At 38.5% G+C, this 72,089-nt stretch overlaps 2 protein-coding genes and 1 non-coding gene across 5 annotated transcripts; all 3 read left to right on the top strand.

Moving 5' to 3' along the window:
- Positions 1-13,446: 13,446 nt before the first annotated feature.
- On the top strand, positions 13,447-58,237 carry MBTPS2 (membrane bound transcription factor peptidase, site 2). 3 transcript variants are annotated; one of them, XR_005835618.1, is made up of 12 exons: positions 13,447-13,631; positions 16,765-16,913; positions 19,896-20,142; positions 26,472-26,575; positions 28,224-28,351; positions 36,985-37,103; positions 37,995-38,175; positions 44,363-44,457; positions 44,821-45,016; positions 46,447-46,522; positions 48,045-48,643; positions 56,925-58,237. XR_005835618.1 is itself a non-coding variant. In XM_040633531.1 (11 exons), exons 1-11 carry the CDS (start codon positions 13,557-13,559, stop codon positions 48,265-48,267), a joined length of 1,593 nt encoding a protein of 530 aa, XP_040489465.1. In that variant the 5' UTR covers positions 13,447-13,556; the 3' UTR covers positions 48,268-50,952. The 3 variants fall into 3 exon arrangements, 1 of the variants encoding a protein (XP_040489465.1); XR_005835617.1 differs by lacking the exon at positions 56,925-58,237 and adding an exon at positions 49,270-50,952; XM_040633531.1 differs by lacking the exon at positions 56,925-58,237 and having other exon boundaries at positions 48,045-50,952.
- On the top strand, positions 29,726-32,753 carry YY2 (YY2 transcription factor). The gene is made up of 2 exons (XM_040626458.1): positions 29,726-29,740; positions 30,250-32,753. The coding sequence occupies exons 1-2, from the start codon at positions 29,726-29,728 to the stop codon at positions 31,879-31,881; spliced, it is 1,647 nt and encodes a 548-aa protein (XP_040482392.1). The 3' UTR covers positions 31,882-32,753.
- A 4,524-nt stretch (positions 58,238-62,761) lies between the features above and the next one.
- TRNAR-CCU lies at positions 62,762-62,834 on the top strand. The gene has a single exon. It is a non-coding gene; the product is annotated as a tRNA-Arg (tRNA).
- The last annotated feature ends 9,255 nt before the right edge of the window (positions 62,835-72,089 follow it).

Here is a 72,089-nt window from a genome sequence, read left to right as displayed (position 1 = left end):
GTGTGTGTGTCCCACTCAAAGCTCAGATTAGGGTAGACAAGCTTCTTTGTTTTCTACCCCAGCTAATGGATGGCTTTCCTTTCTACTCCACCGTAGCCCTTTCAGGGTCCCAAGTTTATACAAGCTTCTTAGTTCCAGTTCCCCATCTTGTCTGCTCCCAGACCCTTTTCTCTGGACCCCAAGGCTGTTAAAATCCAAGCATCTTGATTACAAAAATAAGAGTTCTCTCTTCCTCTTGCGGGGGGGGGGGGGGGCAGTGTCAGCAGCTCCTTACCATGTGGAACTATAGGTCCAGCTCTGATTTTGGCCTTGAAATATTTTCCTTACTCTCCTAACTATGCATTTAAAATGATACTTGCCGGGGCACCTCAGTGGCTCAGTCGGTTAGGCTTCCAACTCTTGATTTCGGTTCCAGTAGTGATCTCAGGGGCATGGGATCAGGCCCCAGGCAGGCTCTGGGCTCCACGCAGGGTCTGCTCCTGATTTTGTCTCCCTCTCCCTCTGTCCCTCCCCCCACTCATGCTATAAATAAATGAATGAATAAATAAATAAATAAAATCTATAAATAAATAAATTGATAGAGAGAGAGAGATAAAATGATACTTGTCTCCTCAGGGTGCCTGGGTAGCTTAGTTGGTTAAGCATCCAACTCTTGATTTTGGCTCAGGTCATGATCTCTTGGGTCATGAGATCAAGCCCCAGTCTGGCTCCACGCTCAGCCAGGACTCTGCTTGAGATTCTCTCTCCCTCTACCCCTCATCCCACTTGTGTGCAAGTGCACATAACACCCCCTCTCTCTCTCTCAAATAAATCTTTTAAAAAAAGGATATTTGCCTTCTAAAAGAAAATAAATAAACTTTAAGAAAAAGGTGGGGGGGCGCCTGGCTGGCTCAGTCAGAAGAGCATGTGACTCTGGATCTCGGGGGTCGTGAGTTCAAGCCCCATGTTAGGCATAGAGATTACTAAAAAAAATAAACTTTTTTTAAAAAAAGGTGCTTGCCTTATTTTATCCAGCACTTCTAGGTGTCCTATAGTAGAAGGGCTTTCAGATTATCCAAACTGCCACATGGCCCAAAATGAAGGTCTTATGGGAACTTAAAGAACATGTAAACACAAACATGTCTACAGGACCAGGGCTAGTGTGAAGACACGCCCCCTCCAAGCGATTCTGATGTGTGTCCCCACTTCAAAACCACTGGAACAGAAAATAACAAGCCTGGATCATTACAGCATTCAAGAAGACTGTTTATATTTTGCTGGAAAATAATCTTTGTCTGTCTTTCAAAAGAAATGAAACCTTTATTGGCATCTACAAAGATAAAATACTTTTGTTACAGATGATTGCCTTTTGATGGTTAGTTCTTTTTATAGTTAATTGGATGCAGAAGAATTTGTTGGAATTATGTATTATTATATAGTGAACAATTCCATTTTCTGAAAGGTGAGGAAAAAAAGATGTATCATGTTTCCTGCATGAAAACTTTTCTTGGCCAAACTTTTGCTGAGCTCTGAAAACATTTTAAAATTTTTGCATCATTTGCTTTGGCCTATCAGTACGCCAAAAACCAGTATCAGAGATTTTGACCTTTGGCAGTTTTGTAGCTGAATGGATAATAATTCAGCAATTTTTAATTGTGCCACTGATAAGATAACTGAATAAGTAAATGAAAATTTCCAAGTGCCTAGTATAGATATCCAGTCTGCAGTTCTCACCAAAACCCATTAAATCCAAATGTATAAAGTGTCCGTTGTGAACACTGTACATAATATTGTACAGAATTTGCCCAGAAGATACAAGCTAAATTTTTCAAGTCACCTATCAGAATTATTGTTGACACAATATATGCTCTGTGTAAAGGTGATAAAAATAGAAATTTTAAAAATCAGCTTTCTGCAAGTGTCTTTTCCCAAATAAAGCCTCAGATGGCTCTGCCAACCCCCCCACCTCAAAATGTTAACATAAATAAATAAGTAAAATAAAAAACTAAAAAGCAGAAACACACAAATAGGAAACCTACTTAAAGGCCAACCTAGGATCACAACGTTTAACATCAAGGTTCATCGGCTAGACCCCTCCAAATATATCCTAAATCCAGCAACCTCTCATCTCCACTGCCTCTCACTGGGACATCACCATCAGAGACCTCAGTGGCTCGCACAGCACAGTGTGCTCTTGGGACCCGCAGTATGGGCATCACCTGGGAACTGGTTAGAAACACAGATTCTCCACCCCCTCCACCACCCTAGATCTGATTATGCAGAAGCTCTGGGGGTTGGGAGTGGTGAGCTGTGGTTCTCTTTACTAGACACTTAGGGGGAAAGAAGTAGAGAATGCTCAGTCAGTAATGTATCTTGTCTTCTCATACACTTAGCTATGAAGTTAATTAAACTTTCCTATGGAAAAGGTACCACTGAGTAATTATTTCTTTTTAATGATAGTGGGTACCCATACAAACAACAGACTTTTCACTTAAAATGTAGTAAGCTTTGATCTTGCTCTTCTTAGCAATATCTCCTAGCCTATACCAGGAATTCCATGCAGCATGGGGTTTTTTTGCTGAAGGTTATAAAGGTAAAATTGGGAAACAGCAGGGCTTCTGGAGAATGGCAGAAAAGCCAAATTGCGATTTCCTAAAACATGAATATTGGCAGCGCATGTCAACTTTAAAAGGAACTGGTCATTGGCACGAAGCACAGAAATAATCAATAGCACTTCCCTGGAGTAAGTCCCCAATGTTAAATTTATAGTCTTTGGCCATTTTTTTCCTCAGCCTAGGATGTGAGAATAGCTGGGGTTAGGCAGATATATTCTCAAAGATCTGCAGCAACTTATCCCTTTAAAACAGGCCCGTAGGAGGTTACCAGGGGCTGGGAGGAGGGGGGAATAGAAAGTTATTATTTAATGGGTTCAGAGTTTCTCTTTGGGATGATGAAAAGTTCTGGAAATAGTGATGATGGTTATATACCATTCTGACTACACTTAATGCCACTTTAAATGGCTGAAACTGTAATTTTTATGTTATGTATCTTTTACCACAATTAAAAAAAAACAGGTCTGTAGGGATTTCCATTTCCAGTAATATGGCATGTTAGCTATCCTGAAAAACTTCCTAGGACAAAAATACATAAAATATTAGAAAAGTATTTTAAATATTTCATAAATGCATGGTTGAGGTAGTGGAAAGTTAGGGGAATCCTCAAAGGTTTTATTTTTTTAAGATTTTTAATTTATTTATTTGAGACAGAGAGAGAGATCAGGAGCAGTGGGAGGGGTGAGGGAGGGGGAGAAGCAGACTCCCCGCTGAGCAGGGAGCCAGACTAGGACGCAGGGCTTGATCCCAGGACCCTGAGATAAGGCAGACGTTCAACCGACTGAGACACCCAGGCGCCCTTCAAAGGTTTTAAACAAATTCAGGATGAGAAAACATGAATTCAGGAGGGGAGTAAGCTCTCAAACTGGCGGCTGCCCTGATGTCATCTGCCGACCTTAGCTATTTTAATGCGCCCTCAGTAGGGACGGAAGATGTGGAAACTGGACCCTCGGTGAGTGAACTAGAACACACCAACCATCTCCAGAGTGTGACGTTAAAGGAGAAACTCACCCCTCCTGGCCTTGGCCATAGATGGAAGAGGAAACAAAAGTCTCCCATCAAATTTTTTATTACAAACTAGCCTCTGGCAGCTTTGAGCCTGTAAGTCCTGATAATTCCTATTGCTCCTAGATGAGGCTTCTTTTCAAACACCATCTTTTTTAAAAACATGGAAAAATCATAGTAGATAAATTTTTCAGGTAGAACTCACCTAATTCATTCACCTGTTCTTCATATGACATATTTTCCAGACCACTTACCCCCCGAAGAGTATTTCTTTGGGTACTTTCTGGTTTGTTCCAGGATCCTCTTAAGGAATGATGGCCACAATGGGAAATGATAACACAGATTTGGCTCAACCTGTACAGAGTAGAATAGGACTATTACTGCTTGTGATTGGTGTGATACTTATCTACTAATTGATAACAAATACCACCAAAACTGAGTGTCTTGAAGTAACATTTATGATCTCACCATTTCTGTGGGTCAGGAATCTGGGTACAGCCTTAGCTGGGTCCTCTGGCTCAGGGTATCTCACAAGGTGGCAGTCAAGTTGTCAGCTGGGCACAGTCCTCTCACGGTTCAGTGGGGGAAGGATCTGCTGCCAACCCTGCTCATGAGGTTGTGAATAGTATTCAGTTTTTCAGGCTATTGGTCTGAAGGTCTCAGTTTCGCGCTAGCTATTGGCCGGAGGCTGCCCTCAGTTCCTTGCCTCTCAACAGGACAGCTTATAACGTAGTAACTTGTCTCATCAGAGTGAGAAGTGAGAAGAGCCAGAAAGAGAGAGAGAGAATAAGGAAGATGGAAGTCACAGTCTTTTATAACCTAATCATGGAAGTCACACGCCCATCATTTTGGCAATATTCTATTGTCAGAAGCACATCACTAGGTCTAGCCCACACACAAAGGGGGGGGGGAGTTACACAAGGCATGATTACCAAGAGGCAGTGATCACTGGGAGCCAATTCAGAAGCAGCCTACCACAACTGGACACCACACCTCTAATCCATCAAATTGGGACCTAAAAAATTAATGATTTAGATTTAAGTGACCCCTCAGGTTAGTGGGGCCCTTAAGTACTTGGCAAAAGTAAATGTTACTCCTCTCCGGAGGAACTTACCTTAAGCTCAGGCATTAATTACTTCCACCAGATAGAAATCCAACAAACATGAGTTTGCCATTAAAAGAGAAAAAAACACACATTACCATGAGCAATAATTAGCAGAAACAAAGGATCAGAACAGCTGACATTATAGATACTGGAATCATCGAATACATAATATATAATGAGCATGTTTAATATGTAGAATTGAAAATATGACTAAGGAACAAGAGAAAGTAAAAAAAATAGCAAATCAGATTTGAAACAAAACCAAATATAATTTCTAGAAGTTAAAAATAAAATAATTAAAATTGGAAAATAAAAAACTAATGATGTACAGTATGGTGACTAACATAACATAATAATAGGAAGGAAGGAAGGAAGGAAGGAAGGAAGGAAGGAAGGAAGGAAGGAATTAAAAAATTGGAAAATCAATAGACTGGTCAGAACAGCAGATTAAACACAGCCAAAGTAAGAAATAATGAACTGAAAGATGGATTTCAAGAAACTACCCAGAATGCAGCATGCTAAAGACAGGGAAAATATTAAAGAGAGGGGAAAAGACATGGAGGATAAAAAAGCTATTACCTCTAATCAGACTTTCAAAATGCGGAGGGAAAAAAACAAGGGAAAAAGAACAGTCAAAGTGAGAACGACTAAGAATTTGCCTTGTTTGATAAAGGTGACAAATCCTAAAATTCAACAAACTGGATAGTGCTGGATACCTACCTAGCTCTCAGCTCCACATTCATCCTTCTATTCCCAGCAAGATAGCACTGGGGGTGGGTGTTTGCAAAATGCTGTCCAGACTCCTTTAGCAGGTGGCTTCCTCCTGGATTTCACCAATAAGAGGCACTGGTACCTAATCTTAAGTAGAAAGAAGGTAATAGTAGGAGTTCTGCTCTCACACTTGCTCTCTTACTTTTTCTCCTTCTGGCCACAAGCCCTTAGCCACAACATTTCCTCCAACCATCCAGCCTAACCATTCCTGGGATGGTGGCCCCCACCTTTCCCCTCCAAGGTTCTGGTAGCATAACCTCCTCCCTTTGGTGCCTTGAGCTCTAGGGATGTGCTAGCTACTTTATGCTTTCCAATCTCCCAGCTACCTTGCCTTTGTTCCTCTTTCAACCTTCCAAAATATGTGTAGCCAATTCCCTTTTACAATCCTCTCTGTTTTGAAGTACCTAGCATGATTGCCATTTTCCTGCCTGGACCCTCACCCATATACCAACAAATTCCAAGCAAGTTAAATAAAAAGAAATGCACATCTAAACATGACAAAGAGGAACACCAGAAAGAAGACAGATTACCTAAAACAAGAGACAGTTAAACTGACAACAGACTTCTCAACAGGAACAATAGAAGCCAGAAAATAAGTAACATTTTCAAAATGCTGAGTGAAAACAACTTTCAACCTAGAATTATATGCCCTATGAAACTATCATTTAAAATAAGAGGGAAATCGAGATACTTTCGGACAAGCAGTAAAAGATTACTTTTAGAGCCCGCTGAATTAAATAACAGAGATGCACTGAAGTTTTGTTTAAATCTTGGAACTTGGCATTTGGGATTTTGTTTCCCCCTGAGCCTTGTCTTTGGAAGTCCAAATGGCTGAACCAGGGCGAAATATACCACCCCAGAATATACCTCTTTGGCATATTGATTATTTTAAACTAATTTGGTGGGATTTTTTGTGGGTTTTTTGTTTTGTTTTTGGTTTTTTAAGAAACAGCAGACACAGGGGAAGCTCTGAAAGCTGAATACAAGTTACCCTTTGTAAGAAAGAAACATTTACAAGGCAAATCTCCATGTGTAGGGGTGTCTCCCTTTGTACCAGAAGGAGGAGGATGACTCTTAATCTCTAGAAACTCTTATCAGTGCAGAAGGCAACAATTTAAATCTGCTTAACAACCTTACCCTTGTTAACTGTGCTTTTCCTGGTCACCTCCCATAACTGGCATCCCCCACCAATGTCTTCTGTTTTTAGCTGAAGATATTTAAGGTGGTTGGCGGCTTGGGTCATTTCAAGGAGTTACTCAGTTTTCCTGGGTCTCTCCCCTATATATATATTTTGCTTTTCTCCTGTTAATCTTTTATTACGGGGAGGGGTCTCAGCCAAGAAACTCGAAGGCTAGAGGGAAAATTATTTTTCTTTCCCTATATGGCCAAATGCCTACTTCAACATCATTTCTGGAATCTCTGAAAATTTGCACAAGTGATCATTTGTCAGAGTAGATATCATCATATATAATTAGTGAAACAATGTCAATAATATAAGGTGTGTCACTTGAATGTACTGAAAATATTTTAATATTCACTTTCAAACATACACACAGAGTCTAAAATAACTTGAGGTAAAAAAAAAATTTTATGTGCTTTCTAAGTTTAGATCCATCACTTGATTAACAAATGTATACCCATTACTAAAGAGTAAAACGCTGTGGTAATTATAATTTTTGAAACTATTAAGCTTACGTAGAGAACCAATTAAGAATCTGCATTGCTTGACTTTTGTTAGGTCATGCTGTAGCAACAAACTCTAGTATATGTGCTGCCGAAGCGAGCACTGTAGCAACAAACTCTAAAACAAAGAACCGTAATTTTTTTTTCTTCACTTCCACTTAGGTTATAAGCCTTACGAAAAAAAATCGCACTAAGAAATTCGTCACATCTTGCAAGGGTAAATTAATGGCAGAATGTCAGTTTGCCACGTCAAAATTTCGCAAGCAGGAAAAATTCCAAAATCCTGTTCAATAGCATCCTTGATAAATCATCTTCCATTTATACATAAAAAAGAATGTAAAGTATAAGAAGAACAAAAGAAAGCGCTAAAGCAAAATAAGGTCTCAAAACCACATTTTATTCCCACTTAGCAAATTTCAAAACAATAGACTTCTTGAGAAGGCTTTAAGAAGAAAATTCCTTATAGTTCTATGCCTAGGGAAGCTAAAAGTTAAAATCTCCTCGACAATAATAGACCATAGGTCAGCACGCTTTTTCTTTTAAGGGCAGGAGACCATTGTAGGCTTTGCAGGCCCTTAGGTCTCTGTTCCAACTACTCCGCTCTGCTGCGGTGCAAAGGTAGATGATATGCAAACAGAGGAGCCTGGCTCTGTTGCAACAGAACATCATTTACACAACCAGCGGAGGGCTACATCTGACCTGCAGGCCATAGGACATCTCCTACTAGATACTACGAACTATTGTCACTAGTTGAAGATGAAGGATTTTTTTGTATTTGCTGAAACTATAAATGCTAGTTTTTAAGTTCCTTCTAAAATATGTGTTATCAAAAAATGTCTTGAATAGTGTTCTGTATATAGAAAGACTACGATATTGTTAAATGTGCTACTTTATCTAGGACATCAGACATTTGGATATGTAGAAACAACTACAGGTCATATTTAAGTCAGATGATGTGGTAGATTAATAATGAATTCCACTCTGCTTCTGTTCAGAGATTGCTGTGGTCTCACACAGCTATCAACATAATACATTCTACTGAAGAACTACTTATAGGATGGAAAATCGGTTGTAAAACGTGTCACTATTATTAATAATAGAACTAGCATGGTAAAGGCTAAGAGTGATTTAGGAATCATAAGTATACAATGTTTTGTTTGTACATGTCAGTACTGTAATAGAAAGCCATTATCACTGTCTACAAGCAGGAGGATAGTGGGCCACTTCGTCAGACTTCAGTCAAAGACAAAAGTACATGATGTCCAAAGATTTTGGAATTACCTTGTTAAATATTTAACAAGATGTCTAAACATGTTTAAAAGCCATCTTGAACAAAACCAAAATAATATGCATTTTAGATGAAAACTGTACATCTTGTTAAAACTGCTTACGGAGAACGTACTTTGCTTGCTGGAACATGATGCTTTCAGAGTACAAGTACTTCCTACATGAGAGCTGCTAAAAAGATTCTCTTCTCACTCTAGAAACACGAAGACACTCATGTACACAAAATGAAACTGAAACACAGATGGAAAAACCTAGATGACTGGTTTCTTGAAAGCCAATTATATTGCTCAATTAGCACATTTTTGGAACCTAGGTTTATAAGGACAAACATTATTCACATGACTGTAAAGCAGCAATTGTAGGCAAAAGGTATATATATATGAGGAATGAAACATAAGCAAAGACAGCACTTTCAGAAGACATTCAGAAAATATTTTCTTCAACTGGCACTAGACACTTCCATCTGTGGGACTGCTTCAACCAAACTGTGCCATCTTCAGCAACCATACCAACACTGGGATTTAAAATGGAGAGGAGCCTTTACCTTAGCCGGTTCCTATTAAACAGAAAGGAAAGGCTTAGTAATTCTGTGGCAGCATCAGCACTAGCAGTATCCCACAATGACAGCACTAACCAAACATTTTGTGCCACTATACCCTCCATAGGTGAGAGTGAACGGCTATTTATGTGGTAGATAACACTACTGTGTAATTCCAGATGTTCTTTTCTCCTTCCAGGTGATGACACTCCCTCTGCCCTTTATGTGAAGTACAACTCTTTGACTACTTTTGGCTAATGAAACATGAGTGGAAATAACATGTGCACATCTGGGCCATAGCACTTCACTGCCAGTGGTACATACTCTACTCTTCTTTCTTTGCCACAGGAAACTCTGAACCTCATTTTGAGATGGGAGCATGATAAAACGATGGAGTCTCCACCAGCGTGCCAACCCATGATGGATACATACCACAAACAAAAAATAGTTCTTTGCTGTTCTTAGCCCCTGGGATTGTTTTTTAAGATTTTTTTTATTTATTGGGGCGCCTGGGTGGCTCAGTCAGTTATATGTCTGCTCTCAGCTCAGGTCATAATCCCAGGATCCTGGGATCAACTCCTGCATAGGGCTCTCTGCTCAGTGGGGAGTCTGCTTCTTCCTCTCCTTCTGCCCCTCTCCCTCTGCTTATGCTCTCTCTCTCTCTTTCTCTCTCTCAAATAAATAAAATCTTTTTAAAAAACCAACTTTTTATTCATTTATTTGAGAAAGAGAGCTTGAGAGCAGGGGGAGGGGCAGAGGGAGAGAGACAAGCAGACTCCATGCTGACTGTGGAGCCCAACATGGGGCTTGATGCAGGGCTCTACCCCAGGACTCCGAGACCATGACCTGAGCTGAAACCAAGATTCGGATGCTTAACTAACTGAGCCACCCAGGTGCCCTTCGCCCCTGGGATTTCAGAATTTGTTACCCAAGCATAACCTAGCTTATCCTGACTGGTATAATTTGGTGTCATAAATGTAGAGTATAATGACCCCAGAAGCAAACTATCAGCTTACTTTGATAAGAAATAAATATCCCTGGGGTGCCTGGGTGGCTCACTTGGTTAAGTTTCACCTTCGGCTCAGGTCATGATCCCAGGGTCCTGGGATGGAGCCCCTCATTGGGCTCCCTGCTCAGCAGGGGGCCTGCTTCTCCCTCTCCCTCTGCAGCTCCCCAGGCTTGTGATCTCTCTCTCTCTCTGTCAAATAAATAAATAAAATCTTTAAAAAAAAAAAAAAGAAAGAAAGAAATATTCCTGCATAAAACATCAGACTTTAAAAATCTGAATACTAATATTTTTCATAATAAATTTGTAATAATATTTTAAATTATAGCTAATGTTATATCTCATGTTGATTCTGGTATCTCAGAAATTTATTATATGATGTTGATATTCTGCTTCAGCCAAATATTGATTTTTAATAATGAGGCTATTTTGCATTCAGCCAAAATATATATCTGGTACCCTCTCTAAAAATAATAAATTAAAATTATATGAATAATTTTATAATAATAGAGGCTATGTGTCCTCTATTTAAAATAGTTACCTGATAAGGGTGCCTAGCTGGCTCAGTCAATAGAACATGCAATCCTGGGGTCGTGAGTTCAAGCCCCATGTTGGGTATAAAGCTTAAATACATACAGACAGACAGACAGACATACCTGACAGAAACCTGAAAAGACTTGTAAATTAGGTCACGAATTTGTTTCAAGGAAAAATTCTTTAATCTTCTGGAATTCAGGCATTTTTAGCTGCCATCTTGCATCCTCTATCTTGTCTCTTCTGCTGCCACCAGCTGGCTTCCAATATTGATAAGTTCCAGAAACCAGCAGGATTCAATTCAGTGTTTTGTTTTGACTGCTGGGTCCCTGATGAAAACACCAAGTCAGCTGAATAAGTAAATTTTTAGGTTGGAAACAGAAAAACACAATCAACTCATTTCCTACATATTTTGGGTAATCAGATAGCCACACAGTAGCTGGTACTTGTCCCAGCAAGGGGTCCAGACAAGGCTTCAGGCTAACAAAAAAGATCTTAAGTTAATATTCTCTTCCCAGGGAAGAACAGTGTTAAAAACTGCAGTCATTATGTAAGTGTGAACAAAGGTCAGTTCAAACACAATAGCCTACCAACACTCTTAGTGCAGTTTTAAGCTTTAATAACTTCAGAAGTACAAATTCTACAAACTTAAAACATCCTTTGAAAGTAAAAATACCGAGGCACCTGGGTGGCTCAGTTGGTTAAGTGTCTGCCTTCAGCTCTGGTCATGATTCCAGGGTCCTGGGATTGAGCCCAGATTGAGCCCCACCTCAGGCTCCCGGCTCATCGGGGAACCTGCTTCTCCCTCTCCCCGCTGCCTGTGCACTCTCTCCCTCTCTCTCTCAGATGAATAAATAAAATCTTAAAAAAAAAAAAAAAGAAATACCTAAATTTCTTTCATGCTTAGTCTTGGGAATTTTTGAACAGTAAATGTATTTCAATTTTTTGTTTCAATGTTTATCTTCAGTTGAGAGACTAAAACACTTGAAATTTAAAATTATTCAAAATTCACAAAATGAAAGAAGTATGAAAGAAATTTAAATAAACTTTCAAGTGATGGCTTTCACAAGTTTGTAGCAAGTATACTTCTGAAATTATCAAAATCTAAAAGTGCACTAAGACTGTTGGGGCACCTGTATGTGGAAAACTGGGGGGGGGCGGGTCACAGAGTGCTTGAATATAAACTTTTATAATTTACACCTAGCTACATCCAAAATAAGTTGAAACATTTTATAACAACATATATGCACACATGTATGCAAGGAGATGTAAAACTGAGTCATAAGGTCTCTTGAAGCTAGAGGGACATGGTGCTAAATTATTAAAACTTTAGCAAAAGGATGGGAGAATGAGCCAAATTAGTAGCAATATCTGTAACACAGCTTTCTAGTATTATACTATCATTTTTTACTTCGGAGGCCATTGAGGGTCCATTTTTATTAGGGATACTTGTTCTTAAAATAGTATTATGTTCTCGATATTAGTATTGATATTATTATTGCTAATGATGCTTTTCTGGAAAAGTTAACTTACAAAAGCATGAACATTAAGAGAATGCAGAAAAACACTGCATAAATAAGGGTTTTCCATACCTTTAGAAGTCATCTAGTTCAGTGATTCTCAATCTTGTCTGCACAGTGGAATGACCTAAGGAGCTTAAAAAATACTGACTCTTGGGTCCCACTCTGAGCTTCTGATTCAATTAATCTAGGCTGCAAAATGGACACTGGAAATTTTAAAAGGCCCTGCGATGGTCCTACTGTACAGCCAAGTGTGAGAACCACTACTCCAGGTCAACGTATAATCAGGTATAGGTCAGCATAAAAATATGTGCAGATATTCAGAGCTCCAATGTTTTAAACATAGCACCAATCTCGAAGTTTGTAATGGAAGGGGTCGCAAAAAAAACCTAATTTAATCAACAGCATGGATGAATCTCAAAAATATTATGTTGGTGGATGGAACTAGAGGGTATTATGTTAAGGGGAATAAGTCAGAGAAAGATAAATACCATATGATTTCACTTGTATGTGGAATTTAAGAAACAAAACAGAGGCTCATAGGGAAAGGGAGGGAAAAATAAGATGAAATCAGAGAGGGAGATAAACCATGATTAACTCAAGGAAACAAATTGAGGGTTGTTGGAGGGGAGGTGGGTGGGGGGATGGGGTAATTGGGTGATGGGCATTAAGGAGGGCACGTGATGTAATGATCACTGGGTGTTATATGCAACTCATGAATCACTAAACTCTACCTCTGAAACTAATAATACACTATATGTTAACTAACTGAATTAAATAAAATTTAAAGAAAAAAATATTATGTTGAGCAAAATAAGCCAGACACAAAAGAGTATACTTACTGTATAACTCTATTTACGCAGTTTAAATACATTATAACAGGGGTGGAGTGGGGGGACTGCCTGGGAAGAGACAGGAAGAAAATTCCTGAGAAGGAAATGTTCTCTATTTTGGTTAGGGTACACAGATATCTGCAGTTACCAAAACTAATTGAAATGGACAATTGAGACCTGCATTATGATTTCGCTTTATGTAAATTAAAGTTCAATAAAAACAAATAAACATCATAAACTTAAATCTGGATACCTATGACAGGGTCTGGGAGGCAGAGCCATGACCCGCCGCCTTCACACGACCCCAAACTCTCACTAACTTAAAGGGAACAGCAAACCCCAGACCAGAACCGGAGCGAATAGAGAGCCAACAGCAGGGAGGGCCAAAGCCTAAGAAATCGCTAGAGGGCTTGGAGCTGGTGCGGAGGCAGACGCCCACACCTCCGTGCCCGGGTGTCTCACGAAAATAAGCCCCCGCGCCTTTTTCCGGTGCGCACATGGCCGTCTGTGTGTGCTTTCCGGAAGGGTCCGGGGGGAAACGGCACCACCGCGAGAAAAGAACCGGTGGCAGCTTGGTTCCTGCGCGGATGCTGGGGCTGTAGGCGCCGCGCTTTCGGCTCGTTGCGGCTCACAGGGAGGAGGACGCCGGGGCTCGCTTTCCCTCCGCCGCCTCCGTCACTACCATGATTCCAGTGTCGCTGGTAGTCGTGGTGGTGGGCGGCTGGACTGCCGTCTACCTGACCGACTTGGTCCTGAAGGTGAGGGCCTCGGGCCTAAAGCCCAAGCCCGCGGTGTCCTGGGCCGGGGCGCAAGGCCCGAGGCCTTTTCTCTTCCCCTGCCTCGCGCCTCCCGGGCTGGAAGCCGCGCGGCCAGTACCCACGTGCGCCTTTCCGCGTGGCTCCCGGGCCTTGTGGAATAAATAAAACACGGCGGACCGCGGGAGGGGTGTGGCGGTCTGCTCAGCTGCCGCAGTTGCATTGCGGGGCGGTACAGGCCCCGCCGCCTTCGGGTCCTGCCCGGGAGGCGCCAGTACTGGGCTCGGGAGGGCCGGGGCTTTGCCAGACCCCGCGGCAGTGCACCTGGGAGGAAAGTAAAAAGTTCGCCTAGGAAAGGCATCGTTTTCCCTCATTCTCTTTATGGCTGTCCCCACCCTCCAAAGACCGTGGTACTGGAATGAATCTAAATCAAGTTGTGATTTAGATCAGCGGTCTCAAACTTTAAAGTGCATACAGTCATTTGGGGTTCCTGTTAAAATTCGCTTTCTGATTCAGCAGGTTTGGGGCGGGGCCTAAGATTCTGCATTTGTAACCAGTTCCCTGGTGCTACCAGTGTTGTTAGTCTACAGACCGTACTCAGGTAACAAGGATTTAGATAACTAGTTTGACTACTCCAGTGCTAATTTGCACCCTGCACCCACTTCTAAACACTAACTTCCTTCCCCCACACCACACGTACACCCCTGGTGCACGGTCCACTCTTCAGCTCTTTGGGAAGGGTGGCAAAAATTATACGCAATTGTCTGACCACATGTTTCAAGCAGCCTTTGAAATTGAATAGTGGGGGGAGGGGGTGAAGGTAACAATAAAGTCATTACAACATACAGATATTATCCCACAGTACAGTTCTCAAGTGTTTAATAAAACCTTCATGTTATGAATACTGTTCTAAATAGAATATTAGAGTTTAGTATTGTGTGTTTTAGGTGTAACAGTAGAATGAAATGATACTTGTACTTCTTTGTTGGATTTAAACTTGCAAAGTGAGGAGGTTTTACAGTGGAATCCTTAGAGCAAGGGCTGGGTTCAGCCGCTTCCCAGCCTTTGTGACCTTGGCCAAATTACTCTCTGCCTCGGTGTCTTCATTTTCAAAATGGAGGTAATAATAGTAAGGATCTTCTGAGATTGTAGAGAAGATTACATTAGTTCATGCACCTAAAGTTTTGCTACTCAAAGTGAAATCCAAGGACCAGCAACACTCACATCATCTGGGAACTTGTCAGAAATGTAGAATCTCAGGCCTTATCTCTGACCTACAGAATCAGGATCTGCATCTTTACAAGATCCTTAGGTGCTTCCTCTGCAGGTACTTGGCACACTGTTTAGCATATCATAGCAGTACCAGCCACTGCTTCTTTAAACAGTGATTTTGTTGTTTAGAAAAAACAAAGCCACGTGATTTCTTCATGTTGCATATGTGACAAAAATCCAAAATAAAAAGAACTTTTCAAACCTTTACAGTCTCTGGTCAAGTGTGTGAGGTGATCAGGTTACTTCACTTTCAGTAACAGCCCCTAGTTCCCCAACAGAGCACTATTCCTCCAGCAAAAGACCTAACTCTCACTCAGAATATCTGCCTGGGGAATGGAGAGACCTCAAGTTTTAGGAGTCTGCACCTTCAGCTTCTCTGCTTCCAACTTGGTTTGCGGTTCCACGTTTGGTTCTTCTAGGATTTCCTCAGTAGACATAGACTGAAGGGGTGTGTCACTCTACTTTTCCAAGTCCTGGAGAACAAGCAAGTTTTAAATACTTCGCCTGAAGACTGAGAACAGAGATCGTTATAGATCCAAAGGCGAACAGATACCTGGATTCAGTCAGGTCATTTCTTATGACTGATAGGGCTGAAATACCATTCTAGAGACAAATTTCTCAAATGGATGAGCATCAATATGACAAAAAACTGTATTTACTGTAACTGAGGGGTAATAAGGGTGAGTGTCAGGGTATATAAAACAACCTTACGTTATCCAAAATCCTACATTACTCAAGGACTTCAGACTTCCCTAAAGATAAAATTCTTGTTAGGCTGTGTATAAGCAGCTGTCCCTTCAACCCTGAAAAATGCAAGTTACTAAAACCCAAGATGGCTTTACATAAGTTTTATACTTTTAAATGATCAAAGGCAGCCTAAGTTATTAGGGTTGTTGCTCATAAGAGGGTACAAAGCACTGATTCCAAGTAACTTGCCCCTGTATTGGATTGGTTGGGGGTCTTTTTAAGTTATAACACAAGACCTCGTTTTGTCGTAACAAGGCTTCTAGAACTCTGCTGTGCAGTGTGGTAGCCACTAACTACATGTGGTCATGGAGCATTTGAAATGCCACTAGTTCAAATTGAAATGTGCAGTAACACTGACACTGGATTCAAAGACTTTTGAACAAATAAGTACAAATAAGTAAATGGAATGTAAAGTATTTCAATAGTTTATTACATGTTGAAATGATAGTATCTTAGGTATTTTTAGTTTAAAAATATATTTAAGTTAATCTATTTCTGTTCACTTTTTAAAATTCAGCTACTAGAAAATAAAATTACAAATGTGGCTTGCATTTATGGCTCACATATTTCTGTGGGACAATGCTCCTCTAAGCAGAGCTCAGCAAACTTTTTCTGTAAAGGGCCAGATGATAAGTATTTTAGGCTTTGTGAGCCACAGCATGTCTGTCACATAGTCTTGGTTTTTTTGTTGTCTTTTTTTACAATCCCTTAAAAATGTAAAAACCATCCTTAGCTCACAGGCTATACTAAAACAAGCTGTATTATGGGGCCCCTGGCTATCTCAGTCAATAGAACATGTGACTTGATCTCAGGGGTCATGAGTTTGAGCCCCACATTGGGCATAGAGATTACTTAAAAAAAAAAGAAAGAAAGAAAGAAAAACAGGCTGTAGGCCACATTTAACTCATGGGCCATAGTTTGCCAGACCCTAACCTCAACAGACCAGCTAGTCTGAGACCTTTAATATCCTTTAAGAATAAACATAAAGCTTTTAAATTATAAGTAACTGGACAGTCAGTATCTTGCTTTCCTGTAGAAAAGACTTTTTAAAAATTTTCTTTAACTTCATACATGTTCTTCAAAACTGAATGATGTGGAACTTTTCTTTCTCTCCTAGTCATCTGTGTATTTTAAGCATTCTTATGAAGACTGGCTGGAAAACAACGGATTGAGCATCTCCCCTTTTCACATAAGATGGCAAACTGCTATTTTCAATCGTGCCTTTTACAGTTGGGGACGGCGGAAAGCAAGGATGCTTTACCAGTGGTATTCTTCATTTTCTTATTTTGGTTTAAATTGGTCATTGTGATCATGAGAAATGCTTGTTAAATGAACTATTTCCATTATTTTCCAATCTACTGAGTTTTAAAATGTTGGCAGTATACAACTTTTCTGGTTTTATATGAACTTAGGAGATTACATCATTGTGCTTTTGCATACATCAAAAATCAAGGTTCTATATCTTGATCTGGCTGGTAGATACATGATACACATGTAAAAATTCTGTGAGCTGTATGTTTGAGACTTGTGCACTTTACTATGTAAGTTATACACTACTAGAAATGCAAAAACAAAAGAAATGCAAAGAAATTGGAGCATTTTCCATCAGGAAACTAATTCTGTAAAATTCTGTCCCCCATCATCACACATAGAAACAAGGGTCCTGGGAGTCATAGGATGCCCAAAAGTCTGCAGGCTTTCCCCTGTACTTCTTTTGTGATACCCTTCCAGGGGAATGATATTTAAAATATTTTCACAACCAGTAAGGCATATACACAAACCATTTGGGAAAATGGCCAGCTGGATTGTAGCAGCAGGGTTCTGGAGTCCCCTGGCCATGCCAGGCATACCCCTTTAATTTAGCAAATTTCTTCAATCGAGGAGCATGTAGTGTTTATTGTTAAGAGGTTTATAATGATTTCTGGGATACCGTAGAGATTGACAGGTTTTGTAGTTGGCAGAATTTCTAGTGTGGGCACAGGAGGCCTTTGTCTAAATTCCTTTTTGCTAGAAATTTAGCTCCAAATGGAATAGAGCTAAATGTAAATAATCAGATCATTAAAAAGCAAAAAACGCAATAGCAGATCAAACAAAATAGAAGGTAATAATAAAGAGCAGAAATCAGTGAAATAAAAACAGCAAAATCAGCAAAGCCAAGTGTTGGTTCTTTGAAAAGATTAATAAAACTAATAATTGCCTTCCATAATTAAGAAGAATAAAAGAAAACACAAGTAACTAAAAAATCAGAATTGAATGGTTAGTATCAAAAAGATAAAAAGTAGCAAGCATTAGCGAGGATTCAGAGAAAAGGGAGCCCTAGTGCACTGCCGATGGTAATATAAATTGGTACAACCACTGTGGAAAACAATATGGAGGTTGGTCAAAAAAGATGAACTAAAATACCACCAGATGGTAGTAGCTACGCTTGTGGTGAGCACAGCATAATGTACAAACTTGTTGAATCACTATGTTGTACACTGAAACTAATGTAACATTGTCTGTCAATTATACTTCAATTAAAAAAAATAAAAAAAAAAGAAATACCATATGATCCAGTAATTTCACTACTGGATATTTACCCAAAGGAAACAAAAACACTAATTCAAAAAGATAGAGGCACCCCTATGTTTATTTCAGCATTATTTACAGTAGCTGTGATATAGAAGCAGCCCAAGTGTCCATCAGTAGATGAATGGAGGGGCGCCTGGGTGGCTCAGTTAAGTGCCTGACTCTTGACTTCAGCTCAGGTCATGATCTCAGGGTCATGAGATCGAGCCCTGTGTCAGGCTGTGCACCGGGTGTGGAGCCTGCTTAAGACTCTGTCTCTCTCCTTCTCCCTCTGTCTCTTGCCACCTCCCCATGTTCTCCCCCCCACCTCAAAAAAAATAAATAAAAAATATTAGTCTTAAAAAAAAAAGACGCATGGAGGGGCTCCTTTGTGGCTCAGTCAGTTGATTGTCCGACTCTTGGTTTCAGCTTGGGTCATGATCTCATTGATCATGAGATCGAGCCCTGCATCAGGTTCCACACTCAGCAGGGAGTCTGCTTGAGGATTCTCTCCCTCTGCCCCTCTCCCCACTCGCTCTCTCGTTCTCTCTCTCTAGAATGAATGAATAAATCTTTTTAAAGAAAGATGAAGGGATAAAGAAGATGTGGTATATATACATAATGGAACATTAGCCATAAAAAAGAATAAGATCTTGCCATTTGCAACAACATGGATGGACCTAGAGGGGGTATTATGCTAAGTGAAATAAGTTAGACAGGGAAAGACAAATACTGTATGATTCCACTTATATGTGGAACATAAACACAAAACAAATGAACAGCCAAACAAAAACTAAGCAGAGTCTGAAATACAGAGAACTAACTGTTAGTTGCCAGACGGGAGATAGGTATGGGTGAGATAAAGAGGATTAAGAGGTACAAATTTTCAGTTACAAAGTAAGTCATAGAGATGAAAAGTACAGCATAGGAAATACAGTCAATAATACTGTAATGATACTGTATGGTGACTAAGCATGCTGAGTATTGAATAATGTATAGAATCGATATGATGTATAACTGAAACTAATATAATATTATATGTTAATTGTACTTCAATTTAAAAAAATCAGAATTGAGAAAAAGGCACATTACTGCCTCTTCCATAGACGTTTTTAAAAAATGAAACTATTGTGAATGGTTCTATGCCTATAAATTTGACAATTTAGATGAAACAGACAAGTTCCTTGAAAAACACAACTTAAAGAAGGCTAGAAAATGTAATAGATTATTCCCAACTATAGAAGGGTAATTTGTAATTATTTAAACAGTAGAAGGAAACTGGTGTTAAATTTTACCATGTTAATATTTAAGCTCATCACAAAATATAGCTAAAATAAAATGCAAACAAAAGAATTGGTAGAGGAAAAAAGATATGGATATCTATCATGTCAAAAGAGCTTTCATAATTATATGAGAATGAGTTCAAAACAATTCTGTGTAAACGGGCAAAAGACATGAGAGGAAAGAAACTTTTTATTGGGAACAATATTCAGCCTCTTCAGTTATGAGAGAATTACAAATTATTTCAGCTGCTTAAAGAGCTCAGTGCGTGTGCTTTGGTTACTTACCTGAAGTTCAGGTAGGAAAATGAGGCCAAAGTAGTGCAGTTTTTAGCCATCATTTTAAAGCTGGTCAAAGAATTTGTTAATCCACGAATTGTAAGGAATTATATGTTTATGTGATTCTGTTTCTTCCCAACAGGTTCAATTTTGGAATGGTGTTTGGCGTAATTGCCATGTTCAGCTCTTTTTTCCTCCTGGGGAAAACGCTGATGCAGACTTTGGCACAGATGATGGCTGACTCTCCCTCTTCTTACTCTTCCTCCTCTTCTTCTTCTTCCTCTTCTTCCTCCTCCTCTTCCTCTGCTTCTTCCTCTTCATCATCTTCCTCTTCCTCCTCCTCATCGTCGTCCTCCTCACTTCACAATGAGCAAGTGCTACAAGTTGTGGTAAGTACCTTCTTTTTGCTTTTTAAGTTTATTGCAACACAAATATGAGGTATTTCTTCTGGCTAGCATAACTCCTCTTCATGTTATAAATATGGAAATAGATGAAAAGTCTCATGATTTCTCAAATTACCTGCTTAAACAAAAATATTAATAGGATTATAGCAAAGACTTGTTGCAATATGTAGTACCAGTAGTAGTAGTAATAGAACAAATGCACCATCATCAAGACTGTCAACAATTACACAGATATTTGATTTAATTCATGTTGTCTTCTTGAGGTGTTAAATGATTGTTTCTATCAAGGAATGAGCTGGCCTATTTAAGATCTCTATACTGTATAAATAAATTGTATTTTAACCCTGTGTAAAGTGTTCCCCTTTCCTCTTCATGGCTTTCAGGCTCTAACCAATAATATCCTTTTATTTAAAAATATAAGACCTTGAATGGTCACTGTGATTTCCTGATGTGAAGAATAATGTGCTGAGTTTTACTCCTTTGACTATAAGCTATTTTAATAATTCTCACTTGAAAGCACATGTATAAACCTATACCTTACTGATGCATGTCTCCAGAGTACAGAAGGGTGCTTTACCATTGACTAACTTTTATTTCAAATTTTATATGTGTATAGTTTTTATTTCCATGAGTCATGGGTGTTATGTTCTTAATCATGCTCTTATTAATGGAATAGACTATGTAAGAGTTAGTTACTGATACTTTTTTAACTTTTATTCTTGTGGTTTCTACTAGGCTGGGCCACTGTGGGTAGATTTAGAAGTCATTTGTAGAGAATGATAATGAATCTCTCCTGTGGTCATAGCTCTTTTTTAGAGGTTCAAAGGATTCGCCAGATGAGGCCTCAGAAGAGATGATTTATTTCTTCAACATTTACTAAATGTATTCTGCCTACTGGCCCTATGCTGAGTCCTGCTTATATGGGGAACAAAATCCAATCCTAGCACTCATGGAGCTTTTAGTCTAGAGGGAGAGCTGCTGTGATTGTGCTACAGTTGGACAGAGTACCAGGTACTGTGGTACAGAGAAAAGGCATGCTGAGATGTCCCTGGCACTGGGAAGAAAGGAGAGGAGAGCTTCAAAGGAAGGGTGAGGAGGGTCCCCATAGCCTCTAAGGAAAGATAGCAATTGAGCATCCCAGTAACAGAGAGAACCATATTTGCTTATTTAAGATCTCTATACCATATAAATAAATTGCATTTTAACCCTATGGAAAGTGTTCCCCTTTAGGGAGGGGGGAATAATAGAATAATAATAAAACCTAGATAATATACAGTGCTTCCTGTGTGAGGTTTTTGTGCCCATTTTATTTTATTTTTGCAATGATCTAGAGGTAAATATCTCATCACAGATGAGAAAACCAAGGAAGAGAGGTGTTAAGCCACTTGCCTATAGTCACAGCTCGTAAATGGTGGGCCCATCGTTCACCCACCACTGACCTCAGAGCCATTATGCTCTACTCCCTAAAGAAAGACCAGTAATTCAGGGCGCCTGGGTGGCTCAGTTAAGTATCTGTCGGCCTTCAGCTCAGGTCATGATCCCAGGTTCCTGGGATCGAGCCCTGCATTGGGCTCCCTACTCAGTGGGAAGCCTGCTTCTCCCTCTCCCTCTGCCTGGGGCTCCCCCTGCTTGTGCTCTCTCTCTCTCTCTCTGCCAAATAAATAAATAAAATCTTTAAAAAAAAAAAAAAAGAAAGAAAGAAAGATCAATCAGTAATTCTTCAAGGAACTATAAAGTAACTTTCACCTGTGTCTAGGAGGTATATGGTATATGGTGCAGGAGATAAGATGGGAAATATTGATAGTGTCTCGGTTATGAAAGACCATTCTAAGAAGTTTTTATTTAGGGGGGCATCTGGCTGGCTCAGTGAGGCTGGAGTCATCCTAAACTCTCAGGCTACACAATTGGTTATTGTTTGCCACGGAAGAGGATAGTAGAAAAAGAAGCAGGTTGGGAGGAAATGTGATCATTCACCTGTCTGCTTAGTAGGATTAGAATGGCAAAGTGTGTTCAGAGACGAAATTATTTCTTCTTTCTGCTTCTCAGTTTATTCATAGAGCTCACAAAAATATTGACTCTTGTTAGGAGAGTCATGCTTCAGAACCATGAAAAAGTCAGCTGTCCTCTGTAAGTCCACTGTGCATATTTATGTATACAGTTAAGAATGTTATGTCTCCTGGCTTTAAGTTCTTGTAGCTCAGAGAATGTACTTTCTATTTACATTATAATTCCCTACAGCCTCTTTCAGTATTAATTCCCCAAAACCTGGCACTCTGTGTCATTGAGAGATCAGAATCCTGGTACATCTACTACCCTGTGTGATCATGGCCAAGACAGATGGGCAGTCACATATTGTTGCCAGCAAATAAGACCTACCATCTGTTAGTATAGTCACACACTCAAATCCTTACCTTATCTCATCATTACATCCATAAAATAATAAAGCAAAAGGGGCGCCTGGGTGGCTCAGTTGGTTAAGCATCCAACTCTTGATTTTGGCTCAGGTCATGATCTCAGCGTTATGAGATCAAGCCCCGTGTCCGGGCTGTGTGCTCAGCATGGAGTCTGCTTGAGATTCTCTCTCTCCCTCTCCCTCTGTCCCCTCCCCCTGCTCGTGCTTGCTCACTCGCTTTCTCTTGCACATGCATATGTGCACACATGCTCTTAAATAAAGAAAATCTTTTAATAATAATAATAAAGGAAAGGAACCAATGTCCTATTGAATCAAGCCTACTGATGTATTTGAAATAAAGGTAAAATAAGATGTGATATAGAGAGAATGTATAAGAATTAATCTTAAGTACGTAAATTTAGAAGAAGGGTCAGAGAAGAGGAAACTACTGATCTAAACAGGCAGACCCCTAACAACGTGGAAATGGAGCAGGTATGTAGAAGAGCATACCCTGATATTCTTAGAAGGAGTTGCTTAGTAGGGGCTGAGTAAAGAGAACTTCAGATAATGAGCATCATAAAAATATTCATATCTTTTGACCATTTATTTCCACATCTAAGACTCTAGTTTTAAGGAAATACTTCCAAATTTGGAAAAAAAGTATTCATCAAATTCTTATCTTGACATTATTATTACAGAGAATTAGAAACAACCACAATGTGTAATTGAGGAATGCTTAAGTTATGGGATTGTCATACAGTGAAATATTATGCATACATTAAAAACGAAGGTTATGAAAACTAGTTTCATAACTAGGGAAAGACACTTGCAATTAATGAATTTAGAAAGTGATCCAAGCAGCATGGTTTGAATCTCCTCTTCAGTTACTAAAGGAGACTTAAAAGTGAAATTCCTCTATACACAAAGATAAATTCCAATTGAATTAAAATCGAAACAAAATCATAAGGCCTTGAAAGATAAAAAACGGGTTTCTGCTATATGAACACAGAATTAGGACGACATAAGCATAACATTAATGGCAGAAACCATGAATGTTGATAGATTTGATGACATCAAAATTTTTATATATCAAAAAACTAAAAATAAAATTAAAAGGGAAAAGAACTTGGGAATACATCTGTGGTATGTATTACAGAGGGCCAATCGTTGATATTCAAACTGATCTTCCAGAGCAGTAAGAACAGAAGAACACTCTTGGAGAAAAAAATAGACAAGTCATGAGTAGACTACTCACAGAAGACCTATTAATGGTCAGAAGTAGGGGAAAATTTGAGCTTTAATAATCATCAAAGAAATGTAAATCAAACAATGAGATACTTTTTATTTCTCTCAAATTGCAGATTTGGAAGATTTGAATAAATATAAGTTTGCCCAAGGTTATGGAAGGGTTTGCTTCTGGAGAACAGTTTGATATGTATCAAAGTCCTTTAAATTTTGTGTAATGATAGCATTTATACCCTCCGTGAAGCATAATATTAAACATGGGACAAGGATTATCTTATTTAATCCTCGAAATCACCCTTTTATGTAAATGTGGTTATTTCCATTTTAATAGTGAGGAAATTGCGATGTTGGGGGGAGTAATCCAAACTTCCTTGAGGTTACTTTAGCTAGTTAGAGATGGATTCGGAATGTGAAACCCAAGTGACATGTCTCCAGAGCCTGAACCAACCATGCTTGTCTAAGAATTTATTCCCCCAGGGGCGCCTGGGTGGCACAGTGGTTAAGCGTCTGCCTTCGGCTCAGGGCGTGATCCCGGCGTTATGGGATCGAGCCCCACGTCAGGCTCTTCTGCTAGGAGCCTGCTTCTTCCTCTCCCACTCCCCCTGCTTGTGTTCCCTCTCTCGCTGGCTGTCTCTATCTCTGTCGAATAAATAAAAAATCTTATAAAAAAAAAAAAAAGAATTTATTCCCCCAAAATATTTGAATATGTGTTCAAATATGTTTAGCAAAGTATTTATAAGAGGAGAAACTTTTAAAACAATTAAATGCCTAACAGTCTTTTATAGAATGCAATACCTCTATTAAAAATTATGTTGAATCAGAAAACACTCATGGAAAAATGTTTATGATACTATTAAGTGAAAGGGGCAGGTTTCAAAACCATATTTGTAATAAAAGTATAATTTTTAAAAATACATGTATACCAAAAGACTAGAAGGACATAAATTAAAACATTGAGAATGGTTTTTTGTTTCGTGTTTTGGGAGCAGGATTATTACAGGCTTCTGGGGCGCCTGGGTGGCTCAGTCATTAAGCGTCTGCCTTTGGCTCAGGGCGTGATCCCGAAGTTCTGGGATCGAGCCCCACGTCAGGCTCTTCCACTGGGAGCCTGCTTCTTCCTCTCCCACTCCCCCTGCTTGTGTTCCCTCTCTCGCTGGCTGTCTCTCTCTGTCAAATAAATAAATAAAATCTTTAAAAAAAAAAAAAAAAGGATTATAGGCTTCTGTTTTTCTTTGAGTTTCCAGTTTTCCTGCTTTAAACACATTTTATAATTAAAGTAATAATAAGACAGAGGAGGAATTTCCTCTAGAAGGATACTTTTAGGGTCCAACTCCTGGACTATGAGAAATAGATGCTCAGTATGTAAATAATATTAATGATGCCTGGTGTGCCCCACTTAACCTAATTTATGGAATTTCTCCTTAGCAGATGACATAACTTGGGAGTGATTATTTATCTTACAAGGCAATTCTGGGTATCTAAAAAACTATACCATGCAGCCCTTACAATAGCAAACTTGCTTTGTGTATGCAGTGATATATACATGTACATCATCTTAGTAGCATGTGCTTGCAAGACAACTTCTCCTTCTTCATAGGGCCTTGACATGTGTGTATGTTCCAAAGAACTTACTTCCTGCATTAAATTTTAATATAATATGTATCATTTTGATACTATTTTTCTGACCAATGTACTAAACAAATTGATGGAATCAAAGAAATGGGAGGGCATGGTGCTCCCACTCCCACACCAATGAGGCACTTGATTACACTACCCTTAATTACCAGCGCTCATGTAACTCGAGAATACTAAAATGAAAACTCATTGATGGGAGGCAGGAATATCCTATATTACTCACTTAAGTACTTTGAACAATGCAGAGAAAGGACTAGGATTTATAACAAGAATTTCCAAGTCAGGCTTATAGGCCCTGAGGGTAGAACAGTTGTGAACTCTGTCACTGTCACTCCACATTCCCTGGTACTTTTCCAGGCTCCGTAATTCTTTCCCATGGTGAAGACTTCAGGAAGGGAAAGTTTCGACTTTTTAATCTGGTGTTTACTATTATCTTAAATTGGTGTTGTGCTTAGTTCAAAAAAAACTGATGTTTTTATTTTTATTGTGATAGAAGTAGAGAATGAACCATTGATATTCATATTACTTTTACTTTTTTAGAAAAGGTTTTATTTTTTTTAAGATTTTATTTATTTATTTATTTGAGAGAGAGAGAGATAGTGAGAGCACAAGCGGGGAGGAGAGGGAGAAGCAGACTCCCCTACTGAGCAGGGAGCCCCCATGTGGGGCTCGATCCCAGGACCCTGAGATCATGACCCAAGCGGAAGGCAGCCACTCAACCGACTGAGCCACCCAGGCGCCCCAAGGTTTTATTTCTTTATTTGAGAAGAGAGAGCATGGGGGGGGGTATGGGGGGAATCTCCAGCAGATTCGGTGCTGAGCATTGAGCCTGAAGCGGGGCTCCAGGTGGAACTCAATCTCATGACCCTGCAGTCATGACCTTAGCTGAAACCAAGAGTCAGATGCTTAACCAACTGAGCCACCAGGCTCCCCTACTTTTAGTTTATAGAACCTTCAGCCTGGAGGTTTAAGCTTTAACACGGAGTGAACATCATGGTTTCTTGGTACCCAAGTATGTATTTATCATTGTGTCTGTGAACAGGTTCCTGGTATAAATTTACCTGTCAACCAACTGACCTATTTCTTCGCTGCAGTTCTCATTAGTGGTGTTGTACATGAAATTGGACATGGGATAGCAGCTATTAGGTAATAATATTTTTCTTTCTACTACATGTAAAAATGTTTTACTTAGGAGGGTTTATTACTAAAATCTGCTACATTTGATAGTTTTTTCTTTCTGTGGATATTGCCCAGTGCATATGCACATTATTTTGAGGTAACTTCTCTTTTATAAAGATTAACATATTGATGAATATACTCAATTAACTATGTGCACATTCTATCCTTTGCCCTTTGCCAGCCTGGTTATATCTTCATGGTGCTTCAAGATTTTCATCAAACCCTGAAACCTAATCTTGATATTGATCATTAGGTCAGAATGATAACCGCTAACACTTGGAGCTCACCCACCTGCCTTCTTAGTACTTTGTTTAACTTACTGGCTGAAATACTTTCCTGCTTCTACTCATGGCCTATGCTGGCTAGAGCAAGAACATTGAAAGTTCTGGGTTTGTTAACAACTGTAGCCTATCTAGTAACCCAAGTAGAAGATAAGAGAGGATGAGACCTGGAATTTGCTTCAAGTATCATGCCCTGTTCTTGACTACTCAAACGTATCATTTTAATTATACCTGAGCATTTTAAAGGCTCCTAAACTTATAAAGTTGTGATGGGGGAGCACAATTCCCCCTTCACTCCCACTGATAATTACTGCCATGATGAACACGCATACTGATGGGAATGTGTTTTATCCTCCAGGTATGTGAACCAGATAAAAGGTTTTATTGAAGAATATGTAATCACTTCTTATTATTTTCCCGTTGCTTATGAACAAGAGTCTGTTGACTGCCAATAAACCCTCATCTTTACAGAGTATATATTGTTACACAAGTGTGACATATAATGCTTTAAGTGTGCGGCTACTTTTTTTTTTTATCTCTCACCTTTGCTTCCATATTTTTAGCATTGCAGCCTTTAGGGTTTTGCATATATAATCATTGTTATTAATAGTTTAATACTAAAATGTATGTTTGTGAAACATAAAATCTAACTGCCAAGTGAAAGTGAATTTTACAGTCATATATTCAGTATTAAATGACAGCACAATATATTTGGGGAATGGTTTTTTTAGAGTAGCTGTTTGATCTTATGAGGCTCTTAGGTGTAATTCGATTTTTAGAGAATGAATTGATAAAAAATAGTTCTTTGAAGGACAGTCTGAGCTTTATGCATATTTATACTGACTTTAACATTAATTCAACAGGAATACACTTAGGTAAAACTCTACTTTTATTAATAATAGCTAAAACAAATATAAATAGATACTTTACTTGAATTATATTTTCTTTTGTGTCCTTCTCTGAAAATAATTCAGAGTAAACCATAAAAATATTTTTCATTTAGTTTCTCATGGAAATATTCACCATTTCTTTATATATGTGACTAATCTCAAGTTATTTGCTCAGCATATTGGTTTCTAAAAGTTTTGAAGTTTTAAGCCTATTTCAGAATCCCCTTGTTTTACATAATGTAATTTCAAAGATAAGCAGAATTGTACACTATCATAAAATTATGAGATAAATATACATCATATATGAGTTTATTTTTCTTGACTGTCCAGAGACTTATTAAGCAAGAATTTAAATCACAGTGGTAAGTTTTAAGATTAAATACATTATTAATTTGAAAAATGCAATACTAGTACTAAATTCCTTTTTTTTATGTGATTTCTTAGGGAACAAGTTCGATTTAATGGCTTTGGGATTTTTCTGTTCGTTATTTACCCTGGAGCATTTGTTGATCTGTTCACCACTCATTTACAACTTATATCACCAGTCCAGCAGCTAAGGATATTCTGTGCAGGTAACAGACTTAAATTTCTTTGTTCATATGTGCATCATAATGGAAAGTATTCACATCACAAATGAAAACATCTCACCTTTTGGTTGATAAATTCAGTTTGTAAGACTCTTAGTTAAAAGTAATAAAGCAAGGGGCTCTGGGCTGACTCAGTCTTAGGAGCATGCGACTCTTGAGCTCAGCATTGTGAGTTTGAGCCCCATGTTGGGTGTAGAGATTACGTAAATATTTTTTTTAAGAAGTAATAAAGCAAAATAATTTACATTCCAGTGTCTTCAAAAACAACAATTTAAAAAAGGTTGAGAGTAAAATGAACAGGACATACCATGCAAATGTGAACAGAAACTATGACTACATTAAGTTAGTTAGACATAGGGGGTGACTTAATAATCATAAGGAGTGTAATCCACAATGAAACTGTTATCATTGTGAACTCACTGCATCAAGTAACAAACCATGAAAACAAAAATGGAAAAAATGCAAGTACAAGGAAAAAACAAAAATGTAATAAAGGTAGCTCTTCTCATCTCTCAGTTCATGGCAGGTAAGTATGAAAAGTCAGATCATTAAAACTCAAATTAGTAAAGTAAAATTCAATAAAATGTCAAACTCTATATCATGACAGTTTCTTTTCAAGTGACCATGAGACATAAAAATTGACCAGTTTAGTTCAAAACACAATTAATTGCAGTATATTTAAAAATGATAATGACATAAGTTGTAAATTTTTGCTAAAAGGAAAATTCACTGCCTTACACAGTAATGAAATAAGAAATGAAAATAAGTCAGTTAAGCATTCAACTGAAAAAGTAAGAGAACTATAAAATAGTTAAGAAGCAATATAATTAATAAGGATGTAGGTAGGAAATTATAAATTTGAAAAGAAAAAAAAAAAACTTAAGTCCAAGAGGTTTTTTGAAGAAAAAAAGGATTATACATGGCAAAAAAGCATGTATAGACAGAATTTGCAGTCAGATTGGGGAATGAAACTGATGCAGAAAAAATTAAAACAATTATAAAAGTGTTCTTTGTTCATCCCTGCAAAAAATTTTCAACAACTTGGATATTTAAAAATATAAATGGCATAAATTCCAGAGAAGAGAGAAAAAAAATATAAATAGGCTAATTACAACAGGAGAAATTAAGAAAGTTGATGAAGAATGTCCCTGAAAGTTTCATAGCTGTAATTCTTCCCAATCTTGAAGGAAAAGGTTGGTTTTTAATTCCAATTTAATACAAACTTTCCATATCACATAGAGAAGGAAAATTTTAAAAAAATATTTAGGCTAATATAACAGTGATACAGCATCTTGTAAAGTACCAGAAACTCTACATATGGTGTATCTAAACAATGCAAGGATGGCTCAATAATAGGAAATGTATTTGAAAGTGGTAAACATTATTTATCATTAGGGAAAAAAAAAATCCTCATCTCAGCAGATATCGGGCTGGGTATTTAACAAAATTCAACAGCCATCAATGGCCAAAAAAAAAACCCAAAAATTTCCTTAGTAAAAGTAAAAATAGTTGGATACTTCCTAATGGCATAATACTAACAAGCATTCCTATTAAAGGACGAGACAAGCAATCCCATTATCAATTATCACTGATACTATTAAATGGTCTCTAGATGTGGGCCAGTACATTAAGAGGGAAGAAAAAATCAAAAATATGAGGAGTAAGCCTTTTTTTCAGATATTATTATATACTTTTGTGGGGGAAGGAAACGAAAAAATCAACAGAAATATAGAAAAATTCAGCGAAGAACCTGGCTACCGAATTAATATTCAAAAAACAATAGCGTGGCGTTCGGAGTGGGGAGGGGAGGGTGACGTGTGCGTGAGGGCTGGAGCGTCCACGAGCACGTGAGGGTGAACGTAAGCATGCATTTGTTGAGGTAGTGGGAGGCGCATGCGCCTGGCCCTCCCAGAAGCACTCGCGTCTTCCGTGTCTTCGGCGTCCTCCGTGTCTTCGGCGTCCTCCGCGTCTTCGGCGTCCTCCGTGTCTTCGGCGTCCTCCGCGTCTTCGGCGTCCTCCCTGTCGAGACCGTCCCTGTCGAGACCGTGCCTTTGGAGACCGTGCCTGTCGAGACCGTCCCTGTCGAGACCGTCCCTGTGGAGACCGTGCCTGTCGAGACCGTCCCTGTCGAGACCGTCCCTGTGGAGACCGTGCCTGTCGAGACCGTCCCTGTCGAGACCGTCCCTGTGGAGACCGTGCCTGTCGAGACCGTCCCTGTCGAGACCGTCCCTGTGGAGACCGTGCCTGTCGAGACCGTCCCTGTCGAGACCGTCCCTGTGGAGACCGTGCCTGTCGAGACCGTCCCTGTCGAGACCGTCCCTGTGGAGACCGTGCCTGTCGAGACCGTCCCTGTCGAGACCGTCCCTGTCGAGACCGTGCCTTTGGAGACCGTGCCTGTCGAGACCGTCCCTGTGGAGACCCTGCCTGTCGAGACCGTCCCTGTCGAGACCGTCCCTGTGGAGACCGTGCCTGTCGAGACCGTCCCTGTGGAGGCAATGGCGATGGAAACCATCACGGAGTACGAGATTATCAGCGGCAATTGGGTCCACGGTGGCCACCACCATCCGCCTCTGATCGCGCTGCAGCCGCTCGTTACCAGCCACCCGAACCAAGGGGACCACGACCAGGAAATCATCATGGTGCAGACACAGGAGGAAGTGGTGGGCTACTACGAGTCAGATAACCTGCAGGCCAACAATAATTTCGAGGACCAGATGGTCATCCCGGTCGATGAAGACGACTCCTTCCGGCAGACCCTGGCTTCCTTGTCAGCCTCCGCGTCATCATCAACCTACAGCCGCAGCAAGAAGCGCAGCAGCCAGAGCAGGAAGGCCAGCGGTAAGAAAAATTACACCACCAGTGAGCCCCGGGCGGGAAGTAGCAGCTCCGAGGTGGGCTCCAAGAAATGGGAGCAGAAGCAGGTGCAGATCAAAACCCTAGAGGGTGAGTTCTCCGTCACCATGTGGTCCCCAAGCGAGAAAAGAGACCATGAGACAGGACAGACTGAGAACTCAGCTCCTGATTATTCAGAGTACATGACAGGGAAGAAGCTTCCTCCTGAAGGGATACCTGGTATTGATCTCTCAGATCCTAAACAACTGGCAGAATTTACTAAAATGAAGCCAAGAAAACCCAAAGAAGATGCTCCGAGAACAATAGCTTGTCCTCATAAAGGCTGCGTGAAGATGTTCAGGGATAACTCTGCTATGCGGAAACATCTGCACACTCACGGTCCTAGAGTCCACGTATGCGCAGAATGTGGCAAAGCTTTTGTCGAGAACTCAAAACTAAAACGACATCAACTGGTGCATACCGGAGAGAAACCCTTTCAGTGCACCTTTGAGGGCTGCGGAAAACGCTTTTCCCTGGATTTCAATTTGCGTACACATGTGCGAATCCATACCGGAGACAGGCCCTACGTGTGCCCGTTTGATGGTTGTAGTAAGAAGTTCGCTCAGTCAACTAACCTGAAATCTCATATCTTAACTCACGCAAAGAACAAAAACAGCCAGTAAAGAGAGGACCCTTCTCAAGCTTGGGAAGTGTCTTCCAGGAGTGTGATTGGAAATAAATATGCCTCTCTTGTGTATTGCTTCTAGGAAATAATTTTTTTAATGATTCTTACACATCTAAGGGTCATGTTTTCATAGAGTAGTAAAAAAAAAAGTAAAATTTAAAAAAAGTATTTCTTTATATAACATTAAGATGCTATATCTTGTTTTGTAATGCTATTTGAAATATATGGTGTTTTTGTAAATTTTGGTCCCAATAGGAGGATAATTTATGAACCTCACATCAAAAGACAGTTCTTTATACAACTGTTATAAAAACGGGACTTCTTTTCAGGTTTTTTAAAATATGAAGTTCACATATTGCCTACAAATTTTTAAAGTTCTGTATTTTCCAAATGTTCATATTTATACTTTTAGGAATATGTTTGGTAATTCTTTGTATGTTTTTTCTGAAGGTTGATAATTTTGCTTGCAATAGATTTTCTTTAAAAGAATGACAATTACATACGTAGGTAAAGTATTTTCCTGTTTAAAAAAAGGTATATAGGTTTTATTTGCTATCTTCATTTTGGTTGTATTCTTTGATAACACGTTTTTCCTAACTTTTAGCTGCATTGATTTCTATAGTATTGAATATTAGATGTGATTTAATAGTATTAGTCAATTTAAATCTATTTTAGTCATTTTATTTGCCCCAAAATACTGTCAGGTGCTGTTGTTTAATTTCTTTCCATGTTCAGTTAGAGAGTGGTGCTCAGTTGTAGAATATATTGTGTATATATTGACTTTTAAACACTTGATATGTATATCTTGTGTAAAAGAAAAAACAAAAATAAAATACCTCTTCTGAAGAAGGAAAAAAACTTGCCTATATAAATACCATAGCTAGAAAATAGAGAAAATGGGGAGGGTGCTACTGGCATCTGGTGGGTAGAGGCTAGGGATCCTGCTAAACATCCTACGGTGCACAAGATAGTTCCCTACATCATAGAATTATGTGGTCTAAAATGCCACTAGTGCGACTGTCAAAAAACTCTGCTCTAGAAAAAGTAAAAGTCATAACAAAGATTCCTTTGGTATACTTACAAATAAATCATTAATGGACAAGAGGTTGTTTAAATAAAGGAAATGTGTGTTTTCTACTACCCTTACTGCCACTTAGCCATCGTGGGCAAATCTGGAATCTAGAGGGGTGATATTGTACCAGCTGCATCCCTGACGAGGTAAGAAGGTGCCCGGAGAGTCAGGAAAGCAGTGCTGCTCTGTGCCCCCTCTGACTGTTTAGATGAGAAAACAGTAAGGTCTGTGCTATGGTTGTGTGGTGGGATTATCCTGTTAAGGGAGAAATGGTGAGAGTGCAACTCTCCTCGTGGACTGCCGTCCTGAAGAGTTGGGGGAAAGCTGAATTTAACACGTGGTAACAGTGGCAAACCTAATCAATGTTGGGGATGGATTATTTTATGAAATTGTATTGGGAGTAGCAGTTTGGGGGGGGAGGTTTATAGCTATATCCCTAAATTGGTTTCACTAGAGTAAATTCCAGTGGGCAAAAAAATGTTTTTGTTTTAATTTTGTTTTTTAAATGAAGCTATGAAAGCAATATAAGAAAATACGAGGTGAGCATCTTCTACAGTCTTGAACTGGGAGAGGCTTAATGCAAAGGAACAATCTGACCACACCAAAATGTCAAATGTCTGCGTAGGCAAAACTATAAACCAAGCCAAAAAACAAACTGGAAGAAAAATTGTAATACCTCTTACAAAGGACCAAATTCGGGGGTGCCTGAGTGGCTTGGTCAGATAAAGCATCTGCCTTCAGCTCAGGTCATGATCCCAGGCTCCTGGGAGCCTGCTTCTCCCTCTCCTCCCCACTCTTGCTCTCTCACTATCTCTGTCTCTCCCTCTCAAATAAATAAATAAAATCTTTTAAAAACCCCAAAGTTTTCAAAATATACATTCAATAATAATATATACAAATTAGTAAAAGTAAACAGGTGATGGATAGAAATAGTTCTCAACAGAAAACAAATAGTCTTTTAATAAACATGGAAAATGTACAAGTTTATACTTAGACAAATCACAAAAGATTTTACTTTTAACCTGACAGATGGCAAAATCTAACATTATCGTAGCATCCATTGTTATTTACAGGGCAGTGAAATGCCAATTATGAGAACATTAGTGCAGACTCATTGGAGGTCAATATTTTTAAAGATTTTATTTGAGAGCACAAGAGAGCACAAGCGAGGAGGAGAGGAAGAAGCAAGCTCCCCACTGAACAGGGAGTGCAACATAGGGCTCGTTCCCAGGACCTTGGGATCAGAACCTGAGCCGAAGGCACTCAACTGACTGAGCCACCCAGGCGCCCCTGTAGATCAATTTTTTTAAAAAGATTTTATTTATTTATTTGACAGCACAAGCAGGGACAGAAAGAGAGGGAGAAGCAGGTTCCCCGTTGAGCAGGGAGCCCGATGCGGGGATCGATCCCAGGACCCTGAGATCATGACCTGAGCCAAAGGTAGGCTCTTAACCAACTGAGCCACCCAGGCACCCCTGGAAGTCAATTTTAATGCACTTTTTTTTTTGACCCAACAATTCCGTTTCCATTCCTTCACAGATGCACACTTAATTAGGTATATAACAATATGAGCAAAGCTGTTTGTTGCAGCATTGTATGAAAAAGTTAAAACAGCCTAAATGATCATTAGTAGAGAACCTTATAAATAAGTATGTTTTTTAATGTGGATTGCTCTGTAATGGATATAAGAACTGGGTATTCTGATAAATTAGTGAAGTAATGGATGTAGAAAAATTAATAAAGTAGTGGATATAAGAAACGGGATAGGTATGAATATGCAAATGAGGGGAGAGTCCAAAGTACATACATGGAAAAGCAAAATATAGTTTCCAATAAACAGTTTGATATCATTGGTGTATTTAAAAGATCTCTCTCTGTATAGAACAGAAAAGATTATTTACCCACTGTGTCCTGTACTAGACTTGCTCTGGATATTTCTGGAATTAAACAACTTACAACACTCAAAAAAAATTTGGAAGAATATCTTAACAGTGTGAATAAGGTACATAAACATGTCTTAGGTATCTGACTATAATAGCTAAAAATAACAATGGCTCAAACTCTAATAAAACATTCCAAATGTAAGTAGTTCAGCACTGATATGTTAATTCTATTATTTGGAGGACTCAGGCCCTTTCTCTCTTGTAAGCTGTACTATCCCAACATGCAGCTTCTATGTCATGGACTCAGGTTTATCTCCATCATAGCTACATTCCAGCCATAAGGACAATGATAGCCCCATCACTTCCACTCATGTCCTGTTAGCCAAAGCAGTCATATGGCCATATTCAGCTTCCTGTGAGTATGGGAAATGTCTTTAGGTTCCTTTTTTTTAAAAAATATTTTGTTAAATATTTAAGAGAGAATGAGAGAGCACAAGCCAGAGGCAAGAAGCAGAGGGAGAAGCAGACTCCCCGCTGATCAGGGAGCCCAACTTGGGGCTTGATCCCAAGTCGATCCTAGGACCCTGGGATCATGACCTGAGCTGAAGGCAGACAGACACTTAACCAACCAAGCCACCCAGGCACCCCTTTAGGTTCCATTTCTGTCGTTATAAAACATTGGTTCTCAACCACTGGTGCTGTTACCTTCCTGGAGATGTTTGGAATGTGTGGCGCATAGGGGGCATTTGGTTGCCTCAGTGAGGGGAGAGTACTAATGGCATTTAGCGGATGGGAGCCAGGAATGCTAAATATCTTGCAATGCAAGGGGCAGACTTGTACAACTAAAAATTGCAAGGTTCAGAGTGCTAGTAGAGCCCCCACCCTGCCCTATGAGAAAAACTAGTAGAAGAAGGAAAGGATAGGTATGGAAAAGAAGGGTATCGGGGCGCCTGGGTGGCTCAGTCGTTAAGCGTCTGCCTTCGGCTCAGGGCGTGATCCCGGCGTTCTGGGATCGAGCCCCACATCAGGCTCCTCTGCTAGGAGCCTGCTTCTTCCTCTCCCACTCCCCCTGCTTGTGTTCCCTCTTGCTGGCTGTCTCTCTCTCTGTGTCAAATAAATAAATAAAATCTTTTAAAAAAGGGGGGGATATCTAGTGATATGCTAGTGATTGTTTAAGCCCTGGCTCTGGAGGGGAGAATTAGGAGCTCTCATATGTAGCATTTGCTGGTTTCTGTGGTATATTTACTCCTGCCTTGGCCAATTTCAAGGTGCCAACCCTAAGTCCCTGAAGGAGGAATTAGGAAGAGATGTACACAATCAGCTGTGACAAGCTGGTAGGACCAGCCTCTGCACACCACTGAGTTCACCTTAACCTTCTCTGTAGTGAGAAGAGAAGAGAAGAGAAGAGAAGAGAAGAGAAAAGAGGAAAAGAGAAGAGAAGAGGAGAAGAAAGAAGAGAGAAAAGGGAAAGGGAAAGAAAGAAGAGAGAAGAGAAAGGAAAGAAGGAAGGAAGGAAGGAAAGGGAAAGGAAAGAAAGGAGGGAAAGGAAAGAGAAAAAGAAGGAAAATCTCTGTATATATGATAGAGATGGTTATAGTCTGTGACATGGTGTAAGATACTGTGTTTGGTCCATCAGTATTAACTCTCCATAATAGTTTGATTCTTAGAACACTCTCTTTTTCCGAGTACCATCGGGATTTCCATAAACCAGCTCAGCAAGAATGTTTTTTATTTCATCTTAACTTTTATTTGAATAGCTTTGAAATTTTTTTCAAAGATCACAAGTATGCTTCAATTAATAATGTATACATTTTCTGAAAAGAGGTTGAAGCGAGTAGAAGATATTAATTCTATTTATGTTTTATATATATTAGAATATATAGAGTCTACTAATGTTAAATCATATTAATAAACAGTCTTCTTAATGTGGTATTAGCACGCTCATTTTACATTTCGGTATCTGAAATGGAAGAGGCCTCTAGCTGAACATCCTTCCTTGGTACTGAAGTAGATCTGCCTGCTTCACAGCTTCTTCTGGTTACTTCACTAATTTATCAGAATGCCCAGGTGTTATGAAGTCCAGATACCTAGATCATTCCTGCCCCTGGTTGAACTTAATCCTTTTTTTCTTTCTCTCTCTTTTCAGGTATATGGCATAATTTCGTCCTTGCACTCCTTGGTATTTTAGCTCTTGTGCTCCTCCCTGTAATTCTCTTGCCATTTTACTACACTGGAGTCGGGGTGCTTATCACTGAAGTTGCTGAGGTAAATAATGAGGATTATGTGGGGCATTCATTTACCAGATTTTGTGATGTAAGACTTAGCATTTTATGTTAGGAACGTATATTCAAGTTTTCATATGCAGAATGTTGTTTCTTTTGAAGAAATTATATAATCCTTTTAAGTTGAACAAAAAGTTTTTTGAAACCCATTTGCTTTTTAAAAATACTTAAAATTGTTCCTTTTCTGAGTTACAAAGATAGTATCAAGATTTTCTACATGTGCATGTTGATAAAATGCATCATTTACCTTTACCGTTTATTTTTATAACTGTGCTTTTGAGTCAGATGTCCTTACTCCTGAGTAAGAAGATTGAAACTTGGGCTAGCCAACCAGAACATTTCATAGGAGTTTAAGTTCATTTCTTCAACTCTTTATTTCACTGCCTTAGCCAGTAATTACTACAATGGCATCAAGTCTTCTATTCAGACCTTCGGAAGAGGAACAGTACCTTTGTGAGCAACTGGCTCACATATTCGTTGTGTTGATGGTATTGTCTGCATTATGTGGGACTGTGTTTAGATAAGGACTTATCTTATAATTTTATCCACTGAGGGTATACAAGATAATGAAGACATTCTGATGACTACTTTCACAAAAAGTTTTTATCAGCAGTTTGGGAAAAACTATATCATTTTAATCTTGATAGTTGGCAAGTGGGGTTTTTTTCAGTTATGAAAAATTCCGAATCTTGGAAAAGTAACTGTAATCGTTTTGTTAATGTTCTAGGACTATACATCTTGGATTCAAAGCTGGCTTATTTTCTGTATTAGTCAAAATATTCTACCTAATTAACTCATTGTCTTTATTATTTGGTCAGATTAATCATAGCTTGTCTTCATACGTTGTCTGATTTGGTTGTACCCTCTTCTCAAGGACTCACCTGCCATTGGACCCAGAGGCCTTTTTGTGGGAGACCTTGTCACCCATCTACAGGATTGCCCTGTTACTAATGTACAAGATTGGAATGAATGTCTAGATACCATCGCCTATGAGCCCCAAATTGGTTACTGTATTAGTGCATCAACTTTACAGCAGTTAAGCTTCCCAGTTAGAGGTGTGTATATTTCTTTACCATAATATAATGCTTCAAGCAGCAGTACTTGCCATTCACCAATTCTTAAACCATGTCTATAGATTTATTTTGTTCTAATTTCTTTAAAACACATTAGTAAAGTAATAATAGGCCCAAACTAGGAAACATTCTTCTTGGTAAGTTGGGTACTAATATTTATGTATTGTTGTTGGATTTCTAACTAATTTCATAATATTCTCTTTGACTTTTAGGATTCTAGTATCTAATTCTTTCTTCATTTGGAAGAACTTGGGTTAAGTCAGCATTCAAGCTCAAACATAACCAGTTAATTAAATTCCAGTAATTAAATACCCCTGTGCTGTATGGGTGGTGTCATATCCAAAGCTATTTGGGGTAGAGTTATTTTATGTGGCAGGCATCTAGAGGAAGTCACTTTGGCATCTGAAAATACACTCTGAAGTCAGATCTTTTGTTCTGTGTAGCAAGTGACAAGGTGAAGCAAGTTTATTCTCAGAAGCTGCCAAATTTATTTTGAGTTCTTTCAGGTCTGAAAAGTCAACCTCCCAATCTTTATACAAAATCACGGGGCCCAGATTATTGTCAGTGTTGAAAAACACAAATTATGTTCACAGACTATGTCTTTAAGTCAAGAAGTGCCCTGGATGCTTGTCCACATCTACTTGGGATTAGGAAATATGATAAATAATCAAGAATAACTTCACTAAAGTACTGTGTGAAAGAATGGCAGAGTAGTAAGAACTGATTTTTAAATTTTTTTTTCAAATGTAATCTTCCATGTATGATACATTTTTAAGAACTTTTATTATTGTAAAAAGTTTTCAAACATACATAAAAGTCAAGAAAGTAGTATGGGGGTGCCTGGCTCTCTCAACCGAAGGAGCATGCAACTCTTTTTTTTTTTGAAGATTTTATTTATTTATTTGACAGAGATAGAGACAGCCAGCGAGAGAGGGAACACAAGCAGGGGGAGTGGGAGAGGAAGAAGCAGGCTTATAGCGGAGGAGCCTGATGTGGGGCTCGATCTCATAACACCAGGATCGCGCCCTGAGCCGAAGGCAGACGCTAAAGGACTGCACCACCCAGGCGCCCCGGAGCATGCAACTCTTGATCTTGGTCAGGGTTGTGAGTTCGAGCCCCACATCAGGTGTAGAGATTACTTAAATAAATAAAATAAAAAAATAAAAAAAGAAAGTAGTATAAATGAAATCTCATGCATCCTTCTCCCAGCTTCAGCAATTATTAGCATTTTGCCAGCTTTTTTATCTAATCAGCCCACTTTTAGGGGAGTATTTTAAAGCATATCCCAGGCATTGTATCATTTCATCCATGAACTTTAGCATGTCTTTAATATATGATGACTTTTTAAACATGATAATAGTACTGTTATTCACACCTAAGAAAATTAACACCAATTCCTAATATGTAGTTGGCATTCACTTTTTCCTAATTGTTTTTTTCGTAGTTGGTTTAGGTTGGATGGTATGTCTTTTAAGTGTCTTTGAACTTGAAACAATGGTGGGGTGTATATCATTTATTTTTTTTTAAGATTTCTTTTTTTTATTTGACAGAGAAAGAGGCAGCTAAAGAGGGAACACAAGCAGGGGGAGTGGGAGAGGGAGAAGCAGGTTTCCCGCCGAGCAGGGAGCCTGATGCGGGGCTCAATCCCAGGACCCTGGGATCATGACCTGAGCGGAAGGCAGATGCTTAACGACTGAGCCACCCAGGCGCCCCTAAAAGCATTGTCTTGAGTAAGAAAGACTGTACCCAGCAAGTCCACCATTTGAACTACATTTTCAGGAGCATGAGATTGAATACTAAAGGCAACCGCTCCCTAAAATGAAGGTTTGATCTCAGACTCAGACATCCCCCTTGAACTGCCTATATTCCTATTCAGAGGAGGCAAGGGTATATCCCTGTAACTGCCTGGCAATGAGAACACTGTCCAGTCCTACAAATCTTTAACTCAAGTGAGAAAAGACCCTTCCCCACCTGGTTTAAGATAATAAAAGGAAAATTTCAAGGAGGCTTTCCATATATTTTGAGTATCCAGATTGTTTTTATGCCTAAATCTTCTTTAATGTTTGGAGTAAAGTATCTGTTTTCCCATTGTGAACATCAAGTTATGATCCAAAGTTTTTTTGCTATCCTGAATTGAAGAGAGAATGTGTGTCTGTGTGTGTGTGTGTGTTTTTAGTTTTTTAACTACTGGTTACTAGGTGATGTTGGTATAAATTCTGTGTAACTAAGAATAAATAACTAGGCTTGCCTCCCTGTGTTGGAGATCTAACTACATTTATATATTTAGTAAGCTAGAGTAAGAAAATTGTTCAGTTCATTTTAGTAATATAGAAAGTAGTGGGACTATGAATTATAGATTGAAAAAGTCTGTTCTTTCCAGCCTTATTCTAAAATTAACCTCTGGAGGGGCACCTGGCTGGTTCAGCCGGTGGAGCGTGCGACTCTTGATCTCAGGGTTGTTAAGTTTGAGCCCCATGTTAAGTGTAGAGGTTATTTTTTTTAATTTAAAATATAATAAACCTCTGGTCTAGACTATTCGCTGGAAGCTGGACTATTTCTACAACTATGTTGAGGCCCATCTTAGGGTATATTCAGAATATGCAGGTTCTCCCTATGGTAGAATCCTGAAACTGATTTGTTCTTGAATTACCTAATTGTCTCCCAGACTGAGGAGATTTCAGGAACAATTCTAATCTTCTAGAGTTAAATTCAACCTATGAATGCCTCTGGGACCTCTCAATGCAGTCTTGAGCGCTCGTTCTAAAGTAGAATTGGATCGGCCTCTCATGCTTAATGAAAGTATGTACACTAATGTGAAAATTGTCTGTGGCATCCCCTTCTTACAGGTTAAGAATTGAGTTACAGAAATTGGCTTAGCAACTTGTCCTTAAATGTGACCCAGTAGAAAAGATTCTAAAATAGTTTTTTAGAACTACAACTTTTTTTTAATGGATAAACAGAGAAATAGCAATTTTACTTCTCAAATTGCAGCAAAATATTTAACTCTTTATTGGAAAATTCTGTTTGTCAGGAGGTATTTAAACTTGTCAGAATGGCCACAGCCATGGGTTTATGTTTTGGTTAGAGAAATTGGTGGTAGCCCAGAGGCCAAGTTCAACTTCAGCAGATGTATTTGGTTTGGCTTGCATGGTATTTTTTTTAATATCAATTAGATGCCAATAATTAAAATTCAAGAGGTTTCACATGAAAATCCAGATTTCAGATTTCTTTTGTAATAAAATGGATGATCTGTGGAATCAGGGCCCCAAGTCGAGTAGCCTGGTTGCTAACCCCTTAAAGCAGGATATATATTTTCTAATTCATCACAGTCCCAACACTTCCTGTTTTTTCCAAACACTCTCCACTTCATTTATTTGCTTCCTGGTTGGCCCCATTAAGCATTTGTGTTACCAGACATGCTGTATCAAAAGTGGTATCAAATTCTTGACTTTCAATTGTGTTGTATACATTCCTCTAAGAAAAGTTAGTGATCAAACATCAGATGTAAATTTTCTAAGTAATTACTAATACAAAGGCAAATGGCATAGAACATCATTTATGTATTCAGTGTATATTGAGTTACACACCTTATGTGAGACTGAGAAACTTTTTTCTCAAGGAGCTCAATCTAGTCAAAGATTTAGACCATGTGGTAGGGATTAAGGAGTATACTTGTGATGAGCACTGGGTGATACATGGAAGTGTTGAATCACTACATTATACCCCTGAAACTAATATTACACTGTATGTTAACCAATTAGAATTTAAATAAAAACTTAAAAAAAAAACAGACCATGCCCATATTATTATGGTACAAGGTTAACTGTAGGTAATGACAGGAATTGGTGGGAGTTATGGGAGTTGGTGGCAATCAGTCTTGACTGAGAAGATGAGGGCAGGTTTCATAGCAGCAGCCCTTGAGCTGGGCCTCAACAGTGAGTTTAATTTCAGGAGGCCAAGATAGAAATGAACCTTGGTACCATAGACTAGAAAGTGGTCAGGGAACTGCTAGTAATTTGCTTCAGCAAGATAATAGTATGAGATAAGGTGATAAAAGAACCAAAGTCTCTCTATTCTATTTTAGTCTATGGAATTTAGACATTATTTGGCAACAGTGCAATCTTTGGAAGTTTTGGATTAGAGGAGTTACATTCTTATAGTACTACGTTGGAAGGTTAGTCTGAAGCATTCAGTGTGTAGGAAAAGCTTGCATATGCTAGCTAGCTGGTGAGCAAACGGCTTACTAGGATTCTTCAAATGGGTCAGATGAGAAGAAGATAGAATCTACACTCAAATGGGAATATATAGGGAGAAAAATAATAAGGAAGTTAAAATTGGTGGGACTTGGCAACTGATCAGAGAGAACACTGAAATTGAAGCCTGACTTGGTAAAAAAAAATAATCCTAAACAACTTTTTACCTTATACTTTACGATGAGGTCTGATGAATGATTACAGGCACAGGTTTTTTTGTGCCATTAGATATTCACAGTTTGCTTTCATATTTCAAAGACAACTCATCATCCAAAATTTAAATACCTAGTCAGTTATGCTAAGAAAAAAAACAAAGCTACCCACATAGCCAAGCAATGCAGAGGAGAAACTGATTTATCAGCTATTTTGTTTCATCTTTGTTTTGTTCTTCGTTTTGTGTTGGCCAAGGAGAGATAGTGACAGTCTAACCAATACAAGATGTCTTCCTCAAATAACCTAGTTCTTCTTCTTCTTCTTCTTCTTCTTCTTCTTCTCCTTCTCCTTCTCCTTCTCCTTCTCCTAGCGGGCTCCTCACTGGGCGTAGAGCCCAATGCAGGGCTTGAACTCACAACCCTTGAGATCAAGACCTGAGCTGAGATCAAGAGTTGGACACTTAATGGACTGAGTCACCCAGGCATCCCTCAAATAACCTAGTTAAAAAAAAAAAAAACTGTTTCGGGGTGCCTGGCTGGCTCAGTCAGTAGAGATTTGGGTGTAGAGATCACTTAAATTAACAAAACTTTAAAAAAAACTGTTTAAAAACAAACAAGGGGCGCCTGGGTGGCTCAGTCATTAAGCGTCTGCCTTCGCTCAGGTCATGATCCCAGGATCCTGGGATCGAACCCCACATCAGGCTCCCTGCTCAGCGGGAAGCCTGCTTCTCCCTCTCCCACTCTCCCTGCTTATGTTCCTTCTCTCGCTGTGTCTCTGTCTGTCAAATAAATAAAAATCTTTTAAAAAACAAACAACAACCAATGGCAAAAATACAAAATTCATATAAAATCACATTGCATATCAACTTGAAGACACTCTTGTAATAGAAAAGCTTTTTGTGGTACTGAAAAAATGAACTTTTTTTTTTTTTTTTTTTGGTAGTTCTGTGGTAACTTTGCTCTTGAGTCTATCTTCCTTAGCACATCTGAGTATGGTAGTGTGAATATAAGATTCTAAGTTTAATTGGTCCCTGCTACACATCAGTTTGTGCTTTACAAGTTTGATATGCTGAATGCAGGAAACCTTCCAAAATAAATACATGGAAATAATTTTTTTATCCCACCTGTATCAGTGACTCAGTTTTCTTATTCTGCCCAGATACAAGTGAGGCAATCTACCAAAGAACTTTTAAAAGTAAATTAATAATGGGAATAATAGTTGCCCTGTTCTCATTGTCTTCCAAAAATGGTAACTGGATTACTGGTAGGCAGGCAACTACTGCACATCTCTGGGGTCAAGTTGGGCTGCCCTGATGAGGAAAGCCCCAAGGTAAGTATGGAGATGAGATAGATATTTGATATAATAGGGATTTTAGGGATGAGAGTCTCTTAGGCATCCTCTTGCCCACTCTGCTAACACTACAGTGCAGGATTAAGTATTTGTGCTTGACCTGCTGGAGTTATTGTAAAACCTACTGAGACCCTAGAACTCCAGTTTTATTTGTAAGTAAGTTTATGTGAAGACAGGTAACCTAGGTAAGTGCTGCTGCTTGATTCCAAACTGGACACATCTCTTTTTGTAATATCATGTCCTTTTGTGTACCATAAAATCACTGCAGCAAGTAGCCTGCCAAACTGAACTCTGAATCATACAGTTTTTTCCAAATTCATGTGCATTTTACTTACCCTTTTTGTCTTGAAAGCAAAATTTTTATTACGAATGTACTTCTGTATAACAGATTCTAATAAATTATTTCTCTTTAGCATACAAACGGCTAGATGGTTCAACTGAATGCTGTAACAATCACAGCCTCACAGATGTGTGCTTTTCCTACAGAAATAACTTTAATAAGCGTTTGGTGAGTTGTCCCTGAAGCAGTCTTGCTTGTCTGATTTAATTTTTACAAAATAATCATATAGAACTAAAATGGAATCTATGAAAACTTTTCCCTTTAGCTTTGTGGCATTTTATTAAAATTTCTACATGTCACTTGTCACATTTCATCTGAGAATCTTTAACAATTTATAGGTGTAATATCTTATTTGGCCAAAGTGGAATACTTGAGTCTAATTTATAATAGGTGCACATAAATGGCATTTCTTCTATGTGAATTTTGTTCTTTATATGCTCTGTGACATGCAAGATATTAAAGAGCTGTGACTTCTGGTTTTCTTGTTAGTAAATTATTTTTAGTATTGACTAATTAATATTTTGTTCATAGCACACATGCTTACCTGCCCGGAAAGCAGTTGAAGCCACGCAAGTTTGTAGAACTAATAAAGATTGTAAAAAAAGTTCAAGTTCAAGTTTCTGTATAATACCTTCTTTGGAAACTCATACTCGCTTAATAAAAGTGAAACATCCACCTCAAATTGATATGTTGTATGTAGGCCATCCACTGCACCTTCACTACACAGGTAAGTATTCATTGTGGTCGACCCTCAGAAAATCATTAAGATGGCATATATTCTCCATGGTAGAAACTCAGGACAAATCCTGTGTTAATTTTATTTATTATAAATGTGACTTTTCAAAGTCTTATTGACTTGTTCTTAAGTGTTATATGAAATTTGCCATTAGGAAAATAATCTGACTTTATGAAGCGAGATGGAGCTGAATCCCATGTCTGCCTACGGAGAGTGATATATTTTCTTTTCACCACCATTTATGCCCAAGTCACATAGATGATCTCTCAGATGTTCTCTGAGAATTTATTAAATCTGTCCAAGCTCCCAAAACCAAGAGTATGTATGGCAAGAGCAACATACCCCAGATAATGCCAGGAGTCATCATGCTAGGACCATAATTTGTGTATAACACAAAACTTTCATATGAACATAATTTTCAAAACGGGGCCAGCATAATTGTTTTAACAGTGGCTACATGATTGGACTAAATGGATAGCTTCTCCATATGGCCGAAGATCATATGGTCCAACTCATTTTGTTGTACAAGAATTTTTTAAGTTCCTTTTTTTATAACAGTTGTATTGAAATATAATTCACATACCATATATTTGACCCTTTTAAAGTGTACAATTAAAGAGTTTTTAATGTATTCAGAGTTGTGCAACTATCACCACAATCTAGTTCTAGAATATTTTCATCACCCCCAAAAAGAAACCCCATATCCATTAAGTTCTCATTTCTCCCCAACCCCACCACCACCACCTCTTGGCAACCACTAACCTACTTACTCTTTCTATAAGTTTGCCTGTCCTGCACATTTCATATACGTAGAATATTTTGTGACTGCCTACTTTCACTTAGCATAATGTCTTTAAGTTTCATCCATGTTGTAGCATGTGTCAGTATGTCCTTTTTTGTAGCCAAATATTCCATTCTTTGGGCATACCATGTTTTTATTTATTCATCAGCTGATGAACATGTAGATTTTATGTTACTTTTTAAAAGGTTCTCCCATTGCTTCATAGTCATATCCTGAGATACAACCTGGGTCATTCATATTTATTAATAGTTAGAATGAATGTGATCTTAAGGTTATACCTTTTTGAAGGATAAGGACTCTTGATAAATTCTGGCATGGTTTTTAAGTCAGTCTCTGTATTTGGTAGTCATACTTGGTATATAGTCAGTTTTGTCTCATTCTTGCCTCCAAATATAAGTACACACTGGGACATGAATTTCTGTATTCCACTATATTTATTAGGTGTTCTAGAATAGTTGTTTTTATATGTGGGGCATATAGGCTGCCTGCATATGTTTGGGAAAGGCTTTCTTATCCAACTTAATAGGGTAGCCTAATTTTTGGCCATATGGAAAAATGTTTACATGTTGTTGCTTATCTGTATGAACAATATTCATTATTCCCTGTTTTTCCTTTTTAGTGAGCATCACCAGTTTTATCCCACGTTTCAACTTTCTAAGCATAGATCTGCCTGTGGTTGTGGAGACATTTGTCAAGTATCCTTTCTGGTGTGAAGAATGTTTTTAAAAGTGTTACTTGGAACGTGATCGGGCTTACCTTGAATAGAGCATACATAGACCTCACAAGTATCAGTTGATTGCTAACAACTAAAAAGGAGACTTTAAAGTTGAAAAAGATCAGATTGTACTTAGGAGGGAAGAATTCACGGGAGAGAGATCCATCGGGGAAGGAGAAAAGTTAAGATATGGAAGGAAGGGAGCCCAGACTATAAATTGAGAGTTGAATTTACAGATCTAAGACCCTGTAGTAAGTTTATAAAGAATGAGAACTTCAGTTACTACCAGTGATGAATTCTGCCCCTTCTGAACCTGTTAACTCTGGCTGAATGGAGGAATGAGTAAGGGAGATCGAACTGGTTTCCACTATTAGCAATTCAGAGGACAAAATCTTGTGTTCTTTAGCATATTCTGTTTGAATATAAAACTTGATTTTTTAAAATTCATCATTATGAAGAATCTGAACAAACCGAGCAGTTTGTAAGGGTTATTTTTGTGACTTTTTTTTACTTTCTAGATTTTAAGTTTATTTCTAAGCATGGATCTTTTTCATTTTTTTTAAATTCCAGTATAGTTAACATTACAGCGTTATATCAGTTTCAGGTGCACAATACATATTTTTGTTGCTTTTAAATCATTTTCATTTCCTTCCTCAATAATTTACAAAAAAATTAAAGTGAAAAACAAATAGGCAGTTACTGAAAAATATGTACAATCAAGATTGTACCTTGTAGATTACAGCTTTGTCTCAGAGATTTATGATAGACATAAGCTTATAGATGATAATAATATAGAGTTATATTTATACTACAACCTTATAGATAATAGTAAAATAGAGTTGAAGAGGCCAAAATCTTTGTTTCCTAAGATAAGTTAATACTTTTTAAGGATCAAAAAGTAATTGTCCCTTATTTCTAATTGCTTCCACATTCCTTTCCCTCCTTGTGTCATTAAAGGATTACGAAGACTCAGTCTTCCTCTTGAGTTTGTTACAGATTGCCTTAGTTTACAAATGGTTGGCCTTTATTTTTCTAGTCAAGGTTTTTGAGCTTTGAAATAATATAAATAATTTGTTTGAATTGTAGGGATCTGGGGTGCCTGGTTGGCTCAGTCAGTTGAGTGGCCAGCTCTTGGTTTTGGCTCAGGTCATGGTCTCAGGGTTGTGGGATCGAGCCCCTCATGGGGCTCCTTGCTCAGCAGGAAGTCAGCTTCAGGATTCTCTCTCTCTCTCTCTCTCTCTCTCCCTCCCTCCCCCCCCTCCCCTCCGCTCACCCACACTCACTCGCTCACTCTCTCTAAAATAAATAAATAAGTCTTTTTATAAATAAATAAATACCAGGATCGAAGAAAGAGTATCCTGTACTAGAAGGCAGAAATTTAAAAAAAGGAGGGAAGTCAACTATAATCTCAAATGCAGTCTTAGTAAAATATCTTCTTCTGACTACTAGATACGTGGTTTCCACTCAGATTTCACGTCAGCTCCTTAACCGATTTTAACCAGGTACCTGATTTCCCTCTCAGGAGCTCTGGCTATTGTTAATGCAGTGCCCTGCTTTGCTTTGGATGGTCAGTGGATTTTAAACTCTTTTCTAGATGCTACCCTTACCTCAGTGATTGGAGACAATGATATCAAAGATCTGATAGGATTTTTCATCTTGCTTGGTGGTAGTGTACTTTTGGCTGCCAACGTGACCCTGGGACTGTGGATGGTTACAGCACGGTAATATTTGCACTCATCTTGCAGAATGATACTTCGTATGAAATAGAAAGCATTTCCTTAAAATTACATTTTAACCAACAACTTTAAGCTCCTCCTATATCAGAATATCCAAACCTGGGATAGGGGATAAACAGAAGAAATGAAAGGCACAGTCCCTGACTACACCCTACTTTTAAAGACTGAACTTAACAAACTTCAGATGCTGGTGGAACAATTTCTAAACAAGTGAAAATTCATGTTAAACCATTTTGTGTGACTACATATCATATTGCAGTAGTGTAAAGGAGAACAGAATTGGGTGGAATTAATCAGGAAAAACTTTTTGAAAAAGCGTCATTAATCCAGATTTGAAGAAGACCAGACTCTGGCCAAGTGGAAGGGTGAGCATTTTCTTGGCCTATATTGCTTGTCCTTTTTCTTGTTTTGAAAAGTATTTTAAGATTTATTGGTATATTATTTTGTACTCTGACAACTGAGGTCTGATTACAGTTAATAAAATTCTATAAAAGAATCTGCTGACATGAAAGGGAAAATCTTTGTCAAATGATACCAAATAAGTGAACAAAGTGGGAAGTAGGGCATACAATGACACATGCTTTGCCCCACAAGAGTTGCCTCTTGATAATGTGTCCCCATACCCTCATAAAGCAGCACTAGCCTTGACATTCAGAGTGAGCTACAAGAAATATCTTCCGCTTGCAGCATGTGAGCTGAGGAAGTTAAAGTTGAGCATCAGAACTGAGCCTGGTCTTCTAACAGATCACAAGACAGATCTGCTGCAATCCTGGTTACCGTTCTCTACAAAGCTTTGAAGCTCGGAACCCTTCCAGGGTAGACATTTTCTCTTGTGCTGCTGGGGTTATCTGGGGCCTAGGTCCTGGGTTCCTGTCCTCAAGGAGCAACTACCTTAAGCTCTCAACCATACTGTGTCCTCACCAGCAGCTTCCATGTTTCTCTGTATTGAGTAATTAAACACCTAGTCCTTGCTTTCCATCTTTCCCCTAAGCTACCTCTATGGGTCCACGGAAGACTTGGTAAAACACTGAGAATGGCTACACATGAGTACAGATGTGGATTTGCCAGAGCCTGGGAACTGACTCTTGAGCCCAAAAAAGCCCTGAGTAGTTCAAGGTCTTTTGGACTGGAGATGGAGCCCTGGAAGATCCAGGAAGTCAACAGGCCACTGTGAAGCTCTTGGTCTTCTAAGTATCCAAGTGTGCTGTTCTTTGATGAAAAATATGTGTTTCCTTCATACACTCAAAAACATTAATAACAGTGTACCCAACTTTTTCACTAAGTGAGGCATTCTGTGGGGTTCACCTTTTTCTGATCGTTGAGCTGCTCTTCAGGCAATAAAGGTTTTTAATCATTTTTAAGAAACTCTTTAGACTGTATTGCAAGTTTGCCTGCCTTCTTAAATAGAAATTATTTATTGAGTATAATGTTAAGATTTTATTAATGACTTGAGGTCATCCGTTATTACCACTACTAAAACCATGCAAGTTACTCGTTTATCCCAGAAAAAAGGTGGTTGTTATATTCTTAAGTAGATAGTCATTCAGGATCAAAGTCTGTTAGCAGAGAGCTCAGACCTGTTCAGACAGTAGAGCTTGGGGAATGCCATGAAAGACTTGCATAATTAATTCGATTACATGAACTATGCAGTTTACTAATGAACATGTTGTATATGTGCAGATCAGTTTTTTAAAACCGAGAAAAAAATTTTAATAGAGGAAACCCTACCCATTAACTTCTTTTTCTGGGTGGAAAAAAAAAAAAAAAACAACCGAACACCTCATTTTCTTGTAGCATTTGAACATCTTGGTCTCTCCATAGGGTCAGGATTTGAGAATAACTCTTATAAAGATAATGAGCAGATCAGTCACATTTTTATAGAAATGGTCTCATCGTGTAAGAAAGGTAATGTTCCTGTTGTCTCTTCAGCTTGACTGTGGGTACTTCTAGAGCAAGGACCGTGCCATACTCATCTTTGCATCCCTGGCACAGTGCATGAGACATCATAAATACTTAATAAACGTGGTTGAATGGATGATGAATACTGTTATTTATGGATTAGGAAAGCATGTTTCTATTTAAGTAAACTATGAATAGTATTATTGAATATTTACTGTAAATATATGTTAACAAAAAAATAACTTGGAAGGCCTTTGTGTCCCTAGTATATTATCATCTATATGAAAATCCATTTTCATTACTGTAGAGCAATTAGAAAAATGAATTACTTTGAGGATTTGAAGAAAATGTGCTTTCTGTGTTGTCACAGTGTTCAACAGTACAACTTTATTTTCAGTGTTCCTACTCTACATTGTTTACATTTTCAAAGGTTTTTTTAAATCACCTAGACTGTGTAAAGAACGTATATATTCTTTTCATCTCAGTTTGAAAAGACATGCGGTTAAACTTGACCTTTTGATAATCACTCTTACAGGGTCATTGTCATCTATTCTAACAGCAAGTCTTAAACAAGCAGTTCATGGATACATGGCTGTCAGTCTTCAGTTTGTCCTGTAGTATTTATTGAATGTCCACATACTAATTAATAGTGCACAGGTCTTTTTTTCTTCAGATCTTTCGACTGTGCTGTAATTCATTCTTAGTATTCAATTTGAAGCTACCATAGTTGCTGGCATTTGATGTTTAGCAATAAAAGAATAATTGTGTACCAGCACTCTATGTTTTATCATACCTATGTGTTGTCTTTCTTTAAAAAACTGTATTCTTTTCTATCAAAATTGTTCCCTTTACATACAATATGATCTTTGTTGTTTTTAAATTCTTCTTTCTAAAAGCAACCTTCAGTTTTTACTCAGTCCTTATATGAAATTTGTTACAGGCCACAGAAAGAAGTCTTTTTTTTTAAGATTGTATTTATTTTTTGAGAGAGAGCGAGATAGCGAGAGAGAGCACAAGCAGTGGGGAGAGGGAGAAGCAGGCTTCCCACTGAGCAGGGAGCCTGATGTGGGGCTCAATCCCAGGACCCTGGGATGATGACCTGAGCCGAAGGCAGATGCTTAACTGACTGAGCCACCCAGGTGCCCTGAAAGAAGTCTTTTTTAAATAAGATACCTGTGCTCTCACTACTGTTTTGGAAATGGCCTGTTTATGGATGAAGAAAGAGGACTATCACGTTTCCTTTTAGTAGTGCCTGACAGAGGTCTTCTCTAAGTTAGTCTATTTCTTAGGAGTTCATGGAAAAGTATTTCAACTCTGACATTTGGTTCGTCTTGACCTTTTGCTCTAGCACTTCCTCGTCCACAGAGCCAGCCTCAATCTCTCTCCCTCCCTCTCTTTCTCTCTCATCCCCTCCCACTCTCTTTCTCGCTCTACTCCCCCCCCACACACACACACACGGGCACATATTCTCCTTCTAGATTACTTAAAGGCCAGATAAAATAGGCTGGAAATTTAGCCCAAATCCTGATTTGCAAGCATCATTCTACTCCTCCTTTTTGCCTCCAATCTCATCCTACTACAAAGAGCCACAGGACTAGATGACTGATTACCTAAACCACTTTTTTTTTAGCAGCTTGAGGTAGAATTAAATACCGTAAAATTCACCTGTTTAATATGTACAATTCACTGTAAACTATTTTTCTTTTAATGACTACTCAAACAGTAGTATATATAGGCTTTAGTATAATCTAATCTTTTAAGCAAATGAACGTGATAAAAGACTGGGAAGAAAGAAAATGTTTCATTTATTTCACAGCTTTTAACTCTGAAGTGGTTTTCAGTACTGGAATAGAGTTGAATAACAAATCATTTTTAAGGTTAAGCATCTAGAGGGGTGCCTAGCTGGCTCAGTCAGTAGAGCATGCAGCAGTTGATCTCAGGGTTGACTTCAAATCCCATGTTGGGTGTAGAGATTACTTAAAAATAAAATCTTGAAAAAACAAAAAACAAAGGTAAAGCATGTGAGAGCACCTTGGGTGGCTCAGTCAGTTAAGCACCCGACTCTTGATGCCAACTCAGGTCATGGCTCAGGGTTGTGAGATGGAGCCCCATGTGGGGCTCTGCACTGGGTGTGGTGCTTGCTTAAGATTCTCTCTCTTTCCCTCTCCCTCTGCACCTCCCCCCTCTAAAAAAAAAGATAAAGCATGTAGATATTTTTTCTTTGAGACAATACACCTTTTTTTTTTTAAGATTTTTTATTTATCTATTCGACAGAGATAGAGACAGCCAGCGAGAGAGGGAACACAAGCAGGGGGAGTGGGAGAGGAAGAAGCAGGCTCATAGCGGAGGAGCCTGATGTGGGGCTCGATCCCAGAACGCCGGGATCACTCCCTGAGCCGAAGGCAGACGCTCAACCGCTGTGCCACCCAGGTGCCCCGAGACAATTCACCTTTTTAATCAGTGTATTTGCAAGCTACTCTGGCTGTTTTGGCCATACTAATTTGAATAATCCATTATATATTTTATCAGACTGTGGCAAATGAATTCAATGAAAGGAAAGTCTCTGTTTCAAAACCTAATGCCACAAGAGGTTATACTCAGGGTGGAGGTAGGAAAAAAATGGCTAAAGGAAGCTGCAATTCTAATTACCAAGCAGGTTATATTGTCTAATTTCCCCTTGAAGAGAGATTAAAACATCCTTATATCTTAATTTAGCTAAAGATTGATGGATATTCAATAACTGTCCCTTCTTATTAACTGAACATTTCTCAAATTTTTCTACTGATATGCTCCTGACACCTTAGGGGAGGGAAAAACACAGAAAGATCTAAGAATATAACCCTGTAATTGGCTGTCTATCCTACAAAATTGAAGTCTTGCTTTGTCTTAAATTTATGTAAATTTTGCATTCAGTCGAGTATCAGAAAGCCAGTTCTCTTAAAGATATGAAACTCTAAACTGTGGAAGAATTAGATACTAAGAGTATTAATATTTTTTTCATGTCGAAAACACAGTGGTAAAATTAGTTTATAACAGCTGGTCTGTAGACTAGTGACAGTCTATGATGGTGTTTTTGTCTGTTTCTAGTGAAATGAGAAAACTATGTTATATCTAATTACAAAATAAGGAAAACGTATTTGTGTTGTCATAAGGTGCCTGCTGCCCTTTATCAAGGAGCTCTCCTTTATTTGGATTATGGAAACACATACTTAAATTCACTTAGCACTTCTAGATTGCTCTGCAGAATGTCTCTCTGTCTGATACTCATCAGCAAGGCATGAGGGTTCCATGTTTCCCCATGCCCTTACCTCCACCTGAATTGTCTGACTTTCATGTTCTCACAAATGCGTTGGGTGCAAAATGGCATTTCCTTTTAATTTGCATTTCTCAGATTAATAAAGTTGCACATCCATATGCTTGTTTAGCCACTTAGATTTTTCATTTTGCTAATTGCTTATTGATATCTTTCCTGGGTTGTCCATTGACTTTACTAAATTTTTCTTATTGGTCCATAGGAATTTTTTGTATATTCTAGATTAGGAGTCAACAGACTGCAGCCTGCAAGCCAAATCTTGCTCACCACCTAGTTTTGTAAATAAGGTGTTTTTTTAGAACATTCACGGGCGCCTGGGTGGCTCAGTCGGTTGAGCCTCTGACTCTAGACTTTGACTTAGGTTGTTTTCTTGGGGTCTTGGGATCAAGTCCCTCTTCGGACTCTGCACCCAGTAGGGAGTCTGCTGGAGATTCCATCTCTCCCTCTGCCCCTCCCCCTGCTCTCTATCTCTGAAATAAATATATCAGTATTAAAAAAAAACACAGCCACATTCATTCACTTATATACTGTGTATGGCTGCTTTCATGCTACAACAGTAGAGTTGAGCAGTTTGCAACGAAGACCATATGACCCCCAAAGCCTAAAATATTTACTGTTTACAGAACAGCCCATGTTCTAGATATCAATTTCTTGTCCGTTTAGATGTTGCAAATAATTTTTCCCAGTCTGTCACCCATTTGTAAGTTTTATTTATGAGGTTTTGCTGTTGAATGAGTATCATTAGTTTGATAGAGTCAAATCCATTAATTTTTTGATTGTTTCATGAATCATTTTGATTCATTTACTGAAAAAGTGCTGTCCTGTCCCAAAGTCACAATAATATTCTACACTTTCTTCTATTTGCTTTAGAGTTGTACTTTCACAATGAGATCTTTGATTTCTAGAATATATGGTGTGAGTTAGGAAATCCAGGTTTATTTTTCTGTGTAGCATGAACTATTTTTAAAATAGATATAACAATACTTTCCTTTTTAAGATTGTTAAAGCAGTTTACATGTTCTTAATATAGTGCCTGGCATGTTTAAGATATTATTATGTACTTAAGTTATTTATTTTCATAATGCAGAATTATGACATAAGTTTGCCCTGATATCCCTGACCACACTGGTGTCACATCCTGCCTCCTTTTGATATGCCTGTTTGGCTTCCACTGCCTTCAGGCTCGCTCTGGTTGTCCAGAATGTCTTCCACGCCTTGAACCCTTTTAAATATTTCTTCCTCCAATCAAAATGAACCAAAAATCATAACACCTAAGGTATTGACTAAAGATTTTGCTCATTGAAACTATTCAAAATAACCCATGTTTGTGGGTATGTGTATTGATAGTAACTTAGTTATTTAAATCTGGTCTTACGCAACTATTTTAACTCAGAAGGAGGCACTGTGATGAACCAATATGAGAGACAATTTGGGTTAGAATGGACTTTGAGGACTACATCAGACAATAGAAAACTGTCTACTCTGTGCACAGTTTGGGATATTGTATTTCAAAATAAGCTATTTTTTTACATGTTCATTTTATTTTGCATTAATTAGAAAAGAAGCTAAGCTTTCTCTTTTAATGTGTGTTCTTTTGTAGATTCTTTTATCCACATCATTTGTCCATATTTCCCTGCAGTAATCATCACCTTCTTACCACTTTTCATTACTCAGAACTCACATTTGTTCCAAGGGTTTGCAAACATATTTAACCATACCTTCGCTTCTTTTACAGGCCCCTGACTTTCATACTTTATTCCTAGCATTGTTTTCTTCCCCTTCATTCACTTTGTTTCCATCCTTTAATGGCTTCTAATTTTCTTTCTAGGCTGTATGTATCACCAGAAATCTACAATGGGAAGTTGTAGCACTTTGCAATTTACTGAATGTTCACTTCTCCAGTCCAGGGCACCCCCTTTTCTGTTATGGAAATAACTGGGAAAAAGAAGTTGGTAATCAGGAATTTGCTTGGAGAATATAGAACTGGAACAGAAGGAGATAGATAATGTGATTTCTTTGGCCTTTATAGAAAAACAATTTTCTTACTAAAAAAGAAATACACATTTGTTTTAGAAAATATGTTAAAGTAAATTGTAATTTATTGGAAAAAACAGCATTATATTATAGATTAACTGGTAAACTGCTTTTTAAACTTGACAATGTATTCTAAGCAATTTTCAATGTTGTTAATACTCTATTGTTATTTAAATGGATATATAATACTGCATCATTGAATATACCATAATTTTTTTCTTTTTTTCCTTTTTTTTTTTTTAAGTAAGGTCTATGCCCACCATGGGGCTTAAACTCACAACCCTGAGATCAAGAGTCACATGTTTTACCAACTGAGCCAGCCAGGCACCCCTGAATATGGCATAATTAACCAACCCCTATTATTTCCGATTTTGCAATGTTATAAACAAAGCAGTGAGGAATATACTCATAACTAAATCTTTTTGCATATCTATGATTTTTTGGATAATTCTAGAAACACTTAAGATAATCTTAAAAATTACTATCTGGAAATGTGAACGTTTTATATATACATATTGCCTTGTTGCATTTACATTTTTTCCTCTTAATTTGATATGCAAAAATAGCACCTCATTTTAACTTGCATTTCTTTGATTAGAAAAAAGGCTGAAGATTTTAAAATGTATTTATTGGCCATTGTGTTATTTTTGTTTATTCCCATTGTTTGCCCTTTTTCATGGGAGTGATAATTGTCTTACTGCTTTTCATCATAAGCTCAGCTTGCCTTTTGATTTGTTACATGTGAATAAATTAAAACCTCATTTAAGTATAATGCAAATGCTTATTTTTATGTTTTTATATATCATGATCTGTCAAGCTTTGCATTTTCCACCTTTGGTGAAATGTTTTCGAAGTCTTCTCAAGATTTTATAAATATTCACAAACATTTTATGATAATTTTTTGACTTCATTTTCTCAAATATTATAATCTTTAATTTACATGCAACGTATTTTGATGTGGGTGCAAAGTAGGAATATAACCTTGTGTTTTGTTATCCCCAAATGATTAGCCAGTCATCTCAAAGGAGATGCTTAGTCTTAAGAGATATTTTATGCCTTCCAGGAAGACTCATAAATTTATATCCTTTGGAGAGAATGGATATAATAAGTGAAATGATCTCTCATTTAATAAACCATTCTTATTTATATAGGAGGCAGCTATTTATTATTTACTTTTTCAATTCAGTAATATAGTGAATTGAGACTATGTCCTATACTTTAATTGACAAGAGTCCTTAAATCATCTTTTTCCCTAAGGTATTTTTAGTTTTATTGAAATAGTGTTTCTCATTCCTAAGGAATATAAATTAGCAATCTGGAGATTATCCTTAATATATATCATTATCTAAAGGTACTGTTTTCATCAACTTCTTAATTAAAATATTTTTTTTGCTTCTTAGATTTTCAAGCTTTAATTCCTCTCTCTGTGGATTATTTATTATTAGTCTTTAAAGGTTAAAAAAAATCTGTCTTTGGAATAGATGTCCTGATTTTAAAGTAAGTATCTTACCTTCATCTGTTTTAATTATATAATGATTAAGTTTGGAACACTGCATTCTTTGATTACTTATTTAAATATATGCATTTTTAGCCATAATTTAAAGTCATGAAAATAAGAGGTAATGAGGATACTATGAATTTGTATTTTATTTCTTATAAAATTTGAACAAGTGTGTTTTTTTCCCCATTTAAAATGTTTCTCTTCTGAGATCATTGTAGTTGGTTTTTAAATTTGCCAAATTTTAGAATATGACTCTTGTAAACATGATACCCTAGGAGACGGTTATGAGATTTAAAAGTTTCCATTTTTCTTGCTTATCCCTATTCTGTAGTGACTAGAAATGATACAAATATTCTTTCATTCGTTTAAGAAATACTTATTGCATACTTACTGTGTTCTTGGCGCTGTTCTGGGCTCTGGGGATACAGCAATAAATAAGACAATTTTTCTCTTGTATTTTGTAAGGAAAAAAATACCACTTATTTTTAAAACAATAAATATACGCTAAGCATTACTAAGTGTTGCAGGCATGGGGTGGCAAGAGATTAAGCCAAGAAGGTTAGCAGAGGCCAGGTCTTAGAAATATGTTAAGGACTTTAGCCTAATTGCAAATGGGAAGTCATTGGAAGTCTCAAGGCAAAGAGCGACATATTCAGATTTGCATTTTGGTGGATCACCTTGACTAAGGATAAAACATAGATTGGAGGGAGGCAAATCTGGAGACAAGGAAATTGGTAAGGAGACTATTTCACTAATCTTGGCAAGAGATGATGGTGATATAAAATAGAATGGTGACAGTAGAGGTTGAAAGAGAGAAGAGGACAAATCAAAAGTAGGATCCACTGTATTTGAGGGTTTCATGTGGTTTAGATTCAGGAAGGAGTCAAGAAGACTTCAGGTTTCTGGCTTGGACAATTGAATGGTGGCAGTGCCATTAACAGCTAAGGAACATCGGCAAAGGAGCAGTTCAATTTGGAACTCTTGAGTGTGACTGCCTGGGAGAACTTCAAGTGATTTGTTGGACGTACAGGTCTGGAACTCTGTAGAAATTAGTTGGAGACACCATGTATAAGCTGATTTATCCCAAATATGTAATTAAACGCATGGAAGTAGATAGTTTAGGGAGAGAAGGAAAGGAAAAGGAAAGAGAAGGTGTGCTAGGATAGAGCACTCAGGAACACCAGCATTTAGGTAAAAAGGGTACAAGGAAAAGGAAAAATGAACTTTAGAAAATTAGGAAGAAAGCCACAAGTGAGAGTTTGGTATTAGAGAAACAAATGGAAGAGATTGTAGCATGAAGATGTCAATAATGTGAGATGTTACTGAGAGAGTCTGCCAAATGTCCATTTAACAGTTCATAGGTGATCTTGAGAGAGGAGCCCCAGTGCAGCACGGAAAGCTGAGCCAGGTTGTAGTGGATGGAGGGGTAAGGGGTGGGGGTGCAGGGAGAGACTGCAAATGCAGAAAACGCACCTAAGAAGTTCCATTTGGGGGGGGTGCCTGGGTAGTTCAGTCGGTTGGGCATCCGACTCTTGATTTTGGCCGAGGTCATGATATTGGCATCATGGGATGGAACCCTGGGCACTGTGCAGAGTCTACTTGAGATTCTCTCTCCCTCTCCCTCTGCCCCTCTCCCTGCTCATACTTGATCGCTCTCGCTCTCTCTCAAATGAATAAATAAATCAAATCTTACAAAACAAAGTTCTATTTGGAAGGGGTGGGGAGAAATGGGACTTGGTGAAGGATATATGGGAAAGCGTCAGTATTGTTGTTGTCATTGTTTTAGCAATAGGAAAATCATGGGCATGTTTTTGGTGCTAATGGGGAGAACTTAAGAAAAAGAAAGTAGATCATCAAGGGAGGAGATGGACTCTAGAGCACAAGTAGAGCAAGAACCTTCAGCAGAAGAGATGCCCTAAGAGGGGGAAAGAGGAAACATGGATGCAAATACACTTATCTGGAATCCTAAGTGTCTAGAACAGTTCTTGGCACAGAGTAGGCACTCTAGGACTCCTTGTTGAGTAAGATGGAGTTCTCATACAGCTGCAAGGAGCAGTTTAGCCAACTCCCCCTTCTAGATAAGACATACTGGCAGACGCACTTGAAGAACAGGTACAGAGTGCTCACCTCTGGGATAATAGCATTGAATTTCCTGATTTTGAGAATGTTCTGTGTTTACCTAAGTTCTCGGGAAACACAGGGCTGAAATATAGAAGTTGCGAGTCCAGAATAAGACACTATGGCGTAAAAATTATTTTGAGCTGAAGACATTTGAGTTCCTAAAATGCCTTATCTGCCTAAAAGCAGAGCTTCCCAAAGGAACTCAATTGTCATAAATCTCCTACCCAGGAGCACTTCTAGTCTAACAGGCATTGACACAAAACTATCCTATGTCCCACCAGTTCTTCTGGGGCCCATTTATCTTTCCAAAAAGTCATTTGTTTTTTCATAAATACCCTTTCTCCCCTCCTTCTAGGAAGTTAATTTATTCTCCTGGAAGTGACCCTCTACTCCTACCCATCCCCTGTTAGATGGCAGATAAGCCCCAAAGTCTAACCGCCTTGAGTCACATTTCTTTGTGAACTCCTGTGCTGTGTGAATAAATGTTTTTTCTCTTGTTCATCTGTCTTTTGTCAGTTTACTTCGCAGACATCAAATCATTAACCTAAGAGAGTAGGGGAAAAAATTTTTTTCTCTCTGATAGACTAAAGGGGCATGATGTGTGAAACTTACTCTCACATGGTTCAGAGAGAGAGATAATAAAGCCAAAATGGTAAAATGTGGGGGTGCCTGGGTGGCTCAGTCAGTTAAGTGTCTGCCTTCTCCTCAGGTCGTGATCCCGGGGTCCTGGGATCGGCATGAGGCTCCCTGCTCTATGGGGAGGCTGCTTCTCCCTCTCCCTCTGCCTGTTGCTCCCCCTGCTTGTGCCCCCCCCCCGTCAAATAAATAAATAAATTTTTTTTAATGGCAAAATGTTAACAATTGTTGAATCTCGATGAAGGGCATGAGGGAGTCATTTGTAATCTTTTTTTTTCCTTTGTATTCTTCCTGAAATTTTGTTTGAAATTGCTTCAAAATAAAATGATTTTTTTTAAAGAACCAGCTTCTGCATTTATTGAATCTCCACTTTTTAACTTTCTATTTTATTTTATTTCCAATTTCAACACTTTTTATTTCACAGCTTCCTATGAATGGCAAGCATGAGGAATTTTAAAGACAGAGCTGCTTTTTGGATCCAGGCAAATTATAGCTCTGTGTTTTAATTTCTTCTTTTTGAGAAAAATACCTTCAAAAACTTTTCTGTGTTAACTATTAACTATTAACTATGTTAATAGTCACACAGTTGGCACTCAATAAATGTTTTTCCCTACCTTTCCAGGACCAGTTCCAATCACAGTGCCCTTATGAAACCTTCCCTCATCACCTCCATGATAAAACTTATTTTGTATTGCCCCATACATTTAGCTAAGTGGCTTTTTCATACATCTTTGAATTCTCCAATAACCTTACAATCATTTTCTTTGCCTTATAGATTAGGACATTTAATGAAGTGAAATGACTTGGCTAGGATCACAGTCAGTCAGTAGAAACTCAAAGATGAGAACTCACATTCTTTTAGTTCCAAGTCTTGTGTTCTTTGTTACACCATAATTTGATATTTCTCCTCAACATTCACATTGTTATGCAACCATCACTACCATCCATCTCCAGAACTCTTCATCTTGAAAAACTGAAACTCCATACCCGTTAAGCAATAACTCCCATTCCCCCCTCCCCACAGCCCCAGAAAACCACCATTTTACTTTGTGTCTCCGTTTGACTACTCTGGATACCTCATATGAATGGAATCATAGAGTATTTGGCCTTTGGTGACTGTCTTATTTAACTTAGCCTAATGCCCTCAAGGTTTATCCATTTTATACCATGTGTTCTTCCCAAGTTTTATAAATATTTGTGCTTACGGCATTCACCTATGACCTCATGTGTCCTATTTCATTTCCTGGTTTATAAACTCCTTGAGGGCTGTGACTCTTTGCTTACCCTTGGTATGGCCACCCTCATAGTGCCTAGTTCATAACTGTAGTCAATGAGCTCTCTTGAAGGGTTGGCAAAGGCCACTCTAAAGTAGAAAATGATTCTCCTTTTACATGGTACATTTCAATTTCACATCTACCCTCAGCTACTGGAGACGAGATGGATGAGCATAACTGTTCTCTCTACTATGATCAGTGGAAGGCCAGACATAACATAAGTTTCTCCGGGGTTGGGAGGATGGCAGGCACATGAATTTTAGTCATGTACAGTTAGCTCCCTGCTCACTGTAAAAATCATATATGCAGTAGTCTTTAAAAAGAGGAAAAAATATTTTAGTAATACGAGTTGAGTGAGAGTTTGGTAATGTTTTTTTCCTCGCCTGAGAAAAATAAAAATGACTCAGCACATTATGGTAAGAATGAACTCTTTGGATGATTGGTCATCAATCGTTGATGTCATCTGAGAATGCTGAAGATGCATTTGCCTTGTCATGCTGTTTGATTATTACATAGTCCTATACACATTAAAAGATAAAAAGAGGAGAAATGGAATAAGAAATATTTTGAGTCCAGGTTTTAGCTCAGCCACCTACTCGTGACTTCCAGAAGGGGAAGACTTTGCGGTCCCTTCTCACTAGCACACCCACACCCCCACGTCTGTGGAACAGCACAACATCAAGGGTCAATCTGGCTTCAGAGCCAAGCGAGAATGTGGCCTGGTCAGGAGCAGCCCCAAGAAATTTGAAGGCCTTCATCCCCTTGTCTAACAGGAGATGCTTCTGGACCACATGCCACCAGTCCCACTCCTGAAGCAGAATGTTCAAGGAGGATGTCCGAAAGGCAGAGGCCACCTGCTCTCCAGGAAGAAAGGCTATGCTTCAACCAGCTAACTCTACTTCAAGAAAGGGCACCCAGAAGAGACACAACCTGAGGGATTCACGCAAGTGTTTCTGAGCCAGGGCCTCTAGGACACTTTGGACACTGGAGGCATAAAACAATTGGATGCTACCTGAAAAGTAAAGTTGTTGAATATACTAAATGACTTCTCTCTGGGTGCCTGCAAAAACACCAGTAGCACATTTTTCAAACATGCAAGCTCTGTGGAGATGAGGCAACACATGGGATCTCAAAGGATCTTCCTTACTAAAGGGAAATCAAGCAGGCTTTCATTTCAGCAACCTGCTTATAACCTTAATCTACTTGTCATTGTTTTATGTAGTATTAAATATTTCTCATACTGAATTGGGTTTCTTAAATCTCATTTTTTATTTTCCAATCAAAATGGGAAATACAGGGGCGCCTGGGTGGCTCAGTCCGTTAAGCGTCTGCCTTTGGCTGAGGCCATGATCCCAGGGTTCTGGGATCAAGCCCCCATCGGACTCCCTGCTTAGCAGGGAGCCTGCTTCTCCCTCTCCCTCTGCCCCTACCCCACCCAACTCATGTTCTCTCACACTCTGCTCTCTCTCTCAAATAAATAAATAAATAATCTTAAAAAAAAAAAAAAAAAGATCTGCCAAGAAATCAGCCAGAAAGAAGAACCCAGCTAGAAAGTTTGAGGTCAAAATGGAAGCAGCCAAAGTCTTCAACTTTCAATTGTGTCATATAATCCATGCTTCTAATTGTGTCCTGCTACAAGGAAAACAGATTTTTATTGAACTTATGCAAATATATATTGCCATAAAAATACAAGAACACTCGAGGTGCCTGGCTGGCTCAGCTGGTGGAGCGCGAGACTCCTGATCTCAGGGTTGTGAGTTCAAGCCCCACGCTGGGTGTAGAAATTACTTAAAAATAAAATCTTTTTAAAAAGTTAAAAATCTTTAAAAAAAATAAGAACACTCACTGATAGTTTCTGAATTCTGGGGGGATCAGGTAGGGACAAAAGATAAACGTTTCAATTTTGTTCACAAAGTTATATTTTATCAAATTGCTGTAAATCAATAAGCTTAAGAGTTGTTGTTTTTTTAATTTGGAAAATCAAAGCATTTTTTAAAGAGTCAGCAACATTCTAAACAAAGTCCTAATAATTACAGTTACCCTCCTCAGTTCATGTAGTTCCTCCATGTTATTACTTTTTGTTCTGCTTAAATCCAGTTTTCCCCCTAGTTTTAGAAATTCTTACTCAGTTCAGTTTTAGGATCTTAAGGTTATCAGAAACCTATACTCAGAGGTTTTCTACGAGTATCTTTGAATATAAAACACATTTGCAACAGCATCAGAGTAAGACAGTAACTGTAAATGAACATTTCAAGTTAACATACCAGGACATCTCATTTCTAGGAGTTTCCTCTATTTTTAGAATACTTGTCTTAATAATACAGCTATACAAATTTAATCTAAGACAGTTTAGTACCACTTATTTGACAATGCTTCTCATGTCATTTAACATAGCAAACAAGCCTATGTAGTTTAATGTCTCACAAAATCTTTGAAATGTTCCATGGGCCCTTGGTAACACCTCAGATTGTGGCCAAAAGACTTTATTTTAGAATTTGATTTTGTGGGGCACCTGGGTGGCTCAGTCGGTTCGGCATCTGCCTTGGGCTCAGGTCACGATCTCAAGGTCCTGGGATCAAGTCCTGAATCAGGCTCCCTGCTCAGCAGGGAGTCTGCTTCTCCCTCTCCCTCTGCCTCTCCCTGCCTCTCGTGTGTTCTCTCTCTCTCTCTCTAATAAATAAAATCTTAAAAAAAAAGAATTTGATTTTGGGAAGTATGTTAAAAAATATTAAAAGGTTTGAACATGTGATTAAATAGAATCATAAATTGTTATGAAATGATATTTATCCATTTAACCAAAGTAACAATAAAAGATATTAAAGGCAAATACAGAAGGTTACATAGTGGTGAGCAAAATTTCGCTTTTTTAATATTAAGACTCAGTTTTTGTTTTTATTATTGTTTTGACTCAGTTTTTTTTTTCAAGTAATCAAAAACCTGAAAAACAGGAAATTATTTTGGCAAAACATAGAATCCTTGTTTTTTAGGCAGAAAACATTTATGTATGTATATATGTATGTATGTATTTCACAGAGAGTGAGAGAAAGCACAAGCAGGGAGAGCAGCTGATGGAGAGGGAGAACCAGGCTCCCACTGAGCAGGGAGTTCAAAGTGCGACTCAATCCCAGAACCCTGAGATGGTATCCTGAGCCGAAGGCAGATGCCTAACTGACTGAGCCACCCAGGCACCCATAGGCAGATAACATTAAAGGTAAAGAAAAACTTTTGTTTACAATTTCTTATTAAGAGCAGACCAATAGTTTAAGAAACCTTTGTCCTTTAATAAAGGGAAAACACAATTTTCATTTTTTTGGTATTAAAATTCATTTACTTACTTAAATTTATCTTAACCTTAGCCAGTATTGACCACACATAAATTCCTTTCAAAAAATTCCTTTTGTATAAACCTTCTACAACTTTTTTTACATTCGCATTTTGTCCTCAGTTTCCCCACTTTAAATAACCAGACTCATTTTAGGACAAAATCATTTTCTTTGCCTCAACTCAACAAAAATGTATTTCTATTCCTTATACTACTTACTTTTTTTTATCATAATAATATTTTTTATTATATTATGTTAGTCACCATAGAGTACATCCCTGGTTTTTGATATAAAGTTCGATGATTCATTAGTTGCGTATAACACCCAGTGCACCATGCAATACGTGCCCTCCTTACTACCCATCACCAGCCTATCCCAATCCCCCACCCTGCTCCCCCCTGAAGCCCTCAGTATGTTTCTCAGAGTCCACAGTCTCTCATGCTTCATTCCCCCTTCTGATTACCCCCCCCTTTCTTTATCCCTTTCTTCTCCTACCGATGTTCCTAGTTCTTATGTTCCATAGATGAGAGAGATCATATGATAATTGTCTTTCTCTGCTTGACTTATTTCACTTAGCATTATCTCCTCCAGTGCCATCCATGTTGCAGCAAATGTTGAGAAACTATTCTTTTTGATAGCTGAGTAATATTCCATTGAATATATGGACCACATCTTCAATCCAGCCCATCTGTTAGAAGGGCATCTCTCGGTTCCATTACCGTTTAGCTATGTGACAAAGCTCCTAAGATGAACTTGGGGTATATGGACTTCTCCTACTACGTCTGTATCTTTGGGGTAAATCCAGTAGTACAATTGCTGGATATAGAAGTACTCAATTTTCTTTTTAAGGACAAGTTTTCCACGAAGTATTGCTGTGCATTAATTAGACTTGCATTCCTTACCTTCAACTAATTATGGATCCGTTTCTCTATCTCAAAAGTTCATTCTAGCATATATGTAATGCCTATATCTAACTGTAGTGACTCAGTGTGTGATTGAATTCTGATGGTTATAAGTGAGTTTTAACACACTTTATACTTCGGTGCTCTGTTTGTTACATCTTTAATGAGTTCTTCATTTGTATTATTCAATTTTAACGAGTTCTGTTTTTATTTGTTTCTTACGGATTTTGAGTTTAGTTCTTTGTAGATCTTGGATAACAGTCTTTTCTGTAGTGTCATTGTGAAAATCTTCTCCCATTCATGGCTGCTCTTAGTTTTTTGGACTGTTTCCTTCTGTGCAGAAGCTTTTATCTTGATGAAGTCCGTAGAGTTCATTTTATCTTTTGCTTTCTCGACTTTTGGAGATGTGTCATGAAAAGCGTTGTTGTGACCGCGATCTGCGTAGAGGTTGCTACCTATGCATCTCCTCGGATTTTTGATGGATTCTGTTCACATCGAGATTTTATCCATTGGAGTTATCTTTGCTAGATGGTGTGAGAGAGTGTAAAATTTCATTCTTTTGTATGTAAGCTGTCCAATTTTCCCAGCACCATTTAGCTGAGGGAGTCATTTTTTCCACTGATGTTTTCCTGCTAGTCAAGATTGAGTTGCCCAAAGAGCCGAGGGTCCATTTCTGGGTTCTCTATTCTGTTCCATTGGTCTATGTATCTGTTTTTGTGCCAGTACCATGCTGTCTTTGTGATCACAGCTTTGTAGTACAACTTGAAATCCTGCATTGTGTTGCCCCCACCTTTGTTTTTCCTTTTCAACACTTCCTTGGTGATTCGTGGCCTTTTCTGGTTCCACACAAATTTAAGGGTTGTTTGTTCCAGTTCTTGAAAAATGTCATTGGTATTTTGATCAGGATAGCATTGAAAGTGTAGATTGCTCTGGGTAGCATGGACATTTTAGCTATGTTAATTCTTCCGATCCATGAGCATGGAATATTTTTCCATCTTTTTGTGTCTTCTTCAATGTCTTTCAGGAGTGATTTATAGTTTCTAGAATATAGATCCTTTATGTCTCTGGTTAAGCTAATTCCAAGATAACGTATGATTTTCGGTGCTCTTGTAAATGGGATGGATTCCCTAATTTCTCTTTCTTCAGTCTCATTGTTCATGTATAGAAATGCAACTGATTTCTGAGCATTGATTTTGTATCCCGCCACATTACTGAATTGCTCTATAACTTCTAATAGTTTGGGCGTGGATTCTTTTGGGTTTTCCATATAGAGTATCATGTCATCTGCGAAGAGAGACATTTTGACTTCTTTGCCGATTTGGATACCTTTTGTCCCTTTTTGTTGTCTGATTGCTGTTGCAAGGACTTCTAGTACTATGTTGAATAATAATGGCAAGAGTGGGCATTCCCATCCCTCGCAGGGGGACAGAGAGACTCTTACCCAAACAGGGTTGCCTGAGTATCAGCGCGGCAGGCCCTTCCCCCAAAAGGCAGGCTGAAAATCAAGAAGCCCACATCCCTTAAGAGATCCCTATAGCAAACAGCACGCACGGCTTGGGTCCCAGTCAATAATTTGGGCTCTGGACAACCCTGCAACCCTCCTCAATAGAATGACGAGAAAGAGAAACTTCCCCCAACAAAGAAAGACAATGAGTCTGTGGCCTCCTCCCACAGAACTAATGGATATGGATATAACCAAATTATCAGGAATGGAATTCAGAGTAACAATGGTCAACATGATGTGTAGACTTGAAAAAAATATTAACGAAAATATTAAGCAGACTACAGAATCTTTAAGGGCGGAAATGAGAGTTAATCTGGAAGAAATTAAAAATACTATGAATCAAATGCAGTCAAAACTAGAGGCTCTGACGGCCAGGGTGAATGAGGCAGAAGAACGAATTGGCGAATTGGAGGATGGGTTAGTAGAAGAGAAAGCTAAAACAGAAACTTGGCTCAAAAAAATCCAATCTCAAGAATGTAGGTTATGGGAGATTACTGACTCAATGAAAAGTTCCAATGTCAGAATCATCGGCATCCCCGAGGGGGTGGAGAAAACAGAGGTCCAGAAGAGATATTTGAACAATGTAGCTGAAAACTTCCCTAATCTAGTGAGGGAAACAAACATTCGTGTCCAAGAGGCAGAGAGGACCCTCCCCCAAGCTCAACCACGACAACCTACGCCACGCGTCATGTCATAGTGCAATTCACAAATATTAGATCCAAGGATACAGTATTGAAAGCGGCCAGGGCAAAGAAATTTCTCACGTACCAAGGCAAAGGCATCAGAATTACATCAGACCTGTCTACACAGACCTGGAATGAGAGAAAGGGTTGGGGGGTGCATTTTTAAAGCTCTTTCAGAGAAAACATGCAGCCAGACAAGGCTGTCATTCAGAATTGATGGAGAAATAAAGACCTTCCAGAATCCCCAGTCACTGACCAATTTCATAACCACAAAACCAGCCCTACAGGAGATATTAAGGGGGGTTCTATAAAAGTAAAAAGGCCCCAAGAGTGATACAGAACAGAAAGTCACAATCTATAGAAACAAAGGACTTTACTGGCAACATGGCATCATTAAAATCATCTCTCTCAATAATCAGTCTCAATATAAATGGCCTAAAGGCTCCCATAAAGCGCCACAGGGTTGCAGATTGGATAAAAAGACATGACCCATCCATGTGCTGTCTACAAGAGACTCATTTTGAACCTAAAGATACATCCAGACTGAAAGTAAAGGGATGGAATACCATCTTTCATGCCAATGGACCTCAAAAGAAAGCTGGGGTAGCAATTCTCATACCAGACAGATTGGATTTTAAACTAAAGACTATAGTTAGAGATACAGAGGGCAATATATTATTCTTAAAGGATGTATCCAACAAGTGGATATGACAATTATAAATATCTATGCCCTCAACAGGGGAGCAGCAAGATACACAAGCCAACTCTTAACCAGAATAAAGAGACATAGATAAAACACATTAATAGTAGGGGACTCAACACTCCAATTATCAGAAATAGATAGATCACCTAAGCAGAAAATCAACAAAGAAACAAGAGCTTTGAATGCCATACTAGACGAAGTTGACTCATAGATATATATATAGAACACTACATCCCAGAACCAAAGAATACTCATTGTATTCTAATGCCCATGGAACATTCTCAAGAATAGACCATGCTCTGGGTCAAAAACAGGTCTCAACCGATACCAAAAGACTGAAATTATTCCCTGCATATTCTCAGACCACAATGCTTTGAAATTGGGGGGCGCCTGGGTGGCGCGGTTGTTAAGTGTCTGCTTTTGTCTCAGGGCATGATCCCGGCGTTCTGGGATGGAGCCCCATGTCAGGCTCTTCTGCTGGGAGCCTGCTTCTTCCTCTCCCACTCCCACTGCTTGTGTTCCCACTCTCACTGGATGTCTCTCTCTCTGTCAAATAAATAAAATGTTAAAAAAAAAAAAACAATGCTTTGAAATTGAAACTCAATCACAAGGAAAAATTTGGAAGAAATTCAAACACTTGGAGACTAAGAACCATCCTGCTCAAGAATGATTCGATAAACCAGAAAATCAAAAATCAATTTAAACAATTTATGGAGACCAACGAGAATGAAAACACAACGGTCCAAAACCTATGGGACACTGCAAAAGCAGTACTAAGGGGAAAATACATAGCCATCCAAGCCTCACACAAAAGAATAGAAAAATCTAAAATGCAGTTTTTATATTCTCACCTCAAGAGGCTGGAACAGCAACAGAAGAACAGGCCTGACCCACGCACGAGAAGGGAGGTGATCAAGATTAGAGCAGAGATCAATGAATTAGAAACCAGGAGCACAGTAGAGCAGGTCAATAGAACTAGAAGCTGGTTCTTTGAAAGAATAAATAAAATTGACAAGGCACTGGCAAGACTTATCCAAAAGAATAGAGAAAGGACCCAAATTAATAAAATTATGAATGAAAAGGGAGAGGTCACAACCAACACCAATGAAATAGGAAGGATCATTAGAAAATTTTATCAACAGCTTTATGCCAATAAATTAAACAACCTAGGAGAGATGGAGGCTTTCCTGGAAACCATAAACTACCAAGACTGAAACAGGAAGAAATTGATTTTTTAAACAGACCAATTAATTATGAAGAGATTGAAACAGTGATTAAAAACCTTCCAAAAAACAAAACTCCAGGGCCTGATGGATCCTTCGGGGAATTCTACCAAACATTCAAAGAAGAAATAATACCTATTCTCCTAAAAGCTATTTCAGAAAATAGAAACAGAAGGAAAACTACCAAAACTCATTTTATGAGGCTTGAATATTACCTCTGCTTGATCCCCAAACCAGGCAAAGACCCCATCAAAAAGGAGAACACAGACCGATTTCCCTAATGAATATGGACGCCAAAATTCTCAACAAGATCCTGGCTAATAGAATCCAACAGTACATTAACAGGATTATCCATCATGACCAAGTGGGATTCATCCCTGGTATGCAAGGGTCGTTCAACATTTGCAAATCTATCAGTGTGATAGATCATATCAACAAGAAAAAAGCCAAAAATCATATGATCCTCTCAATAGATGCAGAAAAGATTTGGACAAAATACAGCATCCTTTCCTGATTAAAACCCTTCAGAGTGTAGGGATAGAGGGTACATTCCTCAATCTCATAAAAAGCCATCTATGGAAAGCCTACAGCAAATATTCTCAATGGGGAAAAGCTGGAAGCCTTTCCCTTAAGATCAGGAACACGACAAGGATGCCCACTCTTGCCATTATTATTCAACATAGTACTAGAAGTCCTTGCAACAGCAATCAGACAACAAAAAGGGACAAAAGGTATCCAAATCGGCAAAGAAGTCACCGTTCCTCTTCGCAGATGACATGATACTCTATATGGAAAACCCAAAAGAATCCACTCGCCCCCAAACTATTAGAAGTTATAGAGCAATTCAGTAATGTGGCGGGATACAAAAATCAATGCTCAGAAATCAGTTGCATTTCTATACATGAACAATGAGAGACTGAAGAAAGAGAAATTAGGGAATCCATCCCATTTACAAGAGCAAGAATCGAAAAATCATACGTTATCTTGGAATTAGCTTAACCAGAGACATAAAGGATCTATATTCTAGAAACTATAAACTACTCCTGAAAGACATTGAAGAAGACACAAAAAAAGATGGAAAATATTCCATGCTCATGGATCGGAAGAATTAACATAGCTAAAATGTCCATGCTACCCAGAGCAATCTACACTTTCAATGCTATCCTGATCAAAATACCAATGACATTTTTCAAGAACTGGAACAAACAACCCTTAAATTTGTGTGTGGAACCAGAAAAGGCCACGAATCACCAAGGAAGTGTTGAAAAGGAAAAACAAAGGTGGGGGCAACACAATGCAGGGATTTCAAGTTGTACTACAAAGCTGTGATCACAAAGACAGCATGGTACTGGCACAAAACAGATACATAGACCAATGGAACAGAATAGAGAACCTTAGAAACATCCTCTGCCTTTAGCAATCAATCTTTACAAATGTTTGTAAGGAAAACATCCAGTGGAAAAGACAGTCTCTTCAGTAAATGGTGCTGGGGGAAAATTGGACAGCTATACAAAAAAGAATGAAATTTGACCACTCTCTCACACCATACACAAAGATACCCAAATGGATGAAAGATCTCGATGTGAGACAGGAATCCATCAAAACTTAGAGGAGCATAGGTAGCAACCTTACGACACGGTCACAACAACCTTTTTCATGACACATCTCCAAAGGCAAGAGAAACAAAAGATAAAATGAACTTGTGGGACTTCATCAAGATAAAAGCTTCTGCACAGCCAAGGAAACAGTCCAAAAACTAAGAGGCTCATGGAATGGGAGAAGATATTTGCAAATGACACTACAGAAAAAAGACTGTATCCAAGATCTACAAAGAACTTCTCAAACTCAATACACAAGAAACAAATAAACAAATCATAAAATGGCAGAAAATATGAATAGGCACTTTTCCAATGAAGACATACAAATGGCTAACAGACACATGAAAAATGTTCAAAATCATTAGCCATCAGGGAATTCAAATCAAAACCACACTGAGATACCACCCACGCTTAGTTAGAATGGCAAAAATTGACAAGGCAAGAAACAACAATTGTTGGAGAGGATGTGGAGAAAGGGGATCCCTCTCCTACATTGTTGGTGTGGAATGCAAAGCTGGTAGCCAGCCACTCTGAAAACAGTGTGGAGGTCCCTTAAAAGTTAAAATTGAGTTACTTCTATGATCCAGCAATTGTACTACTGGGTATTTACCCAAAGATACAGACGTAGTGAGGAGAAGGTCCATATGCACCTAAATGTTCATAGGGAGCTTTTGTCCACAATAGCTAAATCGTGGAAGGAACCGGAGATGCCCTTCAACAGATGACTGGATTAAGAAGATGTGGTCCATATATTCAATGGAATATTACTCAGCTAAAAAGAATAGCTTCTCAACATTTGCTGCAACATGATGGCACTGAGGAGATAATGCTAAGTGAAATAAGTCAAGCAGAGAAAGACAATTATCATATGATCTCTCTCTATGGAACATAAGAACTAGGAACACGTGTAGGAGAAGAAAGGGATAAAGAAAGGGGGGTAATCAGAAGGGGGGGAATGAAGCATGAGAGACTGTGGACTCTGAGAAACATACTGAGGGCTTCAGGGGGAGCAGGGTGGGGGATTGGGATAGGCTGGTGATGGTAGTAAGGAGGCACGTGATTGCATGGTGCACTGGGTGTTATACGCAACCACGAAT

This window comes from Ursus maritimus (genome assembly GCF_017311325.1).
Source record: "Ursus maritimus isolate PB19 chromosome X unlocalized genomic scaffold, ASM1731132v1 scaffold_X1, whole genome shotgun sequence".
Lineage (NCBI taxonomy): Eukaryota > Metazoa > Chordata > Mammalia > Carnivora > Ursidae > Ursus > Ursus maritimus.
This window is presented reverse-complemented; position numbering and strand designations above follow the sequence as displayed.

Excerpts from the sequence above, each read along its gene's own strand:
- MBTPS2 (XM_040633531.1), top strand. The coding sequence starts at position 13,557 with ATGATTCCAGTGTCGCTGGTAGTCGTGGTGGTGGGCGGCTGGACTGCC. Across the intron at positions 26,576-28,223 it reads CATGGGATAGCAGCTATTAG|GGAACAAGTTCGATTTAATG; the intron begins GTAATAATATTT and ends GTGATTTCTTAG. Across the intron at positions 37,104-37,994 it reads TTATCACTGAAGTTGCTGAG|GACTCACCTGCCATTGGACC; the intron begins GTAAATAATGAG and ends CCTCTTCTCAAG.